A 59,630-nucleotide genomic window follows, 5' to 3' on the forward strand; every position below is an offset into this window, starting at 1 on the left:
CTTTTTAATAATAATTTAAATTTGGTTCATAAATGATTATAAATTTTTTTAAAAAAGTTTAATTTCTTAAAATTTCTTACCATTGGAGTAAATTTGTGTTTGAGTTGCTTAATGCTAACATGACACACTGGGGACCACTTTTTTCATTTTTCAACGCATGAAGCAACTCAAATAAGTTGCTTCTATTGGAGATGTCCTAACTTTCCCTCCATAAAGTCAAAGGATCCATTTCCAGAAAGACGAGTGGTGGCAATAAGTAATAATACTTTTTTTTTGTTACACTTTTTTATATATATTTTTCTATAGGATGTAAAAACTACAAATTTATTAATAACTAAAAATTTATTAAAAAAAAATTACTAAAGAAAATATAAAACTGATAAAATCTTACATTTTTTAATAAATTTTAACAAATAAAAATTAATGTGTTTAACAAGGTGTTCCTAATCTTTTTCGAGGAAAAATAAATCAATTTTCAAGTCAATTAAGAGAATTAAGAAATAAATAAAAGAAAAAAGTTGTTTTTTAAAGATATATTTATCTTTAATAATATATTTATAATAATTTAAAAGAAAAAAGGATACATACATTATTTCAATATTTTAAATGAGTTTAAAAAAAAAATATCTTCTCCTACCCAAATTTGTCACTTTGGGAGAGATATATTTTTAAAAGTTAATCACCTATACACTGGCAGTGTAAAATTTTTTTAAACTGACAACCAATTATATCCTTTAATTGTGTCATGTCACTGTCAAAAGTAAATGTGTTTACGGTGATATGGCACAATTAAAGGATATAATTGGTTGTCAGTGTAAAAAAACTTTACACTGACATTGTATAAGTAATTAACTCTATTTTTAATTAGAGTTAATCATCCATACACTGCCAATGTAAAATTTTTTACATTGGCAACTAATCATATCTTTTAAATTATTTTATTTTATTTTCATTTGATTAAATAAGCAAATGACATGTCACTATTAAAAGATATGATTAGTTGCAGTATAGAAAAACTTTACACACTAACAATGTACGGATAATTAACTCACTCTTCTCCATTTCTCTCCTTACTGAACTAATAATAAAATACTTGATTCTTTCTCACACTTTCTTTTCCCTTCTAACTCTTTATTTTTTAAATCACTCTTAACAAATCATGTGTAACACACGTTTTAAGCAAAATGTACATTAAGACCTTTCTAAAAAATAATTTTACATGTTGACTTTATTTATTTATTTATATGTTTGAATGAGAGTCAATTTAAAATTTTTTTAATTTAAGAATGAGAGCTTTTATTTATTTATTGAGTGTCTAATGTATTGTATGAAATTATACAAATATGAGATCATATTATTATCTCATTGATTATATTAATACAAATCTTGATATATTATACGAAGAATATGAATATGGAGTTCTCTATAAGAATTTATAAGCAAAGAAAACACAACAAAAATATATAATTTAAAATTAAATTATTCATAAATCAAAAAACCTTCTTTTAAAAAATTTAATATGAAAAAAATTTTACAAGTTATTAAAAATTAGCTTTTAGAAAATTTAATATGAATTTTTTTACAAGTTAGCTTATGCGGTTAATTTTAGTCTTTTTTTTTTGTTCGTTCCTGGAGTATCCACCGCCGATAGCAGTGACTAATCTCCTCGTTATGTTGGAGGTACCTCAAAGGATGGGATAGCTGACCCCAAGATTTAACGCGGCTGCATACACAATACGGTTAATTTTAGTATTTGAAGGAGCTTAATTTATTTCTTTTCTTATTTTCTTCTTCTAAAATGCTTATGAAAATAACCATCTAAACAAACTTATACTTAATTAAAATTAATAAAAAATTTAATAAAACAATAAAATATGAGGAGTAGTTATTTTACCAAAGAAAATATAAAGAAAATAAAAGAATTTATCTTGTATAAATTACAAAATAAGTTAATTAGAGTAAAATAATTCTGAAGTGGTATAATTTAGTTGATTGGACACCACCCCAAGGATGAATCTATTTAGTAACACAGTGGAGGCAGCTGCTTCCACTAATTTTTTTTTTTATCACTTACAATTATAATATATTTGTATTATAAATTATAAATAATTTAAAATGTGATTAAAAAATGATTTACATTATAAATATTTCTTCATTAAATTATTTTAATTAGATTATTTGATTTTTAATTAAATATTATTATTATTAATTATTTTTTTAATATGAATTTTACACTTTATTTGTGTAACTAAAAAGTTTTCTCCCGTAATCATATAAATTTTTTTTATCTTTACCTGAATAATTTTTGTAATTGTCTAACATTTGGTATACTATATTTTAACTCTATTTTTTTAATTCAAGATTTATTTTATATATTTAAATATATTATTTATTATAAATTTTAATTATAATATATTTTAAACATTAAAAATATTTGCTAATTTTAATTAGATAAAAATAATTTTTGTCATATATTTATATCAATAAATAAATATAATTAATTGTTTTTGCATACACAATTTTCAAGACGTTATACCATTTATTCGTTATGATAACTGCACAATTTTTTTTTTTTGTGAAATATAACTTAGTAATTTTATTTTATTATTTTAAATAAAAATTATTATTTTCCAAAAGTAAACTACACATTTCATAATCAGTATTATTGGACTTGGTACGTGGATAAATGATAGGTGACACTATTTTAATGATCTAAGATAGCCTAATACATCTTAGAATAATAAATTTAAGTCTAACTCAATTCTACAAAACTGACTTGTAAGTTGATGATTGTTCTTCACTTATATACTATTCAATTGCCTAATCTCTACTTGATATGAGACTTGAATTTTTTTCCAAATAACACATGTTAGAGTTGTTATAAAATTCTTAATACAATGTCTCATTCTAATACGTACAATAAAAAAAATAGTTTTTCTAGGGTCGTCGATCTAGGGCTAAATCTCTCTGTATTCACCATGCTGCAAAATCTAAATATTTGATTATTAGTTATTACAAAGAGTAGTTAAAGATGGCAAAATATAGTTAATAGCTAAAATGTGTGGCGTAGGAAAAATCTTGTTGTTGAGGACAGCAAAGGATCTGAGTTGAGTAATAATTGGAGACGGTGGAAAACGAGTTTCTCTCTAGAAAAGTTCAAACATCAAGAACAAATTGTGGTTTCATAGCTGCACTGTATCTAAAGATTAATGTCCCGAACGTATTTATGAAAATATGCGTATGAGAAGTGAGAACAAGTGGATTCCTAATTTGCGGAAGAAAAACAGGATAAATATTGGATAAACCTTTCTAAGAAAAGTACACAAACTCGGAATGAAGTGACTATTACTCTAATAGTCTTCGCCTTCATAACTATCTTAGAGAATTTCTTAGATGTGTAGTTTCGCATCCTGACACTCCACTAACTAATTTGATAGGCCTCTCGGGTGTGGTATACATGCCACTCAGCCAAATGCCAAAAAGTTATGATAATAACGTTAAATCAGGTCAGGTAAGTGTATTAAACTATTAATTAACACTACAAGTGAATGGCGAAAGATTTTGAAAAGTTATTACAATGATTTCATCAATTGTTAATCTATTCATACACCATTCAAATACATTTATATACGGCCACAACTTGTTGGTAAACATAATACCCCAAATGAAATTAGTGTATAATTTTGTGGGCTTAAAATATTTGTGATAGAAAAAAATTCAGTTATATATATATATATATATATATATATATATATATATATATATATATATTATATCAATGTTTATCTGTCAACAAATTTCTAAATATGACAAGGCCGTTGTTAATTAATTGATCAAGCAGTTGATAATTACACCAAAATAAATTTTTTTATTGATATTTAATATTATTTTTAGTGACAATAAAAATGACTATAAAATATTTTATCAATATTTTTATATTAGTCATTGTATGTAATGTCAGTAAAATATGAATTTTTATGACATTTCTTTTTACTGGAATTTAATTTTTTTTTTTACTTTTACCACTAAAAGTCTAAGAAAAGATTCCTAACTTATATAGTACTTTTAATTGTCTTATTTTTAGTCGATATGAGATTTGTAAGATGAGAGTTATCTTTTACTTATATACTATTTAATTATCTTATTTCTAATCAATGCAAAATTTGATTTTTTTTTCTAATATACTCCCTCAAGTCTAATACTATTGAGATTGATATATGAATAAATGGTTGGTAATAATTTTACTCTATCTTTAAATAGTAAGTTATGCATCTAATTCAATCAAACAAAACCAACTTGTAAGGTGAAGATTGTCCTTCACTTATATACTTTTTAATTGTTTTATCTCTAATCGATGTGAGATTTAAAATTTTTCTAATAAAATAAATTAAAAGTTACTCTTACTTTTTTATTAACCATTTTAATAATTACTCTTATAAATATATTTTTAGTGACTATTAATTATTAGTCATTAATATATTTATTAAATAATAAAATAGAGATAATTAATTTATTATCATTAAATAATTATTACTAATAGTAAATTTTAGTGTAATGTTAATATATTTTTAGTGATTATTGTTTATTAATTATTAATATTTTTATTAGATAATAAAATAGAGTTAATTAATTTATTATCATTAAATAATTATTATTAATAGTAAATTTTAGTGTATTGTAAATATATTTTTAGCGGTCATTATTTATTAGTTATTAATATTTTTATTAAATAATAAAATAGAGTTAATTAATTTATTATTATTAAATAAGTATGATTAATAATAAATTTTAGTATAGTATGTATGCAGGAATTCCATATATATAATGTCATGAACAACAAAAAGATTCGGATAATGCCATGAGTATCATCAGAATATGGAATGTCAGACCTTGTTGCCGCAATATTTTTTGCTACAAGAAGGTAAGCATAAAAGAAAAACAACAGAAAATGTAAAAACAATCACGGCCTTGGAAAAGGCATTATTTCGTAGTTTTGGATTTTTATCTTTGATATATATTAACAAGATTGAACACTTGTATAACTTGCATATTATTAAATCAAAAAATAAAAGCATGCCAGCTTAACTATATAAAAATGTAAGATAATTAAATAACAAATTACCAACAAATGTATCATTAAGAATTTAAAAATCAACCAAATTATTCTTCACCATTTTTTTTTTCCACATCCCCTTCGTTCAAAAATAAGAGTAATTGTTAGAATAGTGGATTAAGCCTAACTCAACCCTACAAAACCGGCTTGTAAGGTAAGGGTTGTTTTCCACTTATATACTATTCAATTGCCTAATCTCTAGTCGATGTGGGACTTGGGTTTTTCCCAAAATACACCCCCTAACGTCCAGCACTATCAGGCTTGGTACGTGGATAAATGGTAGGTGGGGTTTTTCCCAATACACCCCCTCACACCTATGAGGCATGCATCGTGGCCCATTTTTAAAGTAGATCTAAATGGCTCTGATACCATGTTAGAATAGTGGATTAAGCCTAACTCAACCCTACAAAACCGGCTTGTAAGGTGAGGGTTGTTTTCCACTTATATACTATTCAATTGCCTAATCTCTAGTCGATGTGGGACTTGGGTTTTTCCCAATAGTAATAAAGCACAATTTTTAATTAGAGATTGTATTACAGCTTTCCTTACCAAAAATATAAGGAACATAACAAGCAAAAATTGACTCTTAGCTTGATCCTGTTTATCACAAAAAGAAAAATAAAAATCATCCTAAGTTGTTACTGGAAGTAAATGATCCAAAGTTAACTATAGTACAAAAAAAAAAAAAAAATTATGGATGAGGGTTTTATCTACCAGAGTACCTACCAATCCAATTATGTTTCAAAAAAATATTTTTTTAGAGTTTTTTTACTAAAAATAAAGTGCATATTTTAGTAGAAAATTTTTAAAAAAATATTTTTAAGTCATTCAAATAATTCTTTGAAATTAACTTTTTTAAGGGGTAATTCGTGACGCTTAAAAGCTTATTGAATAATTCTGGCTAGATAAATTTATTTGTAATATAGACCCTTGTTAGCAATTTCAAACATGTAATTTGTAGGTATGTTAAAAGTCTCAAGGTAAAATTGATGTCTTACAGTTACAGGTATTATTGGAGGTGTTTCTCCATTTTACCTCAATGCATTCGACCACATCTTACTTCGATGATGTCAAAAGACGCTATCATTCCTTTGTCGGACTCATGTCTCTTAGGTCTTGCTCTTATAAATACATAACCCTACCAGACTATTATTTTCACCACACCTCCTAAGTTTTCCACATGCTCCAAAACCCTTGATCACTCTCCTATAGTGTCGCTCACTTGTGTTTCCAATTCTCGAGCTTACTTACGCAGGCTAATTTAGTAGCTAGGTACTTTGATATGAACATGTTGTCTAGGAAGACTAGTCAAGACTCTCATGGCCAAGACTCTTCTTACTTTCTAGGATGGCAAGAGTACGAGAAGAATCGTTATCACCCCATTCAAAATCCAATGGGAATCATTCAGATGGGACTTGCAGAGAATCAGGTTAGTTCATATATATCTTGAATTAAAAGAAGTTGGGCTCAGATGATTGATTTGGATTCATAAATAATAAATTAGGGTTCCTTGCTATTAACAAGTATATATATTACTTTTATTTTCAGCAAAACATCTAACTAGGAATTAAAAGAAGAAAATATACATATTTCAAAAAAGCTTAAAAAAAAAGGAAACAAGAAAGGTGAGAATATGTCAACACAGTTTTATAAGTGCGGTGCATGTGCACATGTAAATTTCTTTTGTACGACTTAATTAAGTCAACTATATCAAGCACAAGAAAAGGAGCCATATATATTTTCAGCGTGTATTGTTTCATTCTCTAACTAGCTGTGTCCAACAAATTTGCTAATATCTTTTAATTTGCAGCTTTCATTTGACCTTCTTAAATCATGGCTTCGAAGAAATCCTGACATAGTGGGGTTGAAGAAAAATGGGGTTTCCATATTTAAAGAGCTTGCTTTGTTCCAGGATTATCATGGGTTACCTGCTTTAAAAAATGTAAGACACGTTTACTGATCAAGGCTTAAATCAAAGGAGAAGTGTGAATTTGCTTTCAATTGCCTTAATTATGATGCTTACAAAAAGTTGATGATTAGTAGTAAATTGGAAACTAGTGTTCTTGTGAACAACAAATGGGGTGATAATTTTCTTTCCTTTCATTTTGAGGTATACGTACGTTGTTAATTAAGGTGTTCAATGATATTTTCTCTTAAATGGTACACGAAGAATTTTCTCTTATCCTACATAATATGTTTGTGTTGCTATCATTGTTTGTACTAGATTTTGAAGTAAGCCTATAGAAACATTGAACTAAAAAGAAGATAAAACTCGGGTACTATAAGTATTAATTTTAGTGTTATTCTTCAATAAAATTTAATTTTTATATCGGTAACTCATGCTAGCTTTTATTATATATTTAGATTATTGAGATAAAATTATAAATTTGACTAAAAGAAAACATGTATGATTGTGTCTTTATTTATTTATTTATAAATATTGGTCCATATCTAGTTGCACCATTCTTGATTTTTTTTTTTACATTTATTTTACAATTTTGTATTTGTCTCTCTCTCTCTCTCTCTTTATTACATTACTTATCATATATTATTTTTTCTCTCTTCTCTTCGAATTCCTCTCATTCCAAGGGTGTATTGTTAAGTTGTTCAATGATATTTTTCTTACATGGTATATGGAGACATTGATAGTAACATGTTACTATCAACGTTTGTACTAGATCTTTAAGTAATTAAGCCTAGAAATATTGAACTTAAAAATGATAAATAAAATAAAACAGGTACAATTCTAAAACTATTTTTTGGTTTTATTTTTTCATCATAATTAAAATTTTATCTTAGTAACTCGTGTAGACTTTTATTATACAAATTATTGGAAAAAAAACTTTAATTTTTGGTTGAATAATAATGCAAAATAAAAAGTGTAATATTATATATCTAAGTTGTTTTTTTTTTTAATCTTGGGGTATATATAGATGCGCCATTTTTTTTTACATTTCATTTTTTTTAATAAATTAATATTTCTTTTAGTTTTCTTATTACAGTATTTATTATTATTATTATTATTATATAGTTTTTTTTTTCACTCCTCTTCCAATCTCTTCCAAAGGGTGTACATACATTGTTAACGGGTTCAATGATATTTTTCTGAAATGGTATATAATATTCTTTCGTCCAACATAACATGCTTGTGTTACTATCATTGTTTGTACCCGATCTTGAAGTCAGGTAAGACCGTAAGAAAAACATTCAACTAAAAAGTAGAAGGATAAAACTCAAGTACAAGCTATACATGTATTTTTAGTGTTATTCTTTTATTAAAAATAAAATTTTATCTCAATAAATCATGCTTATTTTCAGTATGTAAATTATTGTGATAAGAATTTAATTTTGATAAAAAAAAGTTAATGTAAAAAACATATGTAATATTGCGTCTATGAATTTCTTTTAATAAAAAAGATAATGATGTCAACTGTAGTGATAAAGGGATTAAGAAAATAAAAATATAAGTATTTAAAAGTAATGTATACAAAACATTATTGAATTAAAAATATAAAATAATTAATATTAATTTTGAAATAATCGAAAATATTGGGCTAAATATTCAATATATACTTCATGTTACTTAGTAAATCTTTTTAAGACCTTTAAAATTAAGCAATGAAATGACATGTGTTGACATTAGTTGCATGCGCGCATGCAACAGTTAAAGATATTCTTGAAAACATATGGAATTAAATTTTCCACCGTGAATTTGTAATGATTAATCTTTCAATTTGAAAATTTAAAAATATATAGATTTTTAACCTGGCTTTCGACCTTTCCTACGTAGCATTACGTGTGCTTGCTAAATGAAATGAAGTATATATCAAGTTACTCCAATATCCTTTTATTTTGTTTTAATTTGATGATCAAAGTCTTTGATAACTTATTTTGATAATTTATTTAATAAAAAATTACATTTAAAATTACCAGACTGTTGAAATAAAAAAAAATTAAAAAAAAAAAAAACAACTTTGATAGGAAATATTATTTAATTTTTTTAATGAACCGTACCTACATTTTTAAAAAAAATTTAATTATCACTGTTTATATTTGATATTATAAGGTACATGCATAGTTCCTATAATTTTTTTCCCTTTCAGGAACTGGTGGAGTTTATGGAAAAAATAAGAGGAAACGAAATGAAATTTGCTCCGGAGAAGCTGGTCCTCACAGCCGGCGCAACTCCGGCGAATGAGATTCTGATGTTTTGTCTTGCTGATCCAGGGGAGGCTTTCATTCTTCCCACGCCCTATTATCCTGGGTATAACTTCTCTCACATCATCTCCTTCTATTTTTTTATATATAAACAAAAATAGAAAAATTATGTTATATACCAAAAAAAGTAAAATAGATTTACATCACAATCTTATCATAAATTGCTATATGTTATAATTTTAAAATAATATTTTACAAGTAGAAATCATGTTCCATAACTATAGATTAGTCTTTAATTATGAATTTTATGACATTGTGTTGATCATATCTATTAAAAATATTATTATATATACAGTTTATTAACTTTTACAATAAATAATAAAAAATTATTTTAAAATAATTTTAGTTAATTGATAATATAACTTTTTACGCTCAGACTTAGTAATAACAATTAAGTGCATCAAAATTAAAGATATATTTCTTAAAATATTAATTTACAATATAATTATTTTAATTTATAACATATAAAAATAATAGTTTGATTTAGTGTACATATTTTTTAAATAATTTATTCTTAAATTTTTTAAAGTTTGAAGATCAAGTATATTACCAATTCATCTAACAAATATTATTAATTTTTAAATATTTTTATTGAATAAAATTTAGAGACATAAAATGATTCAATTCCAATAATTTATATAAAAAACAATATTTCAAATAATTTTCACATGTCACATAATTTACTCAATATTAAATTTTATGACGCAATATTTCTAAAATAATCATAAATATAATTTTTCAGTAAAAGAATATTACAATAATAATAATATCGACATATATCTCACCCTCGACCCAACGCAATTTCATAAAATATGAAAATGTAACTCAAGTGTTTGAAATAAAAATATTATTATTATTATATTCAACTTACTATTACATTTGAATAACAAGATACATATGTTATAATTTAATTGACTAAATAAAAAAAAATTACAAGACAGACATCAAAGCAATAACCTGTTTTAAAAGTAAAACTATTCATTACATATTACCGTGCATGCAAATCTCTCATTTTCATTTATTTTGGCAGATTTGATAGGGACCTGAAATGGAGAACTGGGGTTGAGATTGTTCCGATGCATTGCTCAAGCTCCAATGGGTTCAGAATCACTTCCTCTGCTTTAGAACGAGCCTATAAACAAGCACAAAAAATGAATCTCAATGTTAAAGGTGTTCTAGTAACCAACCCTTCAAACCCACTAGGCGTGACAATGACCAAAACAGAGCTTAACTACCTAGTCAATTTTGCAATTGACAAAAACATTCACATAATAAGCGACGAAATCTATTCAGGGACAGTCTTTGCCCCACCTAAATTTGTAAGCATCATGGAAGTTGTGAACGAGAGAATTAGTGATAACAACATTTGGAATCGAATTCACATTGTTTATAGTCTTTCCAAAGACCTTGGCATACCAGGGTTTCGAGTGGGGATGATTTACTCCAATAACGAAAAGGTTGTGTCTGCTGCTACAAAAATGTCAAGCTTTGGATTGGTATCCTCACAAACTCAGTATTTGGTTGCGAACTTACTCATGGACAAAAAATTCACTTTCAAGTACATGGAAGAGACTCAGAGGAGACTGAAGAGACGCAAGGAAATGCTTGTGTCTGGACTCAGGAATGCGGGGATTCTTTGCTTGAAAAGCAATGCTGGTTTGTTCTGTTGGGTGGACATGAGACATCTATTAAGCTCTGCCACTTTTGAGGCAGAAAAGGAGCTTTGGATTAAGATTCTATGCCATGCTGGGTTGAACATATCTCCTGGGTCTTCATGCCATTGTTGTGAACCCGGGTGGTTCAGGGTGTGCTTTGCCAACATGTCTGAGGACACATTGAAAATTGCAATGGAACGGATGAAGACCTTTACAGATTCAACCAACTCTGCTGTCAAGGGCAGTAATAACAGTTATTAGCGATATGTGAGTGAAAGAGTCCATTATTGATGTAGTTTTCTTCTGTCCATTTCAATAGCAGAAGCATAGAATGTATACATACTATAAGGATAATGATTTCCTAGAGTTATTGTAAGAAATCCTCCTAATGATCAAAGTCTGAAATCACTCTTTGATCATGATTTCTAAAATATGTAGATCATTTCTTAAATATCTATCGTTCTTACCGGGAATCTGCTGTAGAGCTGATCTGCCAAGTAAGATCGGTGAGCCTCCTTTACTGATACGCTGGTGCTCCAAGATGGGGGTGGTACCTTCAAAAGAGACTCCGATGCTAAAGTTAGGGTTTGTACGAGTATGTGTCTCGTATAAGTAATGCACGTACCTTGGTGTGATTTAGGGTTGCCTTGGGCCTGAGATAAGATATAACATGATTAGCTAACGGACCTCGTCCGAGGCGAGATCCTCGGGAATCAGTTGTGATTCACTTAAATGCCGAGCTGATGCCACGCGATGCGCGTCCGAGGTCGGCTTGCGTTGGGGTGCCGAGCTCGGAGCTCGGCTTCGCGGTACGGATAGTACACTAGCCCCCCGAGCTCCGAAGACCGTAGGTCTAGGAGTTAAGACCAAGCTCGCTGGGGGGAGGTGACCTTTCGCGTACGTTTGCTCGTTGTGGTGCCATGTGTCGCGACTGTTCATTTCCCGGAAACGTGCAAGTGGCGCGTTAAGGGAAATGACGGTTATGTAATGATGGTCTTGCAATTAATTGTGTTGTCAGGCGTGCCCTTAGGTTGACACGTGACATCGCTTAGGAGTCGAGGCTAAGAGTAGTTTATAAACACTCTCCCTCCTTAACCCACTGAGGCGCCTTTTCAAGGATAAAACCGTAATTATATAATGAAATATCAAGTAAGGTAAGTATAATCAGTTATGGTTCGCTTGACTTGAAACCATAACTAATTTTGATGTACATAATTAGTTATGTCTATAATTCACTATATAAATCATAATATATTATGATCTCAAGTCAAACAAATGATAACTAATTATGTCTATTCTTATATTCAGAGCAGAGTCATGGATAAAACATGAGAAAAAGATAAAAGGGCAGTATTATCTTTTGATCAAAATTCATGTCAATACTTTCATTTTTAAAGTTATCATTTATCATGTGGAATCCATCATTTTTTTTCTCCAAATTTTATTCGATTTTTCAACCTCTCAAGTAGAGTTTTTTTTTATAATTATTCTTCCACCCATTCTTCTCCCCTCAAATACATTTTAATTCACCTTCACTAAGATTAACATGCATTTGATACATAATACGGGACAATAAAAAAATAATAACACATGACAAATTTTTATCTTATACTTTTTTTTGTGAATAATAAATAGCACAAGTAAAATAATATTTATCAAAATATATTTTTTTAGTTGATTATCTTGATAATTAGGTTTAATTTTCACTTCGTTGTTAAATTTTTTCTTAATAATAATAATAATAAAAATCTTATTAACAAAACTTGTCTTTTCGTCATTTCCTCCACGGCTTCGATATCGATACATTTCCCTTTGCTTCTTAAAAACAAAATCCTTACTTTATCATCATAGATTCCATTAATCTATTTTTTATGTCACTTTTTGGTTGTTATATTTTAAAAAATAGGGTTTACCATCTGATATATTTTAGGTTAGATTTAAGTTTAAATAAATAATCTGATTAAGATTTAGTGTTCAATGAGGATAAAGATTAGCTTGTCTTAAAATTTAGGGCTAAGAAGTATAAATATATTCACCTATAATTTTTTTTTTGTTTTTCTAAATGACATATAAATATAAAAAAAAACAAAAATTATATTCTTGAAACAATGCATAAGAATGTTTAACTTGTTCGATATTTTAAAAAGAATGGGAATACGATATGAGAAAATATTTGACATATTGATCGTGTAAAGAAATTTTACACTATTGTTAAATAAAAAATTAACATGTATAATAAGTTTGTTGATTAATTTATAACAATTATATTAAAAATTATATCCATCATAATTTATGATTGATTCCCAATATAATTTTTTACATTAATAATGCATCAAAATTAATCTCATTATGATATTCTTAAGTTTTTTTTATAAGAAAAAAAATTAATTTAACTTTTATATATTGTTCATAAAAAAATTATGTTGTTAATCAATTAAAATTCAAAAATATAATGAATGTGTCCTTAAATGTAATTATTGTATTATTTAACAAGTTTATCATATAGTATAAATTATATTTTTGTTTCTTATCTTATTTTTAGAATATTTTAGTTTGTATCTTTCATAAGATTCATTTTAATTAGAGTAAATATTCAATTTGATCCTTAAAAGATGGTAGAGATAACCAATAGATTTTTTAAAGATTTTTTTGTAACATCTGAGTCTTCATATTTTAGCTTTGTTATTCAAGTTAATTATTTCATTATACTTATTTACTAGCTTTGTTAGTTTCATGACTTGTCAATAGATAATTGTTCTGTTTTCACATATTCTCTCTTCCATTTAACATAGAGGATCATTATTACTAAGTTTTTCCTCACTTTTTATTAGAGAAGTTTTGTGATTCATTAAACATAGTAAAAACAATCATATTTGATTGACTCATCCTTGATTGAGATCTTTAGAATGATCACTCATATTACTAAACTCCAAATTCAATAATTTATAATTTACAATCTTAAACCTCTAGCTAGAAAAAACAAAGAAATTAAGGATGACTAAGAAGAAAAAATTCAACTATTGGAAACTCTACATAATTCAACAAGTAACAACATTCCATTTTAATTAGAACACTCATGACCAAAATATTTAAGCATAATATAAAATGTTCGTTGTAGATTGGAAAGTACAAAAGCACTGCATTATGTTTCATATTAGGTGATTAAGAGAGACATAATAGTCAACTAAGAGAGAGAATACGTGTTAACCTGTCACTTACTTGTTGGTTGCTTAAAAAACTAACAGAAAGATTAACTTACATAACAAAGTTAAAATTTAGAAATCCGAATACCACAAAAAAATCTTTTATGAACTTATCAGCCACCTCTACCATCTTTCAGAGACTAAATTGGGTGTTTACACTTTTAATTAATTTTTTTAAATTTGAGTCAATTACTTGATTTGATAATTATGAAATAGTGATTGTTTTAAGTTTTGGAACACAATTTTGAGCATTTTTTTGCTAGTTTATGATGTAAGACTTATTTCATTATATTCACTTGTATAAAAATTATAAAATTCAAATAATGCTTAAATGAAAAAAAAAATCATAAACATAATAAAAATCACATAAAAACAAGTTTAATGAACACAAGTACAAAAAAAGACACAAAAATATGTAAAATAACCAAAAATATGTTAACAAAGCATAAATACTTGAATAAATTAAATAAAGATAAATCTAAAAGAGATTGTTAAATGAATCACATGTGATAAGTACTTGAATAAGTTACCTAAACATAAATGTATCATTAACAAATATAAAACTATAAATCTAAAAAAAAATATATATATATATATATATATATATATATTGCTGGGGATTTATATTCTTTTACGCAATGCCATTCATTTTATAAAAGACATTAAATTATTTTTTGGTGGCCAATATATAGGTGCCGGATTTTTAGTGGAATGCCTAATCCTACCATTACCAAAAATAATGTAATATGAAAAAAAATCATAACTAAAATTGAAATATGTAAAAAAAGTGAGATTTTTGCCAATATTGTAAACTATCATTTGGATGTTGTAAAACTCATGCTTGATGTTATTTAAGCAGAGTTTATGCTTGACTCATACTTAACACCACAAAACTTGTGTTCGATGTTGTCTAGGCATGGAGTCATTGCCTTAATCATGCCTAGCGCCACTCATATTGGGTTAAGAGTCACCAAGTATGAGAATTCCAAGGATAATAACGTCCAACACCCTTCAACTAACGTTGAACGTGATCAAATTAGAAAGTTTCCTTCTAACTCACGTCTGACGTTAATGAGGTAGAGAGTCTTTGACTTGTATCACATCCAATGCCATGATGCTATGTCCAACATGATGGTGATTTTTGCACTTGATAGAATCATGATTTGGCTATACGAATTCTCATCAAAACCAACATACAATACACCAAATAGAACATATGCATTATAAGTAACTCAAATATAACTAGAATTTCAACGTGCAACTCATAAAAATTCAAGATCACCAATCTTCCTTTAAGAACTACCAAGACTCAACACAAGCATGCTTCTGCTCAATTTAGCATATAAACACTACATTGATAAAATCTAGCAACAATAAACTTAAATAACACAACAAAATCAATTTTATAAGTTTTCCTTACCTCAAATCTTCTAGAGAAAAATAAGAAAAGGAATAACGTATGGAGAGCTCAAACCCTTAACTTTTGTTGTACAACAACTTAAATCTACAACTCTCAACCTCGAGACTTGAATCTTAGTTCAACTCCAACTAGAAGTGATCCGAGGAAGAATTAGAGTTGAACCACAAAGTTCGAAGGGAGAAAGGTTTTAGAATTTCTTTCTCTAACTTTTCTCTAGTTCTCTTAAGAAAATGAAATTATGAAGATTACTTTTTAAGAAAATCTTATATACCTTTTTCCTAAACTTAATCAACTTTGACCTTAACTCAAAGCAATTCCTAATCAACTAAACTCATGAGAATTCTTTAATCTTTAGAGTTTTACAACAATTAAACAACTTAACACACAATCATATAATGAATAATAAGAATAACCAAACAATTATAAAATTCACAGTGTTATAATATTCATCAAGTCTTATATTTAAACTATTAAATACTCTTTTCATCGTAGTAATTCCCATGGTTTAAATAAATTTAGTCAATAAAATAAAATAAAATAAAAACAACCAGGATGCACAAGCCTTGAAAATAGTAAAGGTTAAAATACTTTTTTTTCCCTATAATTTCACTTTGTTTTTTAATTTTTATAGTTTAAAAAATATATTTTGAGTCCTTATACTTATCCATTTTAGTTCTTATAATTTTAGGTAACTCTTTTTAGTTTTTGTATTTATAATTTTTAATCATTTTTGTCCTTATTATTAATTTTTTTTATAACGCTTGTTTGTGTTAATGTGGTATAAGTCTTCAATTTTGTGAAGATAAAAAAAAAGATATATCAATAATAAAAGTAATAGGTGAAGATATAATAAAGACACGAAACGCCCATAAATCTAAATTAAAATAACTCTAATCAATTAAATTTAACATAAGACATATAAAGTTAATTTAATATATTTGTTACATTAGCACAAAAAAGACAATGGTATAAAAAAAACTACAACAATACTAAAATAATTAAAAAAATTGCAAGAGACTAAAAGATTTATGTTAAACTATAAGAGTTAAAAATAATTGAGAAATATAAATATAATAATTTAAAATATCTATTTTAAATTATAAGAATTAAAATATAATATAAATAAAAATATAAGAAAAAAAGTATTTTAACATAAAGTGATTTTTTAAAAAATGGAAACATACAGCAAGCCGTGTGAGAAAATGACAGGAAAAAATTCAGCCGAGTAAATGTAGGGGAAGACATAAATGGTCCTTCTTTCACGATATGCTACAGAATCTGAGTTGCAGAAGCCGAATCATCCTCCGAAGTCTTAAAAATCGGCAATATTAAATTAAATTATTATTTTTATATTAAAGGGTCGGAGGATTTTTCGGCTTATAAATTTAGGAGGATACCGCATTTCCCTTTTATTTCTTAAGGATTACGGGTAATTTAAAAAAGAAAATCTAAAAATAGGTAAATTATATATATATATATATATATATATATATATATATATATATATATATTCTTCTGAAAATGTACAAGTCACTTTGTTAAATACAATTTTCACCTTTTTAAAAATAAAAACTAAAATAAAAACTAAACCTAAATCCTAAACTCTAAACATTGAATTTTCATTTATTTCAATTTTATATAAAAATATATTATTTTGATGTAAAAATGAAAATAGGTCGTGAATGAGAAGTAAGGGATGCTTAGAATCCAGTTGGTACAAGTTTGAGTAAAAATTTAATCTGAGCCAATTAAATTTAATTAGTTCAAATTTCATACTTTTAATTTGTTTAAATCAAACCATTCCATGTTTGTTGGATTGGTTTCGATTTGGACCATAGGATATCTAATAATTTTTTTTAAAAGTAAATAGATTTGATAATATTAACTAAATTGATACATTATTGACCCATATATATTAAATACAAACTTTTATTTTATACAAGAATACTTTTAAGATTTTTTTTTCAAAGAGAGAATTTGTACAAATTTTTTAACTTTTTATTTAATTCAATTTTTATTTATCAAAACTATTTATGAATTAAGTATTAATATTTTAAAATAAATGATCAATAAATACAAAAAATTATTTTAATACAAATTATTTATCATAAATCTAAAATATAATTAATATGTTTAAAAATATTTATCTCCTATATTTCTTTTAAAATTTACATTTTAATAATATTGAGTAAATTATATTTTAAAAATAAATTTATTGACTTTTTGTAAATTAAGTTTATTGGTCTAATTAGTATTATCTATATCTATAAAGATGATATATTTTGATAATTACCTTTTTGGTTTTCACTTTTTAGTGGACTATTATACCTCTTAGATGTAAAAAAAAATGATATCTAAATAATTATCCACAACTTTTAATATTTGTTTACATCTAACTATTAGAGGCACGAAGTGCCTCAACCTCTCTAGTTAATATAAATAAACTTTTAAATAAGTTAATAAATTAAGTTAGACTTTAAAAAGGTCAAACAGACTTATAAAAAATTTTATCATAAATAATATACCATAATTATATTTTAATTTTGTAGAACAAATTTTAGTCTATATATTAAAAGTTTGGCCCATCCTGACCTTTTTCAAGATACAAGTAATTAATTAATTATAGATGTTTTTTCACCTTCTAACAAAATTCTACTCATAGTTAAAAAAAATCAATTGGTAATATTAAATGTAAAGAATATATATATATATATATATATATATATATATATATATACTTATTATAAATGAGATATATTTTGATAATCACCCTTTTGATCTTTATTTTTAATAGATCATTATACCCTTGAATATAAAAAAAAAACTTATATCATTTTTAAATAACTATTTGTAACTTTTAATATTTGTCTGTGTATAACTATTAGAGGCACTTTGTGTCTCGATCTCTATAGTAAATAAATAATGGATATTAATCAACAAAAATTTAAAATGAGTTTAAGGCAAAAGATTCAAATAAAAATAACAATATTTTAAGTTCTAATCTTCTAATTAATTATTTTTTTTCTCAATCGTAAACCTTTATTAAATTAAAGTCATAGCTAAAAATTTGTTTAAAACTATTTATTTTTCTCTTTATATCTAATTTTTTTAATTTTTTTATTGGTTGAATCATTATCTCTCCTATTTTGCTAGAATCTCAAAATTAAACCGTGAACTTCACATTTTAGTTATCATTAACTTTTTTTTTTATGATGTATTACAATTATCAATTATTTTAGAAAATATATGCCTAATTATATATTATTCACATATTTAAGATAATACTAGAGGGGTCGAGACACTTTGTGCCTCTAATAGTTGCACACAAACAAATATTATAAATTATAGATAGTTATTTAGAAAAAATATAAAAAGATTTTTTTTTTTATATTTAAGGGGTATAATCATCCACTAAAAAGTGGAGATCAAAGATATGGTTACTAAAATATATCCCCTTTATAAATAATATTTAAAAATCAAATAGTAAAAAAAATCAGCACAAACACGAGCAATAGTAAATATTTAAAAAGAATGTAATTTTTAATCCGCTTTAGACATTAAAAAAAATCAAATAGTAAATATTTACTAGGTTAGTGATTAAAGTATAACTTCCCACAAACACTAAAAATAAAGTACATCATTTTAGTTATTTTTATTTGAATCGTATAATACTCTGACACCATCTCACTTATAATTTTTTTTCTTCAAAGTTTAACACACGAAGATTTTAATTATGTTATAAATTTAATTTTTTAAGTACAATAAAAATAAAAATTATTTCAGTAATATTTGTATATTTTAAAAACGATTGATATATAATTATCTGAATTTAATAATTATACAATAATAATGTAAAAAAAATTTATTCTATAAATTAATTTCCTTTTTTATTATTTTCATTTTTAATTTAATTATTATAAAATTATTTTATATCTATCTTGACATAGTGTATCACATTTTTTTTAATTGTTTATCATTATTATTATTATTAATATATCAACAAGATATTCTTTTTATAATGACTTTCGTCTTCACGTTTTGTTTATCATTATATTCTTTAATTTTAAAAAATTCAAAAAAATAATATTTTTTTATCTAAACTAATATACAGAGAAAATACTCCTTTTAATATCCACTTTTGTCTTCATATTTTATTTATTATTATACTCTTTTATTTTAAAAAAATTAGAAAAATAATATTTTTCTATTAAATTCAAGATTTCGAAATTAATAAACTAATTATAACATTAATTAATTATACCATCATATTTTATTACTTAATTTTTATTTTTATTTTATCTTTAGTATCCTACTGGTATATATATATATATATATATATATATATATATATATATATATATATATATATATATATATATATATATAAGGAGAGATCCTTTTACTCTAGGAGTAAGTCTAGAGACTTACTCCGTTCAATAACTCATGTTCTACATCAAATTTCAACGATCCAACCATTCAATTTAAAGTTCTTAATGCATAGATCAAATTTGTAAATTTTTAGAAAATTTGAAAATTATTTGATATTTCGTTTCATTAGTTCAAATCAATGTATAAAATGATTTTATGATTATTCGTCAATTTGAATTAATGAAACGAAGTATCAAATGATTTTCAAATTTTTAAAAAATTTGTAGATTTGATCTATGCATTAAGAACTTTAAACTAAATGATTGGATCGTTGAAATTTGATGTAGAACATGAGTTATTGAACGATGTAAGTCTAGGTAGACTTACTTTGTAACTAAAAGGATCCCTTCTCTATATCTATACTAATCTATACTAATATATAAAGAGAATATCATTTTCAATAACCACCTTGGTCTCCACTTTTTTTTGACCATTATACTCTTTTATTTTTTATACTAATATATAAAGGGGATATCCTTTTCAATAACCACCTTGGTCTCCACTTTTTTTTTTACCATTATACTTTTTTATTTTAAAAAATTAGAAAAAATATTTTTTAATCTATACTAATCTATACTATCTATACTAATCTATACTAATATATAAAGGGGATACCCTTTTCAGTAACCACCTTGGTCTCCACTTTTCTTGATCATTTACCCTTCTATTTTAAAAAATCTATACTAATATATAAAGGAGATACCCTTTTCAATAACCACCTTGATCTCCACTTTTCTTGACCATTTACCCTTTTATTTTAAAAAATTAGAAAAAATATTTTTTTAATCAAATTTAAGAACTTGAAACTAATAAATTTATACTAATATATAAAAGGGATATCACTTTCAATAATTATTTTTATTTTTATTTTTACATGAATCATTTTATTTTTTGTTTATTTTTCAATAATTACTTTTTATGAGTAATTTCTCATTTTTTTCTTTATTTATTTATTTATTTATTTTAATATAATGCAAACATGGAGTGCATTTTTTCTTACTGACATATATAATATACTTTAAAAAAGAAAAACTCGTGATGACGTAACACTGAATATGATTTGATAATTAATAAGGGGCGCAAAGAGGCGATGCATGGGTTGGCCATGTGGAGATAAGTTTCGTGGCAATTTTGGCATTGTGGGTTGGCCACGTGGAGAATCCGTTACTCACGCCATTTGTATGTTTTCTGGCGCCTGCAATCAGAGAGAGAGAGAGAGGGAGGGAGGCAAATAACACGTTTTTGAAGCGATTCCACGTTTAACTGTTAATCCTCCCTCTTTTCTCAAATTTGAAGACCATTAAGAAAAAACGCAAAAACTGTTAGGGTTTCCCCTGAACCGGTTTCTGTGTAAAACCTTTCCGTGAAGGCGAAACCCGTCCTCGTTCTCTTTTCTTCGCAACCTTCTGCTTTTCCCCCACTTTCCCCCTAATTCTACGCTCTTCACCAACTAATTATTTATGCAGGTATCTTCTTCGTCGAATATTTTTGTTCTCGTTCTTCCCCTGTTTTACGTAACATAGAAGAAACCTTACATTTGATCGGTCACTCATCTCCTCATTAGAAATACATGTGTACACATGATACTCACAAGTTATATACATGTATTATAACTCAATCAACATCAAACAATAGTATAAAATACGTGTCTCACAATGTTCTATATTTTCAAGTGGTGACATGCATCTTGATTTGCTAGTGTTGCCAACTTTGTACATACCTATCTTTTTCATTCCATCAATTGTGCTGTTTTGCTTACTCTCCTGACTCACGGTGACTGCAATTTCAATTGGTTTAATGGTGATGTGATTATGAATCATAGGTTCCAAAAACAATGTTAGTTTGCCTGGTTATATCTATGACATACCTGTTTTGGATGTTTGAATAGGTGCCTAAGTTTATTTAATTTTTCTATATAGTGATTTACTACACAAGTTTTGACTCCAATTTCATGAAAACTAAACAGAATAGTTACAATATCACATTTATGAATTATTTAGACCCTCTAGTATTCCTTGGTAAATTGCAAGCAAGTATTTTCTATTAAGATAAAAGGTTTATAATACTATATTTCATGCTGCTTTGCATTCGTCAATTCTCTGGATTTTTCTTGTGTGTTAATTTTAAATGAATGATCAATCTCTTCACATCAATCCTTTGCTTCTCTGTATTGTTGCCTATTGTTTTCAGGTAAAATTCACGCAGTTTAAGGGTGAAAGTTAACCAAATAAAGGAAAGGATTTTGCAATGTTGCATTCCCAAACATCTCCAAAAGCCATTTCTTATTGAGATATCAATTGGAGTATTGTTCTTTCAGGTGATGGATAGATTTTGATGTCTTATGCCTTTTTCTTGGGTAATTAGATCTGTCAAGTTTGCCTTAGTAGGCAGAGATGGACCTCGCTGCTCTTTTGACTTCTGCTGGAATGAATATTACTGTGTGCGTGGTGCTCTTTTCACTCTACTCTGTGTTAAGGAAACAGCCCAGCAATGTCAATGTGTACTTTGGAAGAAAGCTAGCTTCTCGCCGTTCAAAAAGCCATGATGTTTGTTTGGAAAGATTTGTCCCCTCTCCTACGTGGGTAATGAAAGCATGGGAAACAACTCAGGAAGAACTACTGACTATCGGGGGCTTGGATGCTGTGGTTTTTAGCAGGATGGTTGTGTTCAGGTTGTTCAATCATTTTAAAATTGAAACTTTTCACAGCTACATGTCTTATACTGTGCCAGACTATAGTGAAATGCTTATATTGTTTTAATCTGAAATCCACTAGATGCCAACCTACTGAGTGTAGGTATCTTAATCCTAGATAAGTAGAAGTGAATATATCGTATGGTATTATGCCCAATTATAAATAAATATATATATATATATATATATATATATATATATATATATATATATATATATATATATATATATTTGTTTTTGAAGTCTTCTTTCTGGATGCACCTGATAATCATATGCTTAGGAATACATGTTCTGATAACATGGCACCGGCAATCTGGCATTATACACCCAAAAACTCTTTGATCAATATTTATTAAAATGCTGAATGTGTTGCAGAACATTTTTAAGATTTGTTTGAGCCTCTGAAATGAATGAAGCTAAACAATTAAATTGATCAGGAAGTCTGAAGTGGGATACTGTTGAAAAAGTCACACTTCAACACATATACATACATACATATATGTGTGTGTGTACGCTCATGTATATATGCTGTTGGAGAGTGCAAGTACATATATTTTGTGGCTTTAGTTCTTCACTAACTGTTGAAATTGCTTTTTTCTCCTTCAGCATTCGAGTTTTTTCTGTTGCTGCTGTTATCTGTATTGTTCTAGTGCTTCCAGTGAATTATTATGGTCAGGACAGAATACATAAGAATATACCTTTTGAGTCACTCGAAGTATTCACCATTGAGAATGTTAAAGAAGGATCCAGGTGGTAAGAACCGTATCCTCTTTCTAAAAATTTTCAACATGTCTGTTTAGTTCAAATAGGCAGTAACAAGCTGAGAAAACAATGAATAAGCAATAGAAAATATGAAGAGGTTTCTTGATATTTTATAGCAAGAATGAACAATGCTCTAAAATATTTGGATCTGTCCAGTCCATGATTTTCATATTTTTTTCCCTTAATTTGAATTACACATGATTTTAATATTTTATTATTTTAAACTAATTAAGTATTTTTAAAAAAAATTTAACCAGTTTTAAATTTATTTACTTTAAAACTTCAAATTCCTATTTTCTACTCATTTTTTTAAAAATTGAATCGATTAAATTGCTTTAAATATTCTTTTGTTCAAAATCTATTAACCAAAATATTAACTTTTACTCAAAATTAAAAAAAGAATCTCAAAATTCCTCATTGAAATCATGATTTCATATATCTTATCAAAGCTTTTAGCTTTACCAAAATTGCACTAAAATTTTATTTTAAAACTTTTTTTTTTAATTATAATTTGAGATATTAGATCCTTAAATATTAGATAGAAAGTAATAATTTGAGAAATTTAGATAAAAAAAATTGAAAATAATTGTAAAGTTAATTAATTTTTAAATAAAAAAGTTTAATTGGCTCAAAATTGGAAATTACTCACTGTCTAAATTAAAAAGGGTTAGAAGTGCAATTAAGTAATATTGTTAAGTTGGGAGAGCTTAACTTTTTCTCCCAACAGAAAGTCAGAAACTGGATATGATATTGGCCGGATAGGAATCATTCTTACTACTGATTGAGACATTCTATGCCTCTATATATTATTTTAAAATAAAATAAAATTTGAGATTAAGTAACAAAAATAGTTAAGTAATAAAAATAGTAGAGTGAGTAGTTATTAAAAGAGAATAGTATTTATTAAAAGAAATATTTTTTTTTGATTTTTTTTTAATAATAAAAGGACATAATGGTCTACTAAATGTGGAGACCAAAGGTGGTTATTAAAAGGGGTATAATATTAGTATAGATTACATTTTTTCACTCCATTTTAGATGTTAATGCATGGATAGGTGATGATTTTAATCAGGAATACTCCTACAAATTGGTTACGTAAAGGTTCTATTTATTCTATTGCTTGATTTCAGGCTTTGGGCTCATTGTCTCGCGTTATACATCATAACGTTAACAGCTTGTTCTCTTCTTTACCGTGTAAGGAGCTGTGTTCACCTGCATGATTAATTTCTCTGCCTGTTTTCAGAGTGACCTAATAGCTTTTGTTTTACTGTTGCACTTTTAAATATGACTAATCAAGTGGCAATAATATCTAGGAATACAAGAGCATCAGTAATTTGCGGCTAACACATATTACTGCATCACCACCAAATCCTAGTCATTTTGCAATTCTTGTCCGAGGAATACCATGGTCTCCAGAACAATCATACTGTGATACAGTGAAAAAGTTTTTCTCATTTTACCACTCATCAACATATTTGTCACACCAAATAGTGTACAAGTCTGGTGCAGTTCAAAAACTGAAGGTCTGCCTCTTAGCTTCTTCAAATATTTATATCTTTATTGTGATTAGGATATCATGTTATATTTTATTTTCTTCCAAATTAATATTTATGTAATTTTTGTCTCTATCTTTATTAATTTGTTTATGTACTCTCACACCTACATATTTTCAAACCAGTCAATGTGTATATGCGATAGGACAGGAATTTGGTTATTTGGTTCAAGGAAGACAAATTTATATGTGGGCACATTATAGAAATAAGTGTCTGCTTTTCTTTCATTTTCTAATTAGTTTTCTGGTCTTTATTAGGTTGTTTGGTATGGAACTTTATTGTTGTACTTTGTTTTTTCTTTGAAGGAATCATGCAAACCCAAGGAATTTTATTTAGTTGACATAATTTCCTAATTGCTTTCTAAACATTTTGATATATGCCTCACTTTTCATTTTGGTGTCCTTTGTGACATGGCAAAATTATCATCAAATCCTTCTCTATGTATCAATGCCTTTCAATGCAATGCAAAATAATTAGTAAATCTCTTTTGTATAAAACTATCAAAAATCAACTCTTTCAAGTGATTAAACTATTTGGTTAAGACTTATGAGTGATTTTATATCTAACATGCCCCCCTCACACAAGAGTCCTTTAAATTTAGAAGTGTGGATAATGCATAAATCTATCATACCTTCTGCTTAAATTCTGCTTTTGTTTAGAAGAGTAGGCAGCGATTATGACCACTTGGTTTTAGAGGTTATGGCACTGTATGTTAAGAACCAATGCTCTAAAAAACTTAAATTATCAAATGAAGGCTTATGATGAGTTATTTTATATCTAATAGAATCTAAGGTCCTTGACTGGCTTCAGTTCCTGAATAAGTATCATGGTCAGTTATTGGATTTCATTTGTACCATGTTAGTGGGATTTAATATCTACGGTGTCATTCCCTATTTAAGGGGGTTAATTGGGCTTTTATTTATGATTCCAGAAGTACAAGTACGAAAGACTTCCTATTTCTTTTGTGATCATAGTTTTATATATCACTTATGATCATTAGAGTTTTTTTTAAAATAATATAAACTTTTAGTATTCTTTTTCTTCTCTCTGTTGCATGACTGCTATTTAAACTTTTGTTTCTTTTAATCTTTTCCCCCCAGGATGATGCAGAATATATGTGTAAGATGCTCAGTTCTGGTTGTGGTTCAGTGCAACCAACATGTAAGCCAAGCTTTGCGCAATGTTACTTCTGTGGAGGATCCACTAATTCTTTTAAGATTATTTCTAATGATATTGATAGTATGCATGGGAGATCAGGCTACAGTGACCTGCATATTAATGCACGAAAAAAGGTCAATTTTCTTGCTGGATTGATTTATATAATTATGACATCAACCTTTTTTATTTTTATGATTTGGTAAACTACCATGTTAAGAAGTTTCTTTATCTAATGTTGATATGTGAACCTCTTATTCTCTATCTGATGTTTAGTGATTCACTTAATTATTTTCTCTTCTGCCGCACTGTTTGATATTTTAATAACATGTGAACCTCTTTCATTTTTATGATCTGTTGAGCTACCATGTTAAGAAATTTCTTGATCTAATATTGACATGTGAACCTCTTTAATATCTGTTTGGTTTTTGGTTATTCATGGAATTATTTTCTCTTCTGTCACACTGTTTGACCTGTGTTCAATCTTAAACCCGGGAAGAGTTTAAACTATTCTATTAAAAGTTTTTCTAGGTCTCCAACATGATGTATAATTACCTTTTATTGTGAATATAGAAAAGCCAAGTTACTAATGTAACTTGCAGGTACAAAACAATGAAAACATCATCAATGGAGCATTGTTCTTACAAGTCTGCAGAATTAAAATCGTTCCCTAACAATTTTAGCTGTTAGAATGAATTGGTTCTTAGCATAGTATTTAAGCCTTTTAACTATTCAAGAGTTTGATCTTGCCGTTCCCATTATTTATTATTAAAAATTAAATTTTAGTATTTGGTAAAGTGGGTATGTGCATTAGCTAGACTCCAAGTCCTAGGGGCTCTAGCTTAAGGGAGCCTTGAGAGAAAAAAAAAATCATTTTAATTCATCAATTTAACACTTTGAATTATTATGAGAGTTGGTCTTGGACAAGGATACTATAGGTTGGATTATTTAGGGGGAAAATAGGTGACAAGTAGTTTCCTTTGGGGTAATTCTTCGAAGATTAAAGTGTATTATGTTGATAGATTTATATCCAAAACTAAGAAATTTAAGAAAATGTTCAATATATGAGGAATGTGAGTAACACTCTTTCTAATCTCTCTACTATTGGCTGAAATTTATTAGAAATCACAAATTTTAGTGGATTCCACAACTAAATAAGGAGAGAGTCATTAAATGAGACGTGCAACTTAACAAAATTTATGATTCCAATAAAATTTCAATTAATATTAGTGTTAGATACATTCCTCTTCAACATATTTGAAGGTTTAGCATATTTTTTGCACTGGTTTGTGAATCTATTTAAAGTTTATTATTTGGCTCTGACTATATCTCTTATCTTTGTGCTGCTGGATCTGGTGGTCAGATACATTAAAATACTTGTAATGTTTATGACTTGTGTATTAACCAACAAATTAAGCAGTCACTGGGAATACTGTAGTTATAGAAGTAAACAAAGAATTGGTTTTGCTTTTCTTGTTTATTTTTGGTCTAGAATCACATTTTATGTGATGTTAAAAATTTATGCTCATTTAATAAAAAAAAATACACACTTTTGTGTCTTTAATACAGGAATGTGCAGCTGCTTTTGTGTTCTTTAAAAGTCGGTATGCTGCTCTTACGGTTGCCCAAAATCTCCAAACAGCAAATCCTATGTTATGGGTCACAGACCTAGCTCCTGAACCACAGGATGTTTACTGGTCCAACCTTTGCATACCATACAGGCAACTTTGGATCCGGAAGATATCTATATTTGCTGCTTCTATCACCTTTGTGCTTGTATTCCTTATCCCTGTCACATTCGCCCAAGGCTTGACTCAACTGGAAAAGCTTGAAAAAATGTTCCCTTTTCTGGCAGGGACACTTCAAAAGTAAGATGTTGCACTTACTCAAGGGACAAGTTTATCCCAATATATATGGATTACAATTTGAAATAAATGCTTATGCATGATAAATTAAGTGTGGAACTTCGTTTAACACCCTTTCTCTGAGCAACAAAGGTGCTTTGTATTAGAACCCATATACGATCCTAGGCCTACCACAAATTAAGTTTTGCACATTTGTTGATATCTAAACATTATTTACTCTACAAATTACAGTGTTAAGCCTGTAATTCCAACATGCACTTATCAATGGATGATATCAAAGAATTTGTTCAAGTTGAGCAGATCTTCAAAATGGCTTTTAAGAACTATAAAGAAATACAAAACTGCAATTCTTGATAAATATGTTTCCATTCGGAACAATCAACTCAAGTTAACTATGATGAAAGACGGTTAATCAATAACCACTATTGACTTGATTATTTATTAGTATTACCTAAACTTGAAATATTTTCACTGAGAATTCATTCTTTGTAATTTCTCCATGATTTTATCTCATTATATTAAGCTTGTAAGTTATTGCCATCTTCTCTGCTTGTTTGTAGAAATGGTGTCTGTTTATTCAAATACTAGTTGAAGTTGCTTACTGTTTGTCCTTCTACTTCACCCAAATTGATTTTATAATTTTACAGATACACATTTTGATTTTTTTTTCCCTGATAAAAGAATAATTCATGAAGACAGAAAAAAATTTCAAAGAGATGGGAGGATGAAGGATCCTCCCAGGCATAAGAACAAAACATGAAACAACAAAGGAAAAAGAGAAAATGAACACAGCAAAGCTACCCAATCTCTCAACATATCTGCTAACTGCTAAGGAAATCTAATTCAAAGACCCAATTGCTTTAATCAAATAGAATTACACATATATATGCCTAATCAAGTATGTAATCTTATCCCAAATCAAGTGCCGTGCCATATATATCTCATTTCAAACACTAGAATTACACATAAGGAATGTCAGAAGTTTGTTCTTCTGTAAGTTACATTTTCTTAGAAAATAAGGATTATTATAAATTGTTGATGATGATTATTCGTGCATGGATGTTGAAGGTTAGCTTGGTAATTTTAAATTTTGAAGTGTTATACACTTTATTGTAAATTGAACCAGTTTTTTTTTTCTCCAGGAAATTTGTGATTCAGCTGGTGACTGGTTACTTGCCAAGTGTGATTTTGGTTTTATTTTTATATGCTGTTCCACCAATGATGATGCTATTTGCAACAGTAGAGGGATCCATTTCTCGTAGTGGAAGGAAGCTGAGTGCATGCACCAAAGTTCTGTACTTCACAATTTGGAATGTGTTTTTTGTTAATGTTTTTGCTGGATCTGTTATCAGCCAACTCGCAGTCTTTAGTAGTATAACTGAACTACCTGCCCAACTTGCCAAGGCGGTCCCAGTGCAGGTGATATACCCAGATTCATTAATGACAAATGTATATTGTAAATTAAGCATCCTTGGTGTGGACTTAAATTTACATCAAAGATTTGAGCATCACTGAACTAAGTTTTTGTTCTCTTCAGTTTTTTAGAACAGATGAATTGGTAATTATTCCGTGATCAGTTATTCACTTTACTATGGCTTTTTGCATTCAGGCTACCTTTTTCACAACATATGTTTTATCATCTGGTTGGGCTAGTCTGGCATTTGAAATCATGCAACTGTTTCCCCTTTTCTGCAATTTGTTCCAGAGATTCATACTTGGGTATAAGGAGGATACAATGAATGGCAACCTAACTTTTCCATACCATACAGAAGTTCCAAGGATCTTACTATTTGGATTCCTTGGGTTCACCTGCTCTATTCTGGCACCCCTAATATTGCCCTTCTTATTGTTTTACTTTGTACTTGCCTACCTCGTTTATCGAAATCAGGTTAGTACTTCTTTCATGTGTTTGTCAGCTTAATTTTGTTCATCATGAAGTTAAATTGTGCTCAATTCTTTTATATATAAGCATAAGCATTTACTCTTACATGGGTATATAAATTATTTTATATTTATTTTACACTGCTTTATTTTAAGCATTAATAGACTTAGAAATCCGTTTCAAACTACATATTTTCACGTGGTGACAGTTTCCGAGCAATTTTATAATGCGATATTTATGCAATTAATTATTAGGGTAAAATTGAGATAAGGTGTTGAATTATTTATATAAATCCACAGTTGGTGTCACCTTTTCCCTAGTGAAATTAACAATGTTAAATGCAATTTCACCCTGGTTTTAGCCCAATATCTATGTGTCACTCCGAGTTTGAGCAACTATTCTGGCATCCTGTGGTTTATCTCGTGGATGCGACCACTATTTCCCTGTCCATTTTAAAACGGAATTACATGTAGCAGGGGCATCAGTGCATTATGGTACATTGAATCGGGCTGGCTACAAGGTGGGAAATTGTATAATAACCTGAAGGAATTATTAGCGTAAGACAAGACCAGGAACTTAGCAACTTCGGAAATTAAAAACTTATTATGTACGACTTGATTCCTTGGCTGGATATAGAATTTAATTATTTGGTATTATTGTATAATAGCAGTTTCTTCACTTAAATCCACCTAGTGCAGAGAAATTAAAAGGAGTGATGTAGATGTCAAATTAGAGTGATGCACCATTATTCATGCATGCAAGGAAATGAGATAATGTTTTATGACGTGGAAGGAATTCTTGATGCTTAATAATATTTTCTTATCATGTAAGAAAAAAAAGGTTCTATTTAACACTGGCATTTTCAGATTCTCAATGTATATATTAGAAAATATGATAGCGGGGGACAGTTCTGGCCCATTGCTCACAACACAGCGGTGGTTTCATTGATCTTCGCTCAAGTAATTGCACTCGGGGTTTTTGGACTAAAACGCTCAACAGTTGCATCTGGATTTACCATTCCACTGCTGATTTGCACCGTTCTATTTCACCAATATTGTAGGCAGCGATTTCTCCCAGTATTCAAGAACAACGCAACACAGGTGCTGTCACTATTCCTCCCCCTCCGCTCCGTTGTTTCTCATTATACCCATTAAAACTAATTGAGGGCTTGTTGTAGGTTCTTATTGATATGGATCGGAAAGATGAGCGTTGTGGGAGAATAGAACAGATTTTTGAACAATTACATTCAGCGTACTGCCAGTTCACTAGTTCTTCTCAATCCGAATGTTTCAGCAGTCATCAAGGGGAAAGGGAAATTGTTCGAACTCCAGAAGATGTGGAGCCAGGTTTGCTTCCATCTAATTGGGTGGGGTGGGGGAGGGGGGGGGGGTTGTATTTCACTTTTCTATCTCAATACGATGGTTTGGCTATGTTTGTTTATTTTTAATTTTCAGGCAAGGAAATTAGCCAACAAGATTTATCATGGCCAGTTCATCGTAATTTGACTTCGGATAAACCGGTACTTGGCGGGACGTAATTCTAGAGGTTTTTAAGCTTGCAGATGTTGCAAAAATCATCGTGATGTGCCCCCAAAAAGAGGGGTGGTGCATGAACAATTGCAATCGGAATTCCGAATACCTGCGAAGAAAATGGGAATTTGACTTTTCTCGGAAAGTTTTGTTGAGCGACAGAGTGAACATATCTCTTTATGCTTTTTATCCTATGTTCTTTGTAATTGTAAATATGCACATTATAAGATAACTGTACATACGCTCACGGGCGTGTTTGTAGAAACGTAACAGCTCCGCGTGAATCTGTAAAAAATCTCCAGTCACGTGTTTAGCTTCTTCGAATGCGTAAAACGGATGCTCTACTTAGGTTTTGTAGGAAAGATCAACCACCAGGATCTCACCTCCCTATGCTCTTTATAACGTAAATAAAGCATGTATGATATGATAGTTAAGGCAGTTTTGAGAAAGGCTACGTTTTATGGATATACGCGATAAACTATCATTGTATTTGATTGTAACCAGAGCGAAATATTACTCAAACAAAGTCAGAATGGGGACGGAAGAGTTACAGACAACAATTTTTGGGTTCTCTTATTTTATTGGGTCCAGTTCTTGAGTTGTATTTGTCATCTGTATTGCTTCAAGTACGTGTTTTCTTTTATTATTTTACAAAATACTAAGTTTTGCTATCTAATGTAAATTAAGAACAAGTTAATGAGCTTCTATGTATTTTTTACGATCCTAATGTAAGTAATATTTATTTTTTTTTAGCAGTCGTTAATAAATTTTTAGTTTTTTATTCTTTAATCAATCACTATACTAATAACTTTTTATTTGTTTGGAGTTGTCCTATGCCATTTTAACTTTTAAGATTGATTCTGTCAATTTTTAAGTAAAATTTGTCTCATTGTGTAGCATTACTATTTTCAAAAGCAAAACTCAAAAGTTTAGAAATTTAAAGTATATTTGAATACAAGTTTAGAAGGTCTTTAAAAATTTTTGTACTAAAAAAAAACTCTTTATTCTCAATAAAGAAATTCATAAAAGTCGTTCTCACGGTATAAAAACATAATCCTAATTCCTTTTTTAATGGTCATTTGAGTAAACAGTTTAAGCAAATGAACTGAAATTTTCGAAATACAGTGCATAATATAATTTAGACTTAAATATATTTTCAATCCCTTAAATTTTAGATAAATTTATTTTTGGTCCCTCAAATTTAAAATTCTTATTTTTAATCCTTGTAATTTTTAAAAATTATTTTAGTCTCTTAGATCATCAATAACAATATTTAAAAGTAATTAATTAAGATAATTATATAATTTCAACTAGATTTAATTAATATTTTTAGCAACAGGAATACCAATATGTAGATTTTATATAATAATGTTTGATAAATTTTTTAACAAAATTTGAATATAAAGATTAAAATAAGATTTTTGAAATTACAGAAACTAAAAATAATAATTTTAAATTTGAATGATCAAAAATAAATTTATCATAAATTTAAGGGACTAAAAATATATTTAAACGTATAATTTATTTTTATCTATAGAGGACGATAGGCACACCACACGTCATTACATTTTGTCTCTGTGGACCGAGAAGAAAGGGAGCTCAACGGCAAAAGGATTGTAACATGAGAGAAGTAAGGAGGTCAACCTTTTTCAAATATATAACACGAGTTCTGGCAATGCAATGTGGTTGGGCTTTCATGTCAATCTGAATGAATCATCCTTTCCAGAGTCAGACATTAGAAATCGAGTGAGAAAAGAGTAGAAGCATACCCGAAACTTCCAAGTCGAAGGAATTTGAAGGCCGAAGCACCATTGACATGCTCGAACACGATGCCCTCCTATTATTGTTCTCTGCTGAACCGTTTAGAAGGCCAACAAATCATGGATCTGATCCAATTCTTATCAAGCCCAGCATTCTGGTCCGATTCAGAAATTAAACAAAAGTATCTTTTTCCCTCTCGGCCCTAAAATAAATGGGCAAAAATATAGTGGATCAACCCAAGGGAAAAATACACTATCTTTTGGAAAAAATACACTATCTTTTTCCCTCTCCTTTTTAAATATATACAAAATTTAATATAATTCTACTGATTTAATTTCAATGAAAAAAATACACATACAAATTACGATACTTAATCAAATATTTTTAATCTACTAAAAGTCGTTAACAAAATAGGTTAACATTTATGTTTTTTAACTAAGAATCAAAGTTTGATCCCCTTAAACACATAAAATCGTATTTGAAAGTACTATTTTAACCCCATAAAAGTTGATTTAGTGGGAGAGAGTTATAATTTCTTATTAAACAATTTTTTTTATAAGTTACTACATATAGAAGTAGTTAGAAATTAACAATAGTACAATATAATATAAAAGATGTAATGGTAATTTTTGACAATTTTTTATGGTTACTTGTGAAATTGTGCACCTTCCATTTAGAAAAAAAAAAAAAAAGAGTAACTGAAAATGCCAACTTTTGTAATAATTATTTAAAAATTCATATTTAAAATAAGTATATATTTTTTTTTTTACAATTTAGTGTATCTAAAAAAGGATAGTTATTCTTTACAGGAAGTTAAATTAAATTAAAAAGAGAGTGAACCACTAGGGTTAATTAACCTAGTGGTTGAGGGGTTGTTGTAGATAAACGTGAGAACTTAAATTTGATCTCATTGCTGTTTTTGTAATTTTTTTTATAAAAGAGAGAGAGCTATATGTTAAACGTACAGTGTTATACATGGCACGCAAAATGTCTTTTATGCGTAAAAAGTAATATTAAATAAGATGAGGCAAGGTGGAAGAAAATAAATCACGATTGTAAGATATGATATATTATCTTGGGCACCCTTGAGTCTTGACACACAAAAATAGTGTGGGCCAAGGTCGGCTATCATTTTCTTGGAAACGGTATTAAAAATTGTCTGCAGCCATAGCCATGGTGAAAGCTATGAACAAAACATGTTTGTCAGGTCTTAGGGTGGGACTGAAATTTGACAAGTTTTCATGTTAGTGAGTGTCATTATCAGGGCATAAACAAAGAAGGCCATTCCAAATTCCAAATTCCAAATTCCAATTGATTATATGATATAGATTTAAATTAAATCTGCTTAGGATTCAGAATCCAGAGAGAAGGGGACTTGTTATTATAAAAAGAATGACAGATAAATTATGCGATAAGAGAAGTCGTCGTTTGGCTGTTGTCACGGTTAGGGCATACCCTTCCTATATGGCCTCAATCACGGATCGCTGTTAATTACTTTTGTTTTCTTCTTCAATTTTTAATTATTATATTTCTGTAAAGTATGAGCTAACTCACAAGTTAAGTTTTTTAAATCCTTGTTTTATGTTCTAGGATTGTTCTTTCATGTTTTTTTCTGGCTTTGGGATATTCCTCTTTACTTTACAGAGCGAAATTATTCATATTATAAACTTTATTTTTTAAATAAATACTAATTGCTTATAGTTTATTAAGCATGCGTTTTTAGATGTTTTTTTTTTTTAGCTCTTTGGCGTGCTTCAATTGAATTCATTTGGCTACAAGTATTACATGTCTAACTACTTAAAATAAAGTCCAGTTACTGATGGGTATAGAAATTATCAGTGTGAATCATCAGTTAATTAGAACAATAATAATGGCAAAAGTACTAGTGCTTTTACGTATGAATATTGATGGAGCCGAAGAAAATGCTAGATTTGGATTCTTTGGAGTTAGGGATTTGTCGCAACCAGTAAATCAGAATCATCTCATGAAAATTAAACAATCACTTATATTTTATCTCAATAAATCTAGCCTAAAATATGCATTTGAGATGCATGTGAAGGATATTTGTTAAAATTTTATGAGTTAACATTGCTTAACTATTTGATTAAATTTTATAGTATTAATATCAAGTATGAAAATTTATGATATTTTAATTGATGAACATTAGTTATTTAGACTAATAATTTGAACGAGTCTATTTTAGGTTGGGTCCTCAGTTAATTTCTAAATGACTAATTATTGCTATTGTTTAATGACCGTAAAATTATTACTCCATTAAATATTTTGTGAGAGACAAGTTATGGTAAACCCCAGCTTACGGATAGAGAGAATCTCTTCCTCATTTCTTTGTTTACGGTTTTGAATTGAACCAATAGTCATGTAACGAAGATTATCATTAATATATTCTCTCTATATTCTCTATTATAAGTGAAAAAAAAATTTTCTTAAATATGAAATTTTTTACTATTTTTATCTCATTTAATGATATTTTTCCTAAAATATTCATTTTTAATATATTATTTTTTAGTTGCACTACTTTTTTAATATTTATAAGAAGAACAATTTAGAAAGAATGTTATAAAATTAGTAATTAGTACAAACAGTTCCATTGATCTTATACAATATACATAAGACTTGTTTGGATAATTAAATTTCTTCAAAAGTTTTTTATGAGAAGAAAAAATGATATTTTTTTAAAAGTCAAAATTAATTAATATATAAACTAATTTGTAAAATTTTTCTCATATTAACTTCTTGAAAATATATATATTTTTAATTTATGTATAAGTTATTTTTAGTTAATGAAAAAATATTTTATTCATTTCTTAATTTTTCTCGTACAAACACTTACAGAAAAATTTGTTCAAATTCTCTGTATCGTCTTTTTATTTTTGCCCGTCTACTTCTCTTTATATTCACATCATTAATTGAGGCTGTGCAAATAACAAGCTAAGGGAGGGAAAGGGATTTAAGGTGGATATTTGTGCAACAATTATATAATTATTGAAGGAGTTGGATCACTAAATGGGGCCAAAGTTTGAAACTGGTGACAAACTCAATAGCTACCCCGTTTCACACATGTCAACCAAATTTAACAAATCATGACCATTGCTTACCTGACAATATCCACAGTCAACAAAAATTTATCTAAAATACATTAGTACAACTGTGATCAACCATTCAACCACAAATATATGTACACGCGATCAGCCAAGATATGTGTGAGCTACAACATGATAATGATTGCTTTGACCTTTTGAGCAAACAAGTAAAAAATGGTAGCGGTTGGTCCATACACTAAATATTTTTGTGTTGGATGCGATGACCGATGATGTAAAGCTAAAGCATCTCTTTGTTTCATCTTTTTTTCTTTGTTTTTCACACCGGCAGAAAGCTCTAATTAAATGGAAGAATAAGTGAAAGTCATCACAAATGAGAGGTCTACATTCTGTGTGAGGATCGATGCGATGATCAAAATAAAAAGTTTTTGTAATTTTGGGAAAGTATGCATAAAAATCTCACATTGGTTGAATATATATGCAGTATGATTTAAGCAGTGTCCTTTTAAATTAATATCCGTAGTTACCTTCTTAAATTGACTTTTGAAATTGAGTAATAAAATCTCGATTAACATTAAAATATTATAATACTCTCTGAAAACTCATATAAAATTAGTAAAAAAGTATTTCAAATTTTTTGACTTAAATACAAATAAATTATTCTAACTAATTTAATCCTATTTAATGTTATTATTTCAAAAACATCTCTTAAATTAAATGTAACTATTGTTTTCAATAAATATTATTAAGAGTAGTTTAGAAAATAAGGTCTAATTTTTATATAAAATCAATAAAATTAAATAAGCTTAATTAATTTCCTCAATACATGTGAATTTAGGTATTATTGTTTATATAAATGAGTTTTGAGTTAGTAGTAATTATTTAATTTAATATGTTATATTATATTTTTATCAGTTTTTTTTTTATATAAAAATTCTGTAATCAAACTAGAATTTTTATAGTGATGGAAATCAATTCACAGGAGCTCCATGTGTCATTTATGAATAGCTAATTGGATGTTTATCTTCTATTATTTTCTCGGGGGAGGGGGTGAATAAAATACGTGCGGGATATGCCTTGTTTGTAGAACATATATCAAAGGTTATATTTCTCGAAATTACCGCAAATGTAAAGATACATAATATGGAGTATAAAGTATAAACTAATCAGATTTCGGCAGCATTAATTTTCCATTTATATGCAACTAGTAAGACGAATCTTCTTGAACTTTCAGCATTTCAGCACATAATATACATACCTCCACAATGTGTTGTTACCTGTTAGTAGAAGTTTAAAATATCGAAACTTATAATTGTTTTTGGTGGTTAAAAATCAATCATTATCGTCCAAAAGATAACTAGTTGTGTAGTATACTTCTATTATTCTGAAATAATACACGATGAAATTTATAAATACATGCTTAGATACATCACAAGAAATCTGAACCATATATGACTTTTCAGTGTTTTCATTGTTTAGTAAAACTAGTCTCGAATTAATTTCAACTAATTATATGCAATATAACATTGCATTTTCACTACATGTATTATTTTTTGTTTTTAACACTATGATCATCAACGTGTCATCACACAGTCTAGCTCTTTGATCATCACAAGATATTTTGGTAAATTGTAAACTCTCATGACGTGAAGGTAAAAATCCGATAATGCAGTTTTACTGTTCATGCAAAAGCTGCATTGGTGTTACTGTGCTAGATATTACTGTTAAAGAGGAACTCATCCCCAAAGAAAGTATTACAAGTAGAACAGTGATGATAATTAAGTTAATTTCTATACATAACCAATTATTTGCTCAGTGACACCGAACTTCAAGTTATAACAGCTCGAGACTACTCACACCAAGCATAGATAATGGTCTACCAGTGCTTTTTTACCCACAGAAGACTGCTATATATATCCTATAATATAGATACTAGGGAAATGTGTATAAGCTAGCTACTTAACTATGTCAAAGTTACTTTATTGATGGTCAAATAATGCTAAATAGAAATGACCTTCGCATCATATGTATTCTTTGACCAAAAAGAACTTGAACTTAAGAGACCCATATATTTATACCTACTTATTAACGGCATGACTGTAGACTATATGGCACCGTCTCTATAGTGCACTTTCCCCGTTTGCCTAGAATTTATTTTTATCTTTCTGCAGGCATATGAATAAATAAAAAATATGTGAAAATAAAACAGTACATACATGTCAGTAATAGTCAAGTTTTTCTGACAAATGCTTATCTTGCGACCCTTGAAGTAATTAAAAAGAAAATAAATATTGTGTTTGTCCGCTAAAGAATGTGAACCAATTTGTATATTTGAATTAGGTCCAGTGCTGCAAAATACCTAGTTAGAACATAAAAAAGATATACTCAAATGACTCTCAAAATTACTTCCAAATAATACACAAACAAATCAGATAAACTGCACTGGCACTAACGGATCAGCACATGAGAAAGTCTCAGAGAACATACATACATATCGCTAGTTATATGTAACTCTAGCTGATTTTATTATTTATATGGGAATCAAATACAAGCTTCCCTTTTGCCAGCTTCAATTGGATACAGATAATTCCAACTTCCACCAATCGATAACAAATAATGTACACATGCATATTCTATTGCGGCGCCCCCAGGTAGCTCAACTCTTGAAAAGCACAATCTCGTGGCATCTCTTGCCTCACACCCTCGTAATTCGAAGCAACAAGAGGAGGATACATCAAAGAACTTGTCTCACCCCAATTAGTACTAATTTGCTCACAACTTGAAGAACCACTAACTATCTTATCGGTAATCATTTCCTCCCCATAGAAGAACTCCAACCCACCTAATAACCTTTGAGAATAATCGTTATTAGTAGAAACCATTTCCCCAATTGCTGCGGTGAAAGTGCCTTGTCCTTGCACCAACTCAGCACAGTACTCATTATTACTCTGACCAAATTGTACTTGGTTGTTGTTGCCAATAGAGTTCATGCACCCAGAAGAGCCAACATGGACTTGCTCCTCTTGGATTTGTTGTGAGAACTGAATATTGTTCAACCCATCAAGGATGGGTTGATAATCGCCGGAGAATCTCCCTCCAAGCTTGATTAGTAGTTTTCTGATAGAGTCTTGGTCGTTGAAACTTGGAGTTTGGTTTGTGTAGGGTGAAAGTGGCAACACAGGCCAACATGGCTGTAGTTGAGCGCTGTTTTCCTGAAGCAAGAGTGAGGAATTGTTGTTTTCCTGCTTAACCACACTGTTTCCTTTATTACGTGCCTGAAGTTCCTTACGGTGCTTCCCTAGAAGCTTCTTCTTCAGCCTCGTGTTCCAGTAGTTCTTTATGTCATTATCAGTTCTTCCCGGCAATTGTGCTGCAATGACCGACCACCTGCGTCACATGACACAAAAGGGTTCATTCCTCGAGCAAAAATCAAACTTGTAAATTTCTCTACCTAAGAAAACTCTTGATTTCTAATACAAAAATTTCCAGAATTTTTTGTAAGCTTGTACTCAAAGTCTCAAACAAACTCGAAGAAAATAAGAAAACAAAATCTCATACTAAAATCTAACTTGTCTGCTTCAATTTAAAAAGAAAAAAGGTTAAAATGAGAGACTTTCTACAAAAGTTAAGTACAAAAGTTTAGATTTATTTTATAGATTTACCTTTTTTGATTGTTTTCTTCTTTTTAAAGTATTTATGATATGGATAAGAACTTGTTAATTACTTCAGAACAGTTGATTTCAGAAAAGTAATATTGTTAAGATTTTTCTTTTTTATGTAAAAGCTACCTGCTTCCAATGCTAATATAGAGGCTGCAAATGATGTTGTCTTCTTCTTCTGAGAAGCCACCGTGCTTGATGTTAGGGCGGAGATAGTTTAGCCATCTGAGACGGCAACTCTTGCCACATCGTTTAAGACCTGATGCAGAAATGAAGATACATGAGAAGAAAAAAGAATATGTTCTACGATAAGTTAATTTCTTTACGGAATGAGGTGGTGACAAAAAAAATAGGGTTAACTATTTGAGTAGTAATACCAATCTTTTGTGGCAAAGCGATCCAGTTGCCTCCGGTTCCGTGCTTTTCGATGTAGGATTTGAGTTTTGCGTCTTCTTCTGGCGACCAAGGACCCTTCTTCACGTTTGCTTTGTCACAGCAAGGTGCCCTTCCCATCTTCTTTTTCTTTGCTCTCAGCTATCTTTGATTCATTATTTGGGGATATCCCTTCTCTATTTACGTTGATAATAATAGAGAGAGAGGAAGAGAGAGAATTATTTAATTACTTTAAAAAAGGGAAAGGATAAACATGATTCCAATTATGGTACAATTTTTATACAAGGGTAAAGGGTGTGGCAGAAAAGAAAGGTGTTTTATGTAGAAAATTCCAGGTATTTAGTACTGCTAGAATAAGGGAATAAGGTTCCTTCTTCTTGTCTTTCTTAAACCGGAATCAAATTTTCTTGCACCTTTTTAAAGTCCACTCCACTCTGACCCTCGTTGTCCAAGGATATACGAGCATACGACATGCTTATGACTCTTTCTTTTGGTCACTATTTCCTGTTTCTATACAAGATATATTTAATTGGTACACACATTGCACTCCTTATTTAAACCATAATTTATAGCATTAATTATGGGAACATTCTGTTAATATCGGATACTGCCAGTTTTTCATTTGGCGAGGAATCATGAGATGTACAGCCATAGGTATTGCTTAATTTTAAAATTTCCCCCGCGAAGACATACTAAAACATTTAAATTTTATTTGTTTTAACATTCACTCAAACTTGCAAATAAACATTATTCTGATATGGTTAGATAAATTAAAGTTTCTTCCATTTTTGGGTAGAAGAATAGAAAGGGCTGAAATTTCTCAAAATTAACAATTCAAACACATCTGACAGATTGAAGAGAATACAATTAATGCATCCAAATATAAATATAAATATATATTCCCACCTTTAAATAAAAAAGACATATATACATATGGCACAACTCTATCAGTAAACCTCTTAGTATCATAATAAACGGACAGTAAAAGTCTAACTTCGGTGATCATATGGTTGTAAAAAAAATAGCAACCCCTTCCTTTCTTTTATGCTACATGCACCTCCTAACTTCTGTTATCCCCTATAGATGCACCTCCTCTCTTACAAACGGTGTTAATTCCGTTGATTTTTCCAGTTACTTGGTTATCATGTGGGTTTTAATGCAAAATCTAAAGACATTAATTTATCTCTATCATTGAAAACCTATTGGCACCACCAAAACAACCGGGGCAAAACTATATACACATTGTAATTAACGTTCGTACACATTTTTCTCATTAAGTGAGTTTCGTTAATTATTTTGATTGAGATTCGTTAATGATTTTTTATGAGTGCTATGTTTGGAAAACATATGAAATACATATGTAGATCTTGTAATAAAGTAAGGGAGTGTATGTGTAATAGCTTTAATATCTCGTGGATACATCTGTAATTATTTCAACAAAAAATAAATCTCTCGAAATGCATGTGTAATGTTTTTAAATGGAGGGATGCATGTATAGTTATAGGAAATATTCTCAAGGAGTGTTACTGTAAATACATCTAAAAAAATATCAGTTCAAAAAATTGAATTTATATATATCCGCATATTTCATGCAACAAATCCAATTTTATGCTTCTGAAATATTACAAGGTTCTATATATTTTAAATCACATGTGTTATTGTTAGCAATAACATCTAGATTCTGAAACAAATAATAAACCCAACTACACATAAATAACTCATTAGATATATATAAATAACAGTAACAAATTTATAATGTCCTATTTATGTCTCGTCCATAGAAGATGAATCATACACTCATACACATAGGTTTGACCAAATGATTTAGCAAGTAATTACAAATTAAAGAGAGTTTAGGTTTTGATAATAATTTTATTCGATGTAGATTAATTCCAATAGTCAAAATGTAGTATTCAGATACAGGAAAAAGATCGAAGAAGAAAAAAGGTTTGACAATATTTAAGTTATTCGTGTGATGACTATTTCGAATATGATATGATTTCTTTTATTATTAAAATTAAAGAATATTTAATAAGAGATTCTTTTTATTATAAACTTAATCTTTCAAGTGTGGTGTAACATATTGTTATATAAGGTAAATCCTAATGTAACTAACACTATCCTATAAAGTAAGCATGTTAATATAAGAGCCTTTTTTTAAAATTCAAAAAATAATTATATGGCATTTTTTCAGGCTTTATAAAAAAATTATTTTATATAATAAAATAATTAAATATTTAATTTTTTTAAAAAAATTAAATTAATTAAAAATCATTAAAAAAGTATACACCATATAATTATAATGACCAATATATTGATCCTCCATCTACATTTTTTTTCTTTTTTTCCTTGCACCTCTGCCTTTTATTTTACTCTATGGATAGTCACACGAAGAGCAAACCTTAAAGTAAATACAAAATACATAAAAGTAGGCAATAGGACTATTAAAATCGGCTTAATAATAAATAAATTAAAATAATATGTGTATGATTTAGATTTATATTCTATTGTTGTCATTATATAACTAAGTTGGTAACCTGTGCGATGTATGGGTAAATTTTTTAATTAATTTATAATATTATTAATATATTATTTTAAATATATATAAGTTACACAATGAATATAATATAATATATAATATATCAATAAAATCCAATATTTTAAACAATACAAATATTTAAATGATCACGTTATATTGTGATTAATAAATATTTATTTTTAAACAAAATTTTAACTTGATAATTCATTTATCAATGTTATAAAAAAAATACAAAATAAATAAATTGTATGAATTTCATAATTTTAATGATGTATTTAATCAACAAATTTGTATAAAAAAATTATATTATATAAAAGTTACACATAAAAAATATTATATTTAACTTAAATTTAAAATAATTTAATCTGATCTAATCATATTATAACATTAAGGAATAGATGAAATTCTCAATCACGTGTTAAATTAATCATTTTATATAAAATGTGTTTATAAATGTTTTTATCTAATTTTGAGGGGTTGATTTGATAAAAGAATATAGAAAGAACTACTACTTATCACTTAAACTTTAATATCATTAGTTTAAAAAATATAAAATTTTAGTAGTATAATATAAAAAAATTTCTTAGAATGTGGAAAAATTTTAAATACTTATTGGAAAAGTTCCATTTTTTTTATCAGCCAACAAATATTTGTATTAATATATAAAGGTACAAGGGGTACCAAAACTCATATACATAAGATAATTAGAAGGTTATAATACCCTTGGTTAAAACTAATTTGAATTTGTAATATCAAATTATATTTTAACCAGGGACTCCAAAAAATAGATAACAGTTTAGGTACATAAAACAACCAGTACCATGGAATACATAATCCTTCTGAGGGTGACCCATCAGTTCCAGTTAAGTACTTCCTTAAATGTAATGCCAAGATTAATTGACCATAAGTAGAAAGGAATATGAAAATTGTTTTGCTTTACACTCAACCACTTTCAAGCTGTGAGGGTGATTTCCTTCATTAATTTTTGCTGAACAAACTAATTATGCTTGAATACACATGCGTTTCTCTGATTCCAAATATTCCAAGCAATGACATATCATATGGCCCTCCATTTTTGTGTTTTTTCTTTTGAGTCAAGAACAGCTGGAATAAAGTTGAGATGCATTATAGATCTTTTGGGAGAACTGTTGTTGTATTCAACCAAAGAAAACACTCATTCCATATAGCATATGTGTTACATTGCAGGTTAAAAGGATATGAGAGATTGTCTCAGGTTGATCATGACAGAAAGGACAGGAAATGTCTTCCAATGCTATATTCCTCCTCAAAAAGTTATTGGTAGTAGGTAATGCATTATGAAAAAGTCTCCATAGAAAAATATTGAAAAAGTTCCGTATCTAATTTTTTAAGATACTACAAAATTGTACGATAAATCATGTATTAATTCTATGTTTTTATAATTAAACTTTATATTCTACATTTCATTCATGTGACTTTATTTTATATATATAATATAATTTTCATATGAATAAAATTACATATAATATCAAAATATAACAAATTTAAATTTATCCTCATAAAAATATTTCATTAGTTTTATATCAATTATGAGAAGATATAAAATAAGAAACTAATAAAAACTTACTAAATAACTAATTTTAAAAATTAATACTACTAACATAACAATATAATTATTTTATTTTAAGGAAAGATATGAGTTACATGCGTAATCTTTTTGACTTTTCAACATATTTCACCAAAATTAGACTCCTTAATAATAAAATATTTTAAAAATATGTTTAAAAGATTTTAGAGGGACGGAAAAAAAAAATATAGACACCAAAATTAAAATATATTCATTTTACAGAGACCAAAAATATATTTAAATAATTTTTGATAATAAAAGATTTTAAAAATAATGAAGGCTCTTTTTAAAATTTGCTAAATTACTTTTATTTATATTGAAATTACTCTCGTTAAATAAATAACTGACATATCACTATTAAAATATATGATTAGTTGTCAGTGTAAAAAAGTTTTACACTGACAGTGTATAAGTGATTAACTATATATATATTAATTATAAATGGTGTATAAAAGTAATAACAATTCTTATTTCTTAACTAACTTTTAACATTAAGTTATACTTGCCCAAATTCTGACACAGAGGAACTCAAAATATGGAAGCTAGAGCTACCTTTATTCTGTTCCTTCACTATTTTCTACTTGTCTCTATCAAACCCTAGGATAAAAACCTTTAAAAAGAGCAATGATTTTTGGACGCCAATATTATAAACACCTAATCAACACTTTTAATTTTTCTTTATTTTTTCTTATTCTATTTTATCACTTATTATATCTATTTTTTTCTTCTAAGATGTCAGCATAATATTTGCGTATGTATCAAAATATATTTTTCTATTCAAAAATTATTGTGAACGGAATTTATGACACCCCTTGCTTCGTCGGCAGGCTGTTAAAAACGAAGCCTCTTAATTTATCTTTTAGAGCAGCTAGCTTCTTGAAAATATTAAAAACCAATGTACTTCAAAAGGTTCATCTTCCATATAGTAGAATAAAAAATGAGAAACAAAAATGATGAGAAGGTGTTGCCATGAGCCCGTAACAACAAAAGAGTATCAAGAGAAGTATAATTTACACTGAAAATTAAGGAGAAAAAGTAATTAATCGCACAGTCTAAGAATTTGAAAGAGAGGGAGCAAGTCAGACTTGAGAAAGAAACAAAACTTTAGGGTGGTAATTTCGTGGGGTCAGTAATTGACTAACCAAACTTCACCCAAATGAGAAATTTAAAACCATGATGTTGAAAATTATCATCAACTATCAAATTCATCTAAACGCAACATGTATTATAAAATTGAAAGGTTATAGCATTTCTAGAAGCAAGAAAAAGGGCACTAGCAACATTGAAATTATATGAAAAAATTGGACGATTTTCTTCCTTTTGGTTGGTGAACAAATGACCAACAAAGCAACAATATAAAAGAATAATGCCGTGAGGACCGAGGCAGCAGGTTGACCACCAAGTAAACTAGCATTGCTCTTTCTTATATTAATTATATTTATATAGTATGAAAGTAAATAAATAAATTATGTAAAAATATTTTTATATTAACTAAAAATTATTTTTTTTAGTCTATTATTATGTAAGTTTTCTTATTATAAAATTCTTACATAATTTTTTATGCAATAAAAACAATTTAATTTTTTTAACATTTCATGAAAAAGACAAAAGATACCCTAATCATATATCTCCTACCAACCATACAATATTTCACGTCATTGAAGGAATAAATATTATGAGATAAACGTATTTTTAGACTCTTAAATTTAAGGTAAATTTATTTTTGTTCCTCAAATTTAAGATTATTATTTTTAGATTGATAATTTTTTTAAAAAAATATTTTAATTTTTTTAATCATCAATAATATATTTGAAAGTGACAGATTGAAATAATTATGCAATATCAATTAAACTTAATATGATATTTCTAGTAACAAGGGCATCAGTAGGTATATTTTATGTAATAATATTTAACAAGTTTCTTAAAAAATTTAAGTATAATGATTAAAACAAAAAAAAGTTGAAATTACAAGGACCGAAAAAATCAACTTCAAACTTGAAGGAGTGAAAATAAACTTACTTTAAATTAAAGAAACTAAAAACATATTTAAGTCAAAATTTATTTATTATCCTATAGATAAATCATGTGAAAATTGTGCATTATGCTTCTAGGTGATCCCTAATAAATGTTGTTTATGGGTTGTCTAACAATTAAATATTATTTTTATATGGCACATAATTTTGGTTGCTTAAAATTAAAAAAACTTTCTTGAAAGATTTTTTTATCATTTATGTATGTACATATAAGATAGAATTTTGACATATTGAAAAAGAAAAAATAAATTTGTGAGTTTAATTTTTTTTAATAAAAACTTGTATTGGAGTGAAAATTAAATAAATTACTTAAATATAATATTATAAAAAAAATGTTCATTATCAAGGAGTATTTCCCATCAAATCAAAGATAATCTATCCCTTAAATTTGATAGACATTAAATAAATAGACATCCTCTCTTAACTTGAGTTTTTTACATTTGCGAGAGTTAAAATTTAAATTTTGACTACTTAGTTAAGCGACGTGAATCTTTTCAATTTATGTCAATCAAAAATGATTAATACAACAATATAAGACAAGAAAATAAAATATATAATTAAATAACTTGCATTATGATGCTCTAAGAAATTCAAGAATATAATTTAGTATTTTATTAGGATTTAGGATCTAAGATTTAAAAATTGTGTTAAAATTGGATTCTCTGAACATTTTATTATTGGTTGATTATTGGATTTGACATCCTCCAATATTGGCTTAATTTACAATATGGGTTTGATTAAAATCAAAAACGAAGAAATATTCTTTTATTTATAATTTATTTTCTGTTTAAATAAAAAGTTGTGTCTCTTTTTTTTATTTTATTTTATTTCCATTGAAACACCATAGAGGCGGGGAAAGAAAATAAGGTAACATAGCTAAAAAGTTTGAAGTTTGAATTGCGAAAAAAAAAAAGGAAGAAATATAATGAATTTCATTTCTATTTTTTCTCTCTCTTTTTACTCATTTTTGTCTAAACTAAACATTTTTTTTTGTTTTCTTTACAATAATGTGTATTTTTTTATCAATAAAAATGAAAGTAATAAGGTTTGGATTTAAAATCATGTAACTCCATCAAACATATTGTTCTTACCAGAATTTGTTCGTAGGGGTGGACCGTCCAGTAAGATCGATGAGCCTCCTTTGCTGATGCGTTGGTGCTCCAAGATGGGGGAGGTACTTGCAAAAGAGACTCCGATGCCAAAGTTCGTGTTTGTGAGAGTATGAGTCTCGTATAAATAATGCACATACCTTTGTGTGAATTAGGGTTGTCTTGGGCCTTGGGCCTGAGATAAGATATGATATGATAAGATATCATATGATATGATATGATAAGATATCATATGATATGGTATGATATGATATGATGAGATATGATATGATATAATTGGAGGGCGGTTCTGATCTGGGACGAGATCCCCGGGTTCGGGAATGATCTACCCAAATACCGGGCCCTAAATACCGGGCTGACGTCACTTAGCGTGTGCCCGGGGTTGCTTTGTATCGCTAATCCGGGCTTGGAGCCCGGGTGCGAAGTACAGTCAGTACACTAGCCCCCCGAGCTCTGAAGGCCGTAGGTCGAGGAGTTAAGACCGGGCTCGTCAAGGAGGACGACGTGGAGGATAGCTCCAGCAAGAATGCCTCTACGTAGGCTAATTTTGTTATGACCTAGTTTAATTTTCCCTTTGCTTTGATTTTCTATTTTGAATTCAAGCGTTGAACTCTGGGAACTTTGTTTGTATATGCATATTTTTCTTCTGCCTTTATGTGTTTGCGTTTGGTTTTTGCTTTGCACACATTTTAAGACACACGTTCGATGTCTGTTGTACACTCTCATTTTTTGTGAAAGCTCACGCTGAGATCCGAATTTGGCCTTAATTTTAAGTAGTTTCTCGTGAAGGTTCGAACTTGATCTTAGGTAGTAGTGCCGAGGTTCAGATTTGACCTCGATCATTCCGAGGTTCGGGATCGACCTCAAGTTCGCGTGTTTAAGGTTCGTATTCAACCTTAAACAAATATGTTAAGGTTCGTATTCAACCTCGAATAAACGTGTTAAGGTTCGTATTCGACCTCAAATGAATGTGTTAAGGTTCATATTCGACCTTAAATGGGCGTGTTAGGGTTCGTACTCGACCTCAAATTTTGAGTAAAATGATTTAATTAAGGTTCGAACTCGACCTTAGGCGAGGGCATCGAGGTTCGTATTCGACCTCGGATGATGAGGTTCAGACTTGACCTTAACAAGAGTGTCGGGGTTCGTATTCGACCTCGGATTTGGTTCGTACTCGACCTCAGATTTGGTTGAAACGATTTTATTAAGGTTCAGACTCGACCTTAAATAAGGATGTTGAGGTCCGTATTTGACCTCGACCTTTAACGAGGTTCGGGTTTGAATTCTGCTGAACAAACTTAAGGTTCGTACTCGACTTTAAATAAGGGTGCTGAGGTCCGTGTTTGACCTCAAACTTGGACGAGGTTCGGGCTCGTATTCGACCTTGAGGTAGGGTTAGGTAATCCTTCACAAGGTTCGTTCTCGACCTCGGATGAGAATGTTTAGGGTTCGTATTCGAACCTCAAATAAACGCGTTTAGGGTTTGAACTCGATCCTCAAGTGAGCCTGTCGAGGTTCGTACTCGACCTCGGAATTTTAACGAGGTTCGTACTCGACCTCAAATTTTGAGTAAAATGATTTAATATTAGGGTTTTTACTGTCTATCGGCACTTTGGCATTGTTAGGGTTTTACCTTGTGATTGCGGCGCGGTGACAAAATTGTATTTTTATCTGTTTGATGACGTGGCATCTTTGGGCCAATGTGGTATTTCGATATCCATGTTTCATGGTCGAGCTGAGGAACTCGACAATAATGAGTTTGCTGCTTGGTCAGGCTAGTAAACCTTTGACCGGGTCAATAGATTGGTGAGGGACAAGTTGGCAACTCTGCTGGCCAGTACACTTGCCCCCCAGCACCGAGTGATGTAAAAGCAAAGGGGCTTCTGAGGAGCTCCCAAATTTGATGTTTGAATGTTATAATTCGATCTTGTTAAGTAGATGTGATTTTTTAAGGGTCGAGCTCGACCTTGGCATGTCAAGTTCGAACTCGACCTTGGTTACTAAAATGTGATCTCAAGGTTCGGACTCGACCTTGGCATATCAAGGTTCGAACTCGACCTTGGTTGATAAAATGTGATCTCGAGGTTCGGACTCGACCTCGGCATCACAAGGTTCGAACTCGACCTTGGTTAAGAGAATGTGATCTCGAGGTTTGGATTCGACCTCGGATGAGAGTATTGAGGTTCATATTCGACCTCAAACCAAAGTTGGATGAATTTTTAACGAGGTTCGGATTCGACCTCGGATGAGAGTATTGAGGTGGAGCCCCAAGTTGCTGAGCAGGTCGCTCCAGCTACTGATGTGAGTGGTGTGGCCTGTGGCTTTTTCTATTTGATGTCTGTTTTCTCTGTTTGATCTTTGTCTGAATTTTAACGAGGTTCGGATTCAACCTCGGATGAGAGTATTGAGGTTCATATTCGCCCTCAAACTAAAGATGGCTGAACTTTAAGCGAGGTTCGGATTCGACCTCGGATGAGAGTATTGAGGTTCGTATCCGACCTCAACTTCGAGTGAAACGATTGAACTAAGGTTCGAATTCGACCTTAGGTGAGAGTATCGAGGTTCGTATCGGACCTCAAATTCGAATGAAACGTTTGAACTAAGGTTCGAACTTGAACCTTGGTTAAGAAAATATAGTCTCAAGGTTCTGACTTGACCTTGGTTAAGAAAATATAGTCTCAAGGTTCGGACTCGACCTTGGCATAATAAGGTTCGAACTCGACCTTGGAATTTTAACGAGGTTCGTTCTCGACCTCGGGTAAGAATATTTAAGGTTCGTGCTCGACCTTATAATTTTAACGAGGTTCGGACTTGACCTCGGATTATGGGTTAGACGGTTTGGCGAAGTGATGAGCGATGCGGTTTGATTAAGGTTCGATGTCGATCTTGTGAGGGCATCGAAGTTCGCATTCGACCTCGAATTTGTGATAAACTGGCTAATGAAGGTTCGAATTCGACCTTTAAGTGAGAATGTTGAGGTTCGTACCCGACCTCAAGTTGAGATGAACGAAGGTTCAGACTTGACCTTAGGTGAGAACATTGAGGTTCGTACTCAACCTCGGATTTATGTGTTTGAGGTTCGTACTCGACCTCAAATTGGGATAAACGATGGAGGTTCGGATTCGACCTTTAAGTGAAAATATTGAGGTTATGAAGGTTCGAATTCGACCTTTGAGTAAGAGTACCGGGGTTCGTGCTCGACCTCGGGTTTACGTGAATGATTTGATTAAGGTTTGTATTCGACCTTTAAGGACAGTACCGGGGTTCGTGCTCGACCTCGGGTTTACGTGAATGATTTGATTAAGGTTCGTATTTGACCTTTAACGACAATACCGGGGTTCGTGCTCGACCTCGGGTTTACGTGAATGATTTGATTAAGGTTCGTATTTGACCTTTAACGACAGTACCGGGGTTCGTGCTCGACCTCGGATATTAATATTAAGGTTCGTATGCGACTTAAATAGAGCTTGGTGGACTTTCATAAGGTTTAAATTCTTCGGAATAGGCGTATTAAGGTTCGTATTCGACGTTAGAATAGAGTTAGGTAAGCCTTCACGAGGTTCGTTTTCGACCTCGGGTAAGAATGTTTAAGGTCGACCTCAAAATTTTAACGAGGTTCGTTCTCGACCTCGGGTAAGAATGTTTAAGGTTCGTACTCGACCTCAGAATTTTAACGAGGTTCGTTCTCGACCTTGGGTAAGAATGTTTAAGGTTTGTACTCGACCTCAGAATTTTAAGGAGGTTCGTTCTCGACCTCGGATGGGAATGTTTAAGGTTCGTACTCGACCTCATAATTTTAAGGAGGTTCGTTCTCGACCTCGGGTAAGAATGTTTAAGGTTCGTACTCGACCTCAGAATTTTAACGAGGTTCGTTCTCGACCTCGGGTAGGAATGTTTAAGGTTCGTACTCGACCTCAGAATTTTAAATGTTTAAATGTTTGTGGCCTGACCTTGGTCTTGCTTTCCTTGTGGTTTTCTGCGAACCTGGTCACGGAAGGCGGAGTGTTCTCCCCTCTAGATGTATCCAGCAGCACGGGCGCGTAGCTCGTCCATGTCGCGAGGAGCTTCGCGACATAGGCTATCGACAAACGGTCCGGGCTTGAGTGCCATGAGCATGACGTGTAGGGCGACCTCGGGATTCAAATTTCAAATTTTCACCGAGATGCTGACAAAGCGTTGCATGAACGTCCGTAGTGGTTCATCATCGCTCTGTCTGAGGCTGGCCAGAGCAGCTGACGTTATGTGATGAGGCCGACTTGTCGCATACTGCGTTGTGAACCGTCTGACCAGGGTGCCGAAGCTGTCAATTGACTCGGCGGGTAGCTGGGTATACCAGTTGAGTGTAGCCCCCTTGAGCGAGGTTGGAAAAACCCTGCACAGTATAGCATCCTCATTAGTATAGAGGTTTACCTAGGTGGTGTATAGATTGATATACTCGTCCGAGTCGGTTGTGTCATCGTAGCGGTCGAGGTGGAAAGGCTTCCGCCCAAAGGGGAGAAGTGTCTCCATGATACCGTCCACGAAAGGATGGCGGCGGAAGGTCGTCTGATTCCCCGTGCTGTGGGCAGGGGCGTTGCTGACGTCGTGCGTCGACCTGTTTGTCGGCGCGTGAGACCGATGTGTGGGAGGCTTGGGATTCGGTGCCCTAGCCGCTGTTGGCGGTTGTGAAAACGAGTGCCCTTCGTCCTTATTCAGGTTACTTTGCGGAGGAGGTTGATCTGAGGGACGCCGAGGGAGTTGGGTGTGAATGCGCTCGTTCTCGGCGCGTAGTGCCGCTAGGTCGGCTTCATTAGCGGTACGCGTTGCTGCTAGATCAGTTTCGTGCTTGGCACGCATGCTTTGTAGGTCGGCGGCGTGTTGTTTCCGCATCTGTTCGACTTGGTCGATCAACCTCCTCAATGTTGCTGTATCACTATCCATGGTAGTTGAGCGATCTAGGTCGTCTGTTGCGCGTCTGTTATGGCTTCTAGTGAAAACCATAAGAATGGCCGATAAGAGCTGGTCTTGATCGGCCCCACGGTGGGCGCCAAATGTTCTTACCAGAATTTGGTCGTAGGGGTGGACCGTCCAGTAAGATCGATGAGCCTCCTTTACTGATGCGTTGGTGCTCCAAGATGGGGGCGGTACCTGCAAAAGAGACTCCGATGCCAAAGTTCATGTTTGTGGGAGTATGAGTCTCGTATAAATAATGCACATACCTTTGTGTGAATTAGGGTTGTCTTGGGCCTTGGGCCTGAGATAAGATATGATATGATAAGATATTATATGATATGATATGATAAGATATCATATGATATGGTATGATATGATATGATGAGATATGATATGATATAATTGGAGGGCGGTTCTGATCTGGGACGAGATCCCCGGGTTCGGGAATGATCTACCCAAATACCGGGCCCTAAATACCGGGCTAACGTCACTTAGCATGTGCCCGAGGTTGCTTTGTATCGCTAATCCGGGCTCGGAGCCCGGGTGCGAAGTACAGTCAGTACACATATTATAATATATTTAGATTGGAGTAAAAAAAAAAGGAAAAAACAATTAAAGATTTTTTTTTCATTTTGTTGAGAAGAAAATAGAAAGAAAGATTATTTTTTAAAAACATTTAACTTTTTCTTCTGTCACTATAAGAAAATTACTATATAGTGATACACACCCTATAGTAGTACTATACATGTCACTAAAAATTACTTTTATCCACACAATAACTACAATATTTGTTGGTATATTATTAAAAAGTGTGGGTATAGGCTATAGTGACATATAAAATATATTGTTAAATCTCATTCAAAATTAACATTAAAATTATGTGTAACTATATGTTAAATAGACATATACTTACATATATTGTACCTATAATAACACTTTTTGTATGTCACTATTTGTAACATTTCTTGTAATGTGTTTTTAATTATATATATATATATATATATATATATATATATATATATATATATATATATATATATATATATATATATATATATATATTCCCTCCTTTCACTGTCTTTCTATCATACCAAACTAGGTCTTGTAGATCTGTGTAAACATCTTTTTTATGCTCCTACTATACATTTATGTATTTTATATCACATGTTATTTTTCTACGATATTACTTATTATTATTTTCTTTTGCCCAAAAAAGGGGAAATGGTAAATATTTTTCCTACTATTTACTTTAGTGGGTAAGAATGCGAGTGTCACGTCAGGGGCGTCATTTGATTGACCTCAGCCTCCAGGTTAGTTTGGCCACACGTATTGTTAGTGCTTTACAGACATGAATAGGAAGGATGAAACATATCTGTTATCACACTCGCATTTCAGATCAATGATTTGGTACAACAACAATATGTGTTGTGTTTCGTCCTGCTTTATCATTTATCAAGCGACAAATTAAGGGCTGGTTGATATGCTGACAGCGCCAAAAAAGTGGCTATGTTCCCAATTAAGTTTGAATTGAATTAAGCTCTCTTAACAAATGTCAAAAGGGGTAAAGCATATAATCCATGCATTTTGTTGGTATTTTTGTATTCTTTATATGCATTAAAAAAATTATTCGTAATTGGATATTCTCGTCTTTTTTATAGTTGGATTATTACCAAAGATATGTTTTATCAAATGTGACAGACTTTATTAGTAAATGTCATGTATTTTTTAAACCCATATTAAGTAAGGAATTCCATTAGGAATTCTAAGATTTAAGTATGAGGAACTACAACAATAAGTCATTGCTTACATAAATAAGTCTTGTGCCCTATGTAATAGATGAAGAGGTGAAGTACTTATTCTTGCATTGTTTTATTTCAAGCAATATATAGTATTCGATTTGGTATTAGTTGAACTTCTCTTTATGTATGTCAAAGTGTTTAGAGGATCTCTTATTGGATATATGTGATTTTGTGAGTGGGAAAAAGAAGTGAAAGTATGTAGTAACTATTTGAGTAAGTGTGGTATGGAGTATTTGGTTACATATAAATAACATTGTCTTTAATAATGGTTTAGTAAATGTTGGAGAGATTATAGATGCTATCAAATATAGGTCATGAAAATGATTAACAGCGGGTTTGAATGAGGGATAACTAATATACATAAATTGATTAAATGAGCCATTGATATATATTCAACAGTTACCTTAATTTTATTTATAGGTTAGAGTACCTTTTATACTCATTTTTTAATATTATGTTTTTTTGCTTATAAAAAAAAAAAAAGTCATTGCTGACACTTTCTTATGGCCTGTTTGGAATGAAAGAAATAAAGTAAGGAGGATAAAAAGAAATTAAATTGAAAGAATAGTGAAAGGAAGAATTGAAAAAAAATTAAACTTTATTATCTCTATTAAATCAACTTCTCATTCCTTTTTCTTTCTATTTTATCTTCAATTAACCAAAAGAAAAAATACATTATTAACTATATTTTCTTTTCTCTATTTTTTTTATAATTTTTTCATCCAATGAAACATAGCATATGTTTGATTGATTATATATGTTCAAATGAATTTTGACCGTACAAAACGAATTACGGAGTCAACCGAAGCATTATGTACCAATTAAAATAATTCATGAGACGGATAACAGGAGAGGGAGCTAAAAGCCTAAAAGAAGCTCTACATGTATCTTTTTTTCTGAGTAGTACTTGTTTTTATTGACCATCAATTAATCATCTTTTGAAACATAATAAAGATGCAGTCAAAAAAGATGCGATTGAAAAAACGATGATAATGAGGAAACAAAAGCTGAATTGAAGTGTAACGACAAAGGTCTCTACCGCTGCTGAATTGGTCCATATAACGATCTAATTTCTATGTTTGATTTGACCTGCAAGTTTGAAAATTCAAATTCAATCATTTCTCCACAATCCCTTTCCGTAGTAGTCAATAATACAGCTGAAACCAACTTTCTCTCTTGCTAATTCTTTTTATTTTTATCGTTGTTTATAAATAAGAAGAAAAAGAAAACGAGGAGTATGTTTTATGTCTAACACTATTTTATAAAATTAGCTTATTATTTTTAAAAAAAACTTTTATTCTTTTGTCAATCAAGTTTAATATCTAACTCAATCTTAAAAAATTAATTTATTTATCTCTAAAATTCAAGTATTCCTATATTGCATTCTGTTTAAGGAATATGATAAGAGAAGTTAGATAATTAAGTGAATTTAAACATAAAATTCAACTACGTTGAAAGTCGAATCAAAGTTTCCTATATTGTCATAAAGTGAGTGCGGAATTGGAATATTGCAGAACTTCCTTGTGAGTAGTGAAAATGAAGGGTTGAAGATGGAGAGTCTGAGAACTTGACTTTTCATGGTGATTGGTGAGATGATTGAGATGGGTGCATTGAACAGTGAATATAGTACGCTATATTTATTCTATGTGACGGCTTTCAGTAGCTGTAAGTCCAACTCAGCGTATATATAGTTAATGCATCACCATAGTGCATGCACCTTCACCCAATGAATGTTGATATATTATGACCCAGATAAGATGGGACACTTACGTAATTTTGTTATGTTTAATAAAATCAACCAACCAAAAATAGTGTGTTAAAAAATTACTATGTAAAGAGTGTATTATTAACGTTCTTTTTTATAATTTAGATAAAAATATTTTTTTAATCTTTTATCTTATTATAAAAATTTGTTTTCGTCTTTTGATTTATAAATTTGAATTACTATTTTTATTTTAAAATAATAATTATATTTAATTTTGATGTACAATTTTTATATATTTCTCTAATTAAGACTTAGATTAGATACATTTATATGAAAATTATGGAACTTAAATAATATTTGAGTCAAAAGAGAACGTAAATTATTTAAAATTGTGTGAAAAATGAGTCACAACTAAAAAAATATGATTAAAAAACTAAAAAAAGTATATAATATATATTTTATTAATGAATTTTTTGGTTATTCAAACCATAATTTGAATATTAGTTGAATTTCATAATATTCATGTAAGTAAATTTAATGCGAACAAATATCACATTGAATAAGTTAAAATAAGGTTCAAATTGTGCACCAAACACTATCTCAAATTTAAAAATTAAAAGATCGAAATAGATTTTTACAACAAGATAAATGATCAAAATATATTTTAGCCTCTAATTTATTGATAAGATTTTTTTTAAGAGGAGAGTTTGTTAAAGTAAGTTTTACTTTTTAATTAAACACAACTAAAAATTAAATATGATCAACATGTATAAAAGTATGTAGTTGGGATCACTATATTATTAATGGGAAGTATTTATTAGTTTTGTTAATAATTAGTCCTTGTTAAAGAATATGATTAACCATCTTTATTAGGTTTTCCTTTCTTGATTACGGTTTTTCATTCAAAAGACTTAAATCCATACCTTTATATTAATAATGCGTGACATGATTGGTAAATAATTATATATCTTAAGCATGTGATTAGAATCATTAAGATTGGCTTAGAAGTATAGAGTTGGAATAATATACACAAGATTTTAAGTTCAAATCGTGATATTGTTATTGTAATTTTGATGAATAAAAAAAATGTGATATTCTTGATTCTTATGTAAGGAAAAATATTTTTTTTAGAGAAGTTAATTTCTTAAATAGATCTTACTATGTTAGAAGATTAGTTCTTAACTTTCGATTCAAGGATTCCTTGATTTATAAAAAAATACCCTTATTAGAATATTCAAATATAATTTCACTTGATAACATTGTCAATTAAATATTTCATATTTTTTTTATTTATAAACATGTTTTATATAATATTTTAAAGCTAGTAACCAAAAATTAACTTATTCTTGTGAAATATAACTTTTATTAACTAAATATTATTTTAATACTAATAGAAATCGATGTCGAAAGCACCCAGCTTTTCCTAGTGTGTCCCAGCCTTGGACAGACCTTATAGACTTATAGTTAACCAATGAATCATGAAACTTATTTTTATTTTTTGCTAACAGAAAGTTTTAAGAGGCTTGTGTGTCCTAACCCAAGGTAGACCTTATAGTTAACCAATGAATCAAGAATTTTTATTTTATTTTTCGCTAGTAGAAAGTTTTAAGAGGCTTGGTTTAAAAGACTTCATATTTACTAATTATTTCTAGTTTTATTTCTCAAATTTAAATTTTATATCTCCTGAGTAATTTGGGCAAACTGCATGATCGTCCTATTCAAAAAGAGCTTTCTTGATTCGAATAAATATCTCCAATGAAAATAATTTGTCAAAAACATTTAAAGAATTTACTTTAAATTTCTCTTAAAAAAATGTCAAACATAATGTTCAAAAGATTAAAAAAAAATACGTCTTTGATAAAAATAGGTAATTAGCTAACTTTCAAAGCTTTTTTTATTCAAAATATTGAGATTCCATAATATAATTTTGCTTATAAGTAAATTGACTAAATTTTTAGTTACAAATTTATAAACACATCGAATAAATACATTTTTATTTTAAATTTAAAATCTTTATTAAAATTTTAAAAAAAAATAGTTACCAATTTTTTTTAAAACATCAGTTCAAAACCTTATTTATTAATGTAGATTGACACAAATGGTTAAAAATTTCAGTTTGAGTCTACGTTCTTCAAGAGTCAAGACCCGAGTTTGACATAATTGCAACTGTTAAATTCCTACTTTGGCGAAAGTGAGTTAAAAACCTAACCAAATCTTACAAATTAACTTATAAGGAGAGGATTGTTTCTACTTATATATATTATTATAATCTTATTTCTAGACGATGCGAAATCTCTAACACATCTCCCTCACGTTGAAGACTGAACACTAGAGGTGATTCGATAATGGTCTTATAACAAGGCTTGATAAACCCACTAACTAATATGCTCTGATATAATATTAAGAAAGTGAGTTAAGAACTTAACTCAACCTTAAAATTTAGCTTGTAAGATGAGGTTGCTCCCCACTTATATACATTATTATGATCTTATTCTTAGATGATATGAGATCGCAAATAAATACTGAATTTCAACTAGCCACTAAATGGAATAGATAATAATATTTGATCTAAAGATCTCCAACATATTTTTAGTTCCTTGTCCGATAATCATAAAATTGTCACCCCTATCTATTATTTTTATTATAAAAAAAAAAAAATTGAACGGCTCAAGTGCTACATGTTTAGTAGCTAGGAAATTGAATTAGATCATCAGCAAATAATCATCTTTGACTTCTGCTAGTAAAATATTATTTTAGCATTAACAAAAATCAATTTTATAAAGACTAAGTTAACCCTTCATATTCCAGAACGGGTCTTACAACTTTTGAGTTAAGAGACTTAGATAGTACGTAATCATCTAATTATACATGGACGATATGGTCGATAAATTAATTGAATATTCTAATATTTTTCTCAAAAGTAATATTATATAATCATAATTTACGATCAGTTAATAATATAAAATTTGATAGCATGCACGAAGATTTTAAACATACATTTGATTGAGGCATTGACTCAAAGAGGTAACTAGGAAGGAGCTAGATGAAACGAAGGTATGCCGTGAACGGCAGAAGAAAGCGACGACGGGTTGGAGTTGTCGCTGGGGTTGCTAACTGACGTAACGAAGATATAGCTTCATTTGCTTGTGAAGCTGCCACGTGCATGCAATTAACTTCCGTAGGTGAGTGAGAACTGAGAAGAATCGCTTAGAATCTCGAATGATATTGAGAGTGAGGACAAGCAGACCCAGATAGAGAAGAAAATACCACTGCCACAAGATTATATGCGAATGAATTTTGCTATCACAAATGCTACCTGGACCTCATAATGTGGTGAAATGATTTTTGTAAAACTATATTACTAATTTATTACTTTTTAAACAAGTCAAGAATTAACATACGAGTAAAAGAAGGGGGAAAAATAAAATAGAAAAGTTATTCTCAAAAAATAAATGAAGAGAAAAGTGAGTATTATTATTGTAAACATGGAAATTAATTAGAGAAGAAATTCTCCTACTGCCACAGAGCTAGGATAAACCTTCAAAGTTTTAGGCCCATGT

At 29.5% G+C, this 59,630-nt stretch overlaps 3 protein-coding genes across 5 annotated transcripts; 2 read left to right on the forward strand and 1 right to left on the reverse strand.

Moving 5' to 3' along the window:
• The first annotated feature begins 6,050 nt into the window (after positions 1 to 6,050).
• Positions 6,051 to 11,382, forward strand: LOC109796318 (1-aminocyclopropane-1-carboxylate synthase 9). Its single transcript, XM_020356001.3, has 4 exons — positions 6,051 to 6,542; positions 6,924 to 7,055; positions 9,217 to 9,377; positions 10,362 to 11,382. Exons 1-4 carry the CDS (start codon positions 6,396 to 6,398, stop codon positions 11,245 to 11,247), a joined length of 1,326 nt encoding a protein of 441 aa, XP_020211590.1. The 5' UTR covers positions 6,051 to 6,395; the 3' UTR covers positions 11,248 to 11,382.
• A 9,794-nt stretch (positions 11,383 to 21,176) lies between these two features.
• On the forward strand, positions 21,177 to 32,227 carry LOC109797923 (hyperosmolality-gated Ca2+ permeable channel 2.1). 3 transcript variants are annotated; one of them, XM_020358092.3, is made up of 12 exons: positions 21,177 to 21,503; positions 22,228 to 22,708; positions 23,336 to 23,482; positions 24,622 to 24,685; positions 24,805 to 25,014; positions 26,145 to 26,336; positions 27,769 to 28,067; positions 29,207 to 29,483; positions 29,770 to 29,952; positions 30,813 to 31,046; positions 31,124 to 31,292; positions 31,401 to 32,227. In XM_020358092.3, the coding sequence occupies exons 2-12, from the start codon at positions 22,431 to 22,433 to the stop codon at positions 31,481 to 31,483; spliced, it is 2,136 nt and encodes a 711-aa protein (XP_020213681.1). In that variant the 5' UTR covers positions 21,177 to 21,503; positions 22,228 to 22,430; the 3' UTR covers positions 31,484 to 32,227. The 3 variants fall into 3 exon arrangements, with proteins under 3 accessions (XP_020213681.1, XP_020213680.1, XP_020213679.1); XM_020358091.3 differs by having other exon boundaries at positions 23,336 to 23,479; positions 29,674 to 29,952; XM_020358090.3 differs by having other exon boundaries at positions 21,178 to 21,503; positions 29,674 to 29,952.
• Positions 32,228 to 38,697: 6,470 nt separating this feature from the next.
• On the reverse strand, positions 38,698 to 40,725 carry LOC109796316 (transcription factor RAX3). Its single transcript, XM_020356000.3, has 3 exons — positions 40,332 to 40,725; positions 40,084 to 40,213; positions 38,698 to 39,682 (listed from the first exon to the last, which is right to left on the reverse strand). Exons 1-3 carry the CDS (start codon positions 40,465 to 40,467, stop codon positions 38,929 to 38,931), a joined length of 1,020 nt encoding a protein of 339 aa, XP_020211589.1. The 5' UTR covers positions 40,468 to 40,725; the 3' UTR covers positions 38,698 to 38,928.
• Positions 40,726 to 59,630: the final 18,905 nt, after the last annotated feature.

The sequence above is a fragment of the Cajanus cajan genome, chromosome 6 (genome assembly GCF_000230855.2).
Source record: "Cajanus cajan strain Asha chromosome 6, NIPB_CcT2T_4, whole genome shotgun sequence".
NCBI classification, from domain to species: domain Eukaryota; kingdom Viridiplantae; phylum Streptophyta; class Magnoliopsida; order Fabales; family Fabaceae; genus Cajanus; species Cajanus cajan.

Bases quoted from the DNA above. Each gene is read 5' to 3' on its own strand.
- LOC109796318 (XM_020356001.3), top strand. From the start codon at position 6,396: ATGAACATGTTGTCTAGGAAGACTAGTCAAGACTCTCATGGCCAAGAC. The intron at 6,543-6,923 runs GTTAGTTCATAT...TTTAATTTGCAG, and splicing joins TGGGACTTGCAGAGAATCAG to CTTTCATTTGACCTTCTTAA. The intron at 9,378-10,361 runs GTATAACTTCTC...TTATTTTGGCAG, and splicing joins CCCACGCCCTATTATCCTGG to ATTTGATAGGGACCTGAAAT.
- LOC109797923 (XM_020358090.3), top strand. From the start codon at position 22,431: ATGGACCTCGCTGCTCTTTTGACTTCTGCTGGAATGAATATTACTGTG. The intron at 25,015-26,144 runs GTCTGCCTCTTA...TTTTCCCCCCAG, and splicing joins GTGCAGTTCAAAAACTGAAG to GATGATGCAGAATATATGTG. The intron at 26,337-27,768 runs GTCAATTTTCTT...TCTTTAATACAG, and splicing joins ATATTAATGCACGAAAAAAG to GAATGTGCAGCTGCTTTTGT.
- LOC109796316 (XM_020356000.3), bottom strand. From the start codon at position 40,467: ATGGGAAGGGCACCTTGCTGTGACAAAGCAAACGTGAAGAAGGGTCCT. The intron at 40,214-40,331 runs GTATTACTACTC...TTTCTGCATCAG, and splicing joins CGCTTTGCCACAAAAGATTG to GTCTTAAACGATGTGGCAAG. The intron at 39,683-40,083 runs GTAGCTTTTACA...CATGTGACGCAG, and splicing joins TATATTAGCATTGGAAGCAG to GTGGTCGGTCATTGCAGCAC.